Raw genomic sequence first — 72,089 nt, 5'->3', positions numbered from 1 at the left:
CAAAATGCACTCACATTAACAAAACAGAAATTGATTTCTTCATTTAACTATTATTTTTGTAGTAAACATGCATAGTGCCCATAATGTGGAGTCTTTCGTCATTTTCAAACAAACTGACATGCTGTACATCGTACCATTTTTTGCAGTTACTGGAGTAGGACTCTCCAGGTCCATAGGTCTTGCTGTTGTAGCTGCACGAGCATTCACTCAGTGGAACGCAACCCCTTTCATTTAAATCATCAAACACCATGCCTGAAAGTGATCACAGTTACAGTGTATGGAAGGACATTATGTGCGCAATTATTTGCATATATTTTTAGGTGACGCACCTGCAGGGCAGAAGCATCCATCCATACAGTGGCTGTCACATGTAAGGCTGGCGTCTGGGTTTGAGCAGGTATCAGCACAGGGACTCCCACACTCATTGTACTCCATTTGGTATTGACATGATTTCCCTGTGAATACAACAAGATTCTACATTAAACTTTGAGACATTCTGAAGCTGGTCTCATATATAATGGATGGCATGATGATCATATTTCATAAATCAGCTGAGTCACTCTGACCTCAAATGTTTACTTGATGAGAGACAGAGGTATTCAGGAACTAACTGAACGAACTGATTAAAAGTGTGAAAGTTTCAGCACGCTTATCATCAAACATTGTTCTTGTTTGGAGAAACAGCCCACAGGTAGGTCAAGTACCATCATAAGATTAGACACAGCTGCAGGACAAGTTCATGAGCCCTTCAGTCAGTATACTGAAGTGAATTAGGCCTCCAGAGTTTCCATTAAAATTTGTATATAAATATATATATATATTTCAACTTTTTTGTGATGTTTACAAAAGATAGATTTTTCATTTTTTTCTGATTTGCAGCACTGATTTTTGGTTGTTATGTGTTTAAAGTAAGTAAATAAAGGCATGAAACTTCTCATCTCATGCATTTAATAGAGATTAATTTTTTAGATGAGGTTCAGGACCAGGACCACACCTCAATCACTCCTCTTCCTGTCGTATGCCTATATATATATATATAGCACTCTGCCCTTCCTAGTTGTTTGTTCTTGCTTCTCTTGCCCCACCCACCCTCCCTATACGTCTGCCTCCTTTTCCTGACTTCTCCTTTTCCTCGGGGGTCTGCCAGCTGAGAACTGCTGCTGATCTCCAAATAAGCTTTCCCCCCCACACCGCATCAGTTCAACTCGGTCGTTCCCAAGGAAATGATCCTTTGCAGCAAATAAACAATCAGTGGTATGGTCCTTGCTAGTGAATTTACTGACTTTAAAGCCCAAACAGAGAAGACAACCCCTCGTAAGCCAAGAACATTTAATTAGCAGTGTACTCACAGCAGAGTTCTTCGGTTCTCCAATTCTGTGGTTTGCCACCAGCATGAACACACTGTCGGGAGAATTCAGACACAGTATCGCACAGGCAGTGGGGATCTGCCTTTTCACCTTCACTGTTGCCACAGTGACAAAGGTCTGCAACACAGGCAGAAGTGAAGGAGGCAATGTCCAGCAGATTCTGACAGCTGCTGAAAGCTGGCCCCATAAGGATCTGCTCGCACACTGGTTTCTGCAGGACAAATAGACACAAAGATCACTCTTACTATATTATCCAGGGATAATCCACAACATGAAAATTAATGCCTCTCGTCATGTTGACTGTGTTTTTATTTACCTGTGGGGCTACAGGCACTGAGCTGGCTTTATCTGATGCACAAGTTTAGAGCATTCAGCTATGACTCCAGCTGTTGCTCTATCACAAGTTTAGCTGTGGTAAGCTACATCTAAGGTTTTGAACCCAGCTGCTTATTCTTGTACAAATTACATTTTCAGTCATACAGATGCTACTACAGGTACAAGTCTTTTATTGATGATAACAAAAAATCATTTTACTGCCTCTGCTCAAAACATGCATTCATCTGTGTGGCCACAAATTCTGGGCAGCAAGCTGGCATGCTTATAGGATAGGTAGATGCTAAAATTTGCCTCATGTTGACCCTTCCAATCACGTGTGAACATGGACAATTGTGCTTTGACTCCTATATAGCGGGTGGATCCTCACCAAGTTGTCACAGCTTTTTGTTGGTTCCACCGTGTAGTCAGAGCAAGCTTCAGTTGGACCATTCATTTTCCAGAAGTCGGCAAAATCCCTGAGGGATAACTTCACACCTGTTTGAATGATATAAAAGAATCACAATTCAGTTCTACGACCATGGATATACATTGACTGATGTTCTAAGGTGGGCCGAAGTGTACCATGACTGTAGAACTCATCATGAAGCTGGACCCCATTAAAGTCTCCACAAAGACCACAAGTTTGGTTCTTGAACTTCTGATCTAGCTCAACCTGTGAGGACAAATCAGTCTAGTTAAACACTATCAGAACTTGTGTACAAATCTGATGAAGTTTGTGTCATATTTTTGCAGAAATTTAGAAAACCTTAAAATGCTACTGTACAGAATAGAATATTTGTCATGACAATCTGGTCTTTGCAGCCATAGCCCTACCAGAAAAGAGTCCTCCTCATTCCAGAAAGCAACCAGTCCAAGCTTGGCTTTGATTTTAATGTAAGTGGAAGTTTTTTCAATGAGCACTCCTCCTCGACTGACTGGAAGGATAGCTCTGCAACAAGAAAATGTAGGTAAGAAAAACAAACAAAAAAAGAATCAAAATATATACAAATATGGATTTAAAAAACGACTGTACTAGATAAACTATTAAAATGAAATAAAAGCAATTTGATATAGAGTTAGATAGGATAGAACTACAGTCCTATCTAATTGGTACGTCATACAGGAAATGCGTGTCCTGTATGTTAAGCATTTAGTCCAACACCTTTCCCTCAATAACCAACTCCAGGAGCTCCAGAACCGTCCCTAGCAAAGAACCAGCCTTTTTGTTTATCAGTTTATTTAGGCATCAACAGATGACAACAAAGAAAATTCCACATGCAACAACATACTAATAAAAGATCTGCAACATCTTAAAGGACCTAAAGTTCCTTGAGAAATAGAGTCTGTCATATTTCTAGTACCAATTAACTCCCAGGTATTTGTCATGCTTCACTATTTCCACCAATATGGCTAATGGCTGGGCTAATGCAAAAACCAAGAGTGGCATTCAATACCAAGAGATTTTAGAGAAATTTACATCTGTGATTGATCTTTTCAGGTTCAAAAAATATGCTGCTCTAATAGCAATAATTCAGTTCCTTTTCTTGCTGATCAAGTCATTAAGTCAATTCAAATTATTCCCTTTGGGTTTTTTATTGTGATAGTATGGGATATTATTGAAATTATCCATATGCACCATCTGGACTGAAGCAATAAATTATGCATTTTATTTTTAGAGTAAACTCACAGTTCGCCGTCAATGGTCACTGAGCCCTTTGACAGTTCCACTACTGAACCCTGTAGGTTCAAAATGATGCTTTGGATGGTCGAAGAACCACCAGCTTCTTGTCTTCTTATCTGGATGTTGAAGTCATTGTAAGTGCTCTGGCATGAGGAGGTCAAGATGTAGTTGCAGGTGGAGTGCAACTGGAAAATATCCCCGTCAAAGGTCTTGTAGTGGAAGTTGCCCCATGTGCTGCAAACCTGGTTGTTGTGGGCAGGACCCACACCTACAAAGAGATTTTTTTTTTAATTTCGTAATTTAATAACCGTTTGTCTACAGTAATAAATGGTCACACACAGTCTAGTAAGAAAATAATTGAATCAAGCCAACAACAAGCTCACCTGTTTCAGAAATATGGAATATATTCAAAGCAGAGTGTGCCTCTGTTGGAAAAGATAAGAGTTATTAGTCCAGCAAACAATATTTGAATCTCAAACTACATTGTGACATAATAATGCTGCACTTTGCTAAAGCAGACGGTCAAACATTTAGACTGTTAATAGTCAGAACAGTTATACTTGTCAATCTGCGGAATAAAGTATAATGTACATACCACTGTACCAAGCAGCTATAATGACTGAGAGGCTCAGCCATTGCAACCACTTGTTAGCCATAGCCATTCCCTTCTCCAGAGGAATTCTGACCAAGATGTGAAGGATATACCCTCCTTTATACCAGTAGGCAAGGTCTTTGTAGGTGAAGGAGTGGCATTCAGCCTTACATGATGATTCACTGGTCCTCCCCTGTGTTCCATTCACTCGTATATTTCCAATCCACCTGCCGTCATACACCTGATATAAAATACAAGATAACAGTATGAAACCAGATGACATTTGTCATGTAGAATCCATGTTAATAGCCTCAAAATAAACATGGTGGTTGGGTTTTTGTTGTTTTCATTGAACTGATGAGTTCTTAAACTATAGATTTGTACTGTAATTTCTTGTATCAAATGAAGAACACTAAACAAGAAAGCAACACCAAACAAAGAAGCTGTGACTGTGAGTAAGGTTTATAGGAAGGGTCAGGGTTACACAATATTCCCCTTTAATATTGGGTTTGGAGACTAATGAATAAACAAATCACACCTGAAAGTGGTCAATAAGTTGGTGATGGGCTAGGTTGAGAATTTGGTGAAATTAAATGCAACATTCTTCCTGTCAAAGATGATGCATTTGGTTTTGCTGATGTTACGGCAGAGGTGGAGGCTGTGAAAGGACTGCTCAACAGAAGTAAGGATGAGCTGAAGAGCGGAGTGCATGGCCAACTGAGTATAAGATGGTATCATCGGCATACAAGTGGATCTGGGAACTGCCAGCAGCTTTTGCAACTTCATTAATGCAGTTGGAAAATAAGGTTGAACCCAAGATGGAGCCCTTGTTTGCTCCTCCGTTGTTAATTTCATTTTTGTGATTTGCTACCCAAAGATAGCAAGAAATGTTTTCTTCCATTTCTGCCTTTCTTGTGGTACAATCATGTATTGATCAATGCTAAATTTACAGCACAGACGATGTCATTTGACTTATGTGTATGATGATTTTGTACCCGAGTGGATGTTTTCTGTTTGTATTTTTGACAATAACCAGCAAGATCGAAAGGTTCTGTCTTTTCAGGGAAGGCTCAGAGATTTAGTATCCACAATTTACTGTTCTACAATTTCATTTAGCAGACTCTTTTATCCAAAGCGACATACGTCTGAGAGTAGACACAACACAAGCAAGGACCTAGTCTGTCTTATTGGCTTTTAAAATTATTCAAAGATCCAGTGGAAACACCTACAACAACCAAGCAGTGGGAATAATAGACCACCACAACCTGCCCATTATGACATGTTGTGGACTGATAATATAAGTTAAATAAAGACTAAACTAAATATGCCTGAGTGTTTGTATTTGTTTTGTTTTATCAAATTTTGACTCAAGTGGTAAAAGTTCTGTTCAAGGTGTGGTCAGATTACTAACACTTTCCACTTTTGTTTTCTTATCACCAGCAGTCATCTTTAACAATAGCAAAACTGAACAGTGACTTGACATCAATGGTAAGCTGAGATTACTGGAACTCACCTCAGCTAATTATAAATCCATTTGCGATATTGTACTGTCCACCCTAAGGAGATAGTGTGACTTGCTGAAGTGATCTGATGTGTGATGCATAGTAACGGGTGTGACCCTGATGTCTGCCCAGCAGCACTAATCAGTTGTTGCTGTCATTTATGTTGTCTGAATCCTGTTGTTCTATGGCATGCTATGCAATTGCTAAAGAACATAGTTTTTCTCACTTCAAACTACAATCACATTGATAAATTCAAAATGGCTTTTAGAAATCTTTGCACATAAAGTCACATAAGTGATGTAGCATTTCTTAATGTAAATATTAGCATGCTTGCTTCTCCAATTGAACAGATTTTCTCTATGCCTGCAAGATGAACATCTTCGATCTAAAGAAGAAAAAAGCCTTGCAACCTTTGCAGACATTGTGACAATGAGCTCGCACCACCCCACCAATGAAGGAACCCAAACTGGTGCAAGACACTGTGCAGAATTAGCTAAAGCTTCGCTCACCTTCAGGCTCACCAAGGTTCTGGAATCATACTATTGGATAGGGACTCTTTCTATTGAAGTTTCAGAAGGTGAGAGGTGCCAGGCGAGTCTGGGGATGCACACAAGTCCCTGTCTGAGCACTGCCATATTTGAGTTTTTCCCAGAGAATAGTTTTGAGGGTGTGAATATGAACAGAATAAAAGAAGAAAAAAAGCCAAACAAAGAGAACTCTGGCCTTTGCAAACTCATGGTTCTCTTGGGGATGAATGTTGTGCTAAAGTCTCTGTATGAGACTGGAAGTCAGATCTTGCACTGCTTACCAGCAGATGACAGATGAGGTAAAGAAATAAACAACTTACCAAGATGCGTAGGCACGCCGACCCACAGTGTACCCAGTTGTCCAGCTGCTCCATCACTGGTACAACCCCTGGCAAAAATGATGGAATCACTAGTTTTGGAGGATGTTCATTCAGTTGTTTAATTTTGTACAAAAAAGCAGATCACAGACATGCCACAAAACTAAATTCATTAAAATGGCAACTTTCTGGGATAAGAAACACTAAAAGGAATTTTAAAAATGTGGTAGTCGAAAACAATTGCTTTTTTAGGTCAAGCAGTGGGAAAAAATTATGGAATCACCCTGTAAATGTCCATTTCCAAAACTAATATCTGCATCAGATTAAATCTGCTCATTAGTCTGCAGTTAAAAAGGAACCTTAGACCTTGGAGAGCTATTGCACCAAGTGGATTGACATGAATCATGGCTCCAATGCGACAGATGTCAATTGAAACAAAGGAGAGGATTATCAAACTTCTTACAAAGGTCACACAATGGAAGCAGAATCAATTAGGTCAGCATTGGACAGTTTTCCAAATTCAACAAAGCTTTGGCAACATACCAAGTATATGACTTTTCATCAATGTCAGTCCTAAAAGCTTCAGTAGAAAACAACTGGTTTTCTCTTTTAGGTTCGTGAAGATATTTCACCTCTCATCCAAGAATCTGCTTCAGTTCTGAACTGAATAGAATCTACACAGACATAAATGTTGAGGCCCTAATATTTTTCTAAATGTTTAATCATTTCTGTTAAAAACAAAAGCAAGAACAAAGTTGAGAACTCAAACTTTTTTTTTTTACTTTAAAATATTTTTTAAAAATGCAGTTATCAGTTAAAAATCTGCTTATGAATGTTGATATTGCATAATTTTTGCAAAACGAAGTTTTATGGTCAGTGGACATTTTACATAAAATCCAATGCCAATATTGTGTTGTAATTGTTATTACAATTTATGTGTATGGCCACACAGATTGAGGGAAGATATAATATGAAACCCTTCTTAAGGAGATAGGTAAAGATGAGTAAAAATGTTTATTGTTTTCTTAAAAACAATAAATTAATTGATAAAACAAAACCTCTGCACCTTCTGTATTAAAGTGTGACTCACAACCTGCCCATCCACCACCCTGACCTGCACACCCTTTTATATACATTGCCAGTCAGAAGTTTTAGAACACCTCAGTTTTTCCATTTTTAAAAAAATTAAAATTCAAGTAGTTCAAGTCCAATGAATAGGTTGAAATGGTACAAAGGTAAGTAGGAGGTTAAAAAAAGGTAATGCTACCCAAAAGTGAAATATAACTTACATTTCAGAATTATACAAAAAGACCTTTTTCAGGGAACAAGAAATGGGTTAACAAGTTAAAGTTGTTTTGCAGCAATAGAGGTTCATCAAGCCTTGAAAGTTGGTGCTACCAAATCCTACAGGTATCCCAACTTTTCTTGATCACTTACAAACTCCTCTGTCTGCATAAAAGCAGTGTTGGGACACACCGTGGCACCATACACTCAAGAGCATTATTTGAACAGTATCATACTGCAGAAAATAGTGTTTTGCTAGAAAAATGGTGAGGAAAAGGCAATTAACAATTGAAGAGAGACAGACCATCATAGCACTTAAAAATGTAGGTCTTTCCTACAGAGAAATTGTGAAGAAAATCAAGGTGTCAGTGAGTACAGTTTTCTTCACCATCAAAAGTCATTCAGAAATTAAGGGAAAACTCTGACAGGAAGAGGTCTGAAAGACTCAAAGCCACGACAGTCTCAGAAGACAAGTTTCTGAGAGTCAACGGCTTGCAAGATAGGTGACTCATAGGACAACAGCTTCAAGCACAGCTTAATAGTGGTCCTAGTAAAAAGTCTCAGTTTCAACTGTCAAGAGAAGACTTGGAGCTGCAGGTTTGACAGTTCGAGTTGCAGCAAGAAAGACATTGCTAAGATATCAGAATAACAAAAAGAGACTTGCCTGGACCATGAAACACCACCAATGGAGTACTGAAGACTGGTAGAAGGTATTATGGACTGATGAATCAAAATTTGAAATCTTTGGTTCATCTTGCAGGACTTTTGTATGTCGTCAAGTAGGAGAAAGGATGGTTCCTCAGTATGTGACATCAACTGTCAAACATGAAGGAGGAAATGTGATGGTCGGGGGTTGTTTTGCTGGATCCAGGGCCTTTGATTTGAACAGAGTGAGAGGTACCCTGAACCAAAACGACAACCACAGCATTCTGCAGTGCCATGCAGTACCCTCTGGTATCAATCAATCCTTAATTATATTGCACTTCTCATACAACTAAAATGCAACACAAAATGCTTTACAACAGTTAAAAACATTACAGAAAAACAGAGAAAATCTGTCCCTCCCACCCTCCACATATACGTATATACACACACCCATCGGGAATGGAGTGTTCTAAAACTTTTGACCAGTAGTGTAAGAAAACGTAACCTTAGTTACTCTTTAGTGATGGTAAAACTGACTCATTAGAATTGTCATTTTAAAAAGGTTGCACAATGTTGAGATTTTCTGAGTCAACCTGAAATGTAAAAACACTGAATCAAAGTGTGTTTGGACAACATCAACACCTTCAACCAACAGTGATAACGTTGCTGAGAAAACAACACCTGTGTTTTGATCAGGGTCAATTTGGAGAAATTTGAATGTGTTTTTTTTAATGAAAGCAAGGTTACACAGACAGTCTTTAACAAGATGAAAATGAAACTAGCATGCATAACCCAATGTGTAGATTAAAAAAAAAACTCACTGGAAATTCGGCTCAGTGAAAACAGAATCATCATATGTAGGCAATATACTCTATTTACTAGTTGATGTCTAGTTGATGTCTAATAAATTAATCAGAATTATGTCATGGGAAACAGTATCTTATGGGGCATGCTTAAAAGTGGTTATTTATTATTATTTTGTGCAGTTAACTTACAAATTCAAGATTTGTATGACAATGTGCCATTTAGCAAATTAAAGCACAAACAGAGTTGGGACATGGGACCTCTACAAGTGTGCTGGAGAGTCTGACACCAGGGCGAGGGCAGTTAACCCTCTGGGTTCGGTGGGTTGTGTTGTGAAGCCCTGCAAATTGGGCTTGTTCTGGCATATCCTACAAATGTTTGATAGAATTGGGATCTGAGGAGCTCTGAGGCCTGGCCAACACCTTGGGCTTTTATTTAAATGTTCCTTAAAGGGTTCTTCAGTGACTTTTTTGGTGCGTCTGGGCACATTGTCCCGCTGAATGATGCTGATGTTATCAGGGAGTGCCAAGGCGATGAGGAGGTATGCTTGTTCTGTAGCAATGTTTAGGTGTGTAGCATGTGTAAAGGTAACAGCCACATCATGCCAGGACTGAAGATTTCCCAGTAGAACATTGCATTGTAATAGAAGGACCAATATTATACAGTTTAGCTGCTATTGATTTTAATGTTGTGGCTGGTTGGTCTATGTAAATGAACAATTTGCAACCAACAATTACTCCAATAATCTAAAACTAGTTGGGCATTGTGTTAACTTTCATCAAGTCAAGCCGAAGTCAACAAGAAAAAAAGAAACATGTCTGTAATATACCCCAGCGACCCAACTTTTTGAAAACCCCAGATCTGTCCACAGCACACAGAAGCCACAGGAACACTTCAAAAAGGCATGCAAGTGAGATAAGCCTGATGTCAAGGTGTGTAAGTTGTTATCAGTGTGTATCAGGTAAGACTGATAACTTTAGGTGCTACTGTTTGCCTAACAGGAGTGGTGCTGGTGTCAGTCAGAGAAACCCAAGAAGTAAGAGGTCAGAAGGAAATGCAAACTTGACAAAAACAGAAGAACAGAAAATCATCCTTGCAAGATCACTGGACCCAGGAATGATGTTCATATTGAAGGCTTTTGCTACACATAACTTCCATGCAATGGCAATTTTCAGTTTTATTTCATGACACCACTCAGCCACAACATTAAAACCACTGACAACGAAAGTGTATAACATTGACTATTTCCTTCGATATAATGTTCAGCTGGGAAACCTTGGGCCTTGGCAGTCACGTGGATGCTATTTTGATACAAGCAGATTACCCATGTTATTTTTAAGTTAAGAATTAAACCCTACAAAAGATTAATGTTCACACACAAACCCCGCCTGTGTTAACTCCACACAGTGAAAAAACTGCCAGGTCACACAAAGTAAATAAATCAAAAATAGAATCACATAAAACCCTCGTTGTTATGACAAATAAAGGAAAGAAAAAAAACTTTTCAAACTCCCTTCCTTCATTTATTTCAACGAAAACTGGGATATAATGAAAGGAGTCCACTTCAGGATTTTCTGATTAATTCTTTAATACAGTTCAGTCAATACAACTCAGTATTCCATTTTGGGCTTTTCTCATGATCCCACAAAAAAGTCAAAGCACTGACATTTCTCACAGTAACATTCATTCATCCCAAAATGAAAAGTAAATCCACAGAAGAAGCCAGGCGAAGAAAAAATAAACCGAAAAAAAGAAGGAAAAAAAAGCCAAACAAAGAGAACTCTGGCCTTTGCAAACTCATGGTTCTCTTGAGGATGAATGTTGTGCTGAAGTCTGTTTGAGACTGGAAGTCAGATCAGTCAGATCTTGCACTGCTTACCAGCAAACGACAGATGAGGTAAAGAAATAGACAACTTACCAAGATGCCTAGGCACGCTGACCCACAGTGTACCCAGCTGTCCAGCTGCTCCATCACTGGTACAACCCCTGGCAAAAATGATGGAATCAGTAGTTTTGGAGGATGTTCATTCAGTTGTTTAATTTTGTACAAAAAAGCAGATCACAGACATGCCACAAAACTAAATTCATTAAAATGGCAACTTTCTGGGTTTAAGAAACACTAAAAGGAATTTTAAAAATGTGGTAGTCAATAGCAAATGCTTTTTTAGATCAAGCAGTGGGAAAAAATTATGGAATCACCCTGTAAATTTCCATTTCCAAAACTAATATCTGCATCAGATTAAATCTGCTCATTAGTCTGTAGTTATAAATGAATCTCACACCTTGGAGAGCTATTGCACCAAGTGGATTGACATGAATCATGGCTCCAACGCGACAGATATCAATTGAAACAAAGGAGAGGATTATCAAACTTCTTAAAGAAGGTAAATCATTGTGGAATGTTGCAAAAGATGTTGGTTCATCACAGTCAGCTGTGTAAAATCTGGACCCAGTACAAACAACATGGGAAGGGTGTAAAAGGCAAGCACACTGGTAGACCAAGGAAGACATCAAAGTGTCAAAACAGAAAACTTAAAGCTATATGTCTTGAAAACAGAAAATGCACAACAAAACAAATGAGGAACAACTGGGCAGAAACTGGAGCTCTGTGACCGAACTGTAAGAAACCTCGTAAGGGAAATGGGATTTACACACAGAAAAGTGAAATGAAAGCCATCATTAACACCTAAACAGAAAAAACAAGGTCACAGTGGGCTAATGAAAAGCAATGGTGGACTGTGGATTACTGGATGAAAGTCATATTCAGTGATGAATCGCGAATCTGCATTGGACTAGGTGATGATGCTGGAATTTTAGTTTGGTGCCGTTCCAATGGGATTTATGAAGACGATTGTTGAAGAAAACATGCAAATTTCCACAGTCATTGATGATCTGGGGCTGCATGTCAGGCAGAGGCACTGGGGAGATGGCTGTCATCACATCTTCAAAAAATGCACAAGTTTACATTGACATTTTGGACACTTTTCCATCAGTTGAAAGGATGTTTGGGGATAGTGAAATCCTTTTTCAAGATGATAATGCATCTTTCCATAGAGCAAAAACTGTGAAAACTTTCCTTGAAGAAAGACACTTTCTTCAGCATCTGGGAACCCAAAGAAGTCCTCATCCTTTGTCCCTTCCTTGAATCTCTCCCTTAGCTTCCACTGCTTCTGCTCCTCCACTTGTTTAGCAGATGGGTGGCAAGGATTGAACCAGGAGATGTATTCAATCGACCAGATGCCCACTTTCCTTGCTCTGTCATTGATGGAAAACAGAAAGGTTCTTGGTGACAAACACCTTACGCTTGTTGAGGCAGGAGATTTCTAAGTAAGTTTGGGAGTCAGACACAACTTCTCTGGTCAGCGGCACTAAATGGTTGCATTTATATAGCACTTTTATCCAAAGCGCTTTACATGATACATCACATTCACTCATTCACACACACATTCACACACTGATGGCGGAAGCTGCCATGCAAGGCGCTAACCACAACCCACCAGGAGCAATTAGGGGTTCGGTGTCTTGCTCAGGGACACCTCGACATGAGCTCGATTGAACCGGCAACTATACAGTTACAAGACGGCCACTCTACCCACTGAGCCATGCCGCACTACAATCAGTGGACCCCTCAGTGGCAGATTGATGTTGAGTGTCCTGTGGATTTATGTTTTGCTGTATTTGAGGCAAATTTGAAGTCAAGGAGGTGCTTATCTCTCTGCTTATGCTGGGAACCAATGTAAGAGGCTATTATTCGTTTGGTTTACTCTTTCTGTAAGGTTTATCACACCAAGCAAATTTATCAAAATATAACAAGACAAATGATGCTGTCACTGCTATGTTTTTATTTTTATAAAAAATAATCCATTTGTATGTTTCTTTAGTCTTATGCTGGCTTTTATGTCTGTTGTGGCAGAAGAAAATGAAAATGCCACAAAAACGGAAACTCAGGTACTCTGTAGTAGAGGTAAGGTTGACTCATACGTCACACGCAAAAGTTACACAATGTTGAGATTTTCTGAGTCAACCTGAAATGTGAAAACACTGGATTAAAGTATGTTTGGACAACATCAACACCTTTAACCAACAGTGATAACAGGGCTGAGGGAACAGCACCTGTGCATTGATCAGGATCATTCTAAAGAAATCTGAATATATATATATTTTTAAATCTTAGCAAGTTTACATTACAGATATTTAATACATTAAAAATAATAGTAACATGCAGTGCACTGTTGAAGATATTTCACTCTTGGTCCTTCAAAGTTTGCTGTAGTGGTCTGTTTTATTGGTATTTCTGGTAATACGGTGGATTTACCGAAACAGAGTATGGGTCTGCAAAGGTGAGTCGACCCAGAGCATTTTCAGGGTATACATTTTATAGGAATGTCAGCAGATGGATCAAAGGGTAGGGAGGGGGATGTATGTAACTATGAAAGTGAGTAGTTACCTTGGTTAATCTGTGTATGATTGCTAATCAGCGACCGAGGGTCAGACAACAGAACAATAGGGTAATTGAATCAAGAAGTCTGGGAAACAACTTCAAAAAGCACAGGTGTGACAACAAAAGGTAAGAGGGGGATCTGGCACACAGTAGTACAGAAAAGATTAAAGAATTGTCGATAACCGTGGGAAATGGAGTGACGTGACGGAAAGTATCTGTAGCAAAAAAAAGTATCTGTAGCAAAAGGTCTGGTATTTTCTTCATCAGTACATACGACAATCAGTGGAAGCTATTCCATTTTATAATTTAAATGTGTTTTTTTTTTAAATCAAATATTTAAGAAATAGTTGTATGGCTCAATGAAACACGATAGTCTTGAGTGCTATACATGCAGACTATATTTTATATACTATACTCCTATTTATTGTCTACTTTCATGATGTCTTATAAACTATTTAGCATTATGTCTTGAGAAACAGCAGCCAATGGAACATACTTCAAAATGTATATCATTATTTTGTGTTGCTTACTGAAAAATTTTGGATTTGAATGACACAGTGCCATTTAGCAAATTAAAGCACAAAGTAGAGTCAAAGGACATGGGACCTCTGGACAGGTGCTGTGATCTTTGGCATGAAGACATTGGCAATTAACCCTCTTGGTGGTGTGGATTGTGGTGTTATAACATGGTGACTCACAATAGTGCAGCAGCTTCTTGAGCTCCGAGGACACAATCTGCTTTTAGTGATTTAGGGGGCAATTCCAGAGCCAGTCTATGAATACATATGCATGCGATGTGCAGTTCAGCCGAACTAACAAACATCGAGTACTGTTCGGTTACAACAGCTTCACTGGGCTTCAAAGATACCTTATTCATGCATAACATTTAAATGATGTCTCTAGAGCAGAAAGGTCAGCATATGTATATGCTAGGTGGTGTGTTTTAAGGAACCCATCCTTGACCCTCTGACAGAGCCACTGTAAAACAGTTCATAGCTATCAATGTCATGTCAAAGAGTATGACTTTTAGACATGCAATTGCAGGAGTTTCCTGGCTTCATACCCATCCAGACAGGAATTTTTATGGAAAGTCAGAAGTTTGGAACTTGACGGAACAGACACTTCATATCCATCCTCATTTCTCCCTGTTGAGGGCATTGCTGGAAAATGTGTCGTAAACACATCCACTGTACAGCTAAACAACATGAGAGAAAAGGTGACTGTAGTCATGCTGCTCTGCATGATGTTTGAGATTTAGAGTAATGAAAGTAGGGATGGCTCGATACCGCTTTTTCACATCCGATACTGCAGCCTTGAGGATCGAGCGATACCGATATGAGTCTTTTTGTCAATAATACATGGATGTAATTTGCTTGATACTGACATCTAAAAACACCACGTTCATTGTACAACACCTGTTCTGGTCCCCGAAAGAAAGAAGAAAAACGTGACAACAAGTTATGTGTAACTGCTGTGGCTTTATTAAAACTTAAAGTTCACATCGCTTTTAACAGCGTTTGTAAACACAACAGACCCAGCTGCACCATTCAAATGTTTGAAATAAAACTGCAACTTGGTGCATATATTTAAATTAAACTAAATAATCCCAGTGTATAAACAGAAAAGTTACATTATAGTACCTCAATGGCATTGCAAGGCTGCAATAAATAATTTTATGAATTAACATAAAATAATAGCATCTCCACTAGAATAATGTAGGTAGTACTCAGTAAGTTACACATGGCTTCTCAAGACACTGTCAAGAAATTAACAAGGACCTGGGCAGAGAACCACACTACTAAGGCTGGTGGGAATGAGAATGGTTTATTGCGCACAGGTGGAATATGGCTGAGGTGGGGGAACCAGGAGGCAGGGGAACAGCAGGCGGAGTGGGGTTTGGGCCGGAAGGTTCTGGAGCCAGGGATCAGCAGTCGCTGTTGATCTGAATGAGGGACGGAGTGCCGCAGATGGAGAGAGGGGATCCCTGGGGGCCGGTAGCAGGTGGGGAAGGAGCCAGCCAGGGTGGGGACCGACGGGGCGACCGAGGAGCAGACAGGGATACACAGAGGGACTCAGGGGAACTAGAGGGGCTGGAGGAATAGGAGGGACTGGAGGGACGGGAACAGGAGGGTCTAAAGGGAAAGGAGAACCTGGAAGGAAACTAGAAGGACTTGGGGACCAGGAGGACTAGGGGGACTCCGAGAGGGACTAGAGGAGAGCTTGAACCAGAGCTTGGATTGGACTGGGTAACTGACAGGACTGGGCTAAGGACTGGACTGGATAACTAGTTGGACTGAACTGAATAATTGGCTGGACTGGACTGGACAGGGACAACTAGCTGGACTAGACTGGACTGGATAACTGGCTGGACTGGACTGGGACAGGACTAAGCTAATTTAAAGGGGAACTGGATGAGGGGCAGGACTAGGATAATTGAACCAGCCGGAGGACTCGTTCTGGGGGACGACCCGAAGGCTGGACTGGCCGAGGATGGACAGGCCGGAGGGTCCGCTCTGGAGGATGGACCGTAGGCCGGACTGGCTGCGGGTGGACCGGCCGGAGGGTCCGTTTAGGGGGACGGCCCGAAGGCCAGACTAGTTGAGGATGGATGGGCCAGAGCCGGACAGACCGGGGCTTGACAGACTGGGGCTGGACAGGCGGTAGGAGCCGCTCCGGAGGACGGCCCGGGGGCTGGACTGACAGGCTGGACCGCTCAGGGGGACGGCCCAGGGGCTGGACAGACTGGGGCTGGACAGATAGGAGGGGCCGTTCTGGAGGACACTCTGGGGACTGGACAGGTTGGGGAGGGTCTGCTCCGGAGGCCTTCCCGGGGGCAGGACAGACAGGAGGGATCGCTCCGGAGGACGGCCCCGAGGCTGGACTGGGAACTGGGTTCGGGGCCCGCGGCGGCGGGACCCCTCCGGGAGCCGGAGCCGGAGCCAGCGGCCGGACAGGAGGCCGGCGGAAGTGGACTCCTTCCGGGGGCCGGGCCAGTGGCCGGATTGGGGACCGGCGACAGCTGGGCCTCTTCGGAGTCGGGTCGATGGCTGGACTGGGAACTGGGCTGGGAGCTGGCGGCAGGACCTCTCTAGGGGCGGAGCCGGGTCCGGTGGATCCTCCGGGGGCGGCGCAGGGTCCGGTGGATCCTCCGGGGGCAGCGCAGGGGGAGAGGCGCATGGGCCTCTTCAGGGATTCAGGTGAGGCCTTAAGCCTTTTAAAGACTATCAAAAGCTCAGGGACTGGAGGTGGGGCATCGACCCCCTGAGGGACTGGAGGCGGGGGCCGTTCCGGGGGCGGAATGGGATCCGAGAGCCCCTCTGGGTGGCGGAACCAGATCCGGGGACGGGAGCCCCTCCGGGGGCGGAACCGGAGCCATAGGCCCCTCCGGGGGCAGAGCTGGTAGGGAGGAGCAGAGTCTCTTTTGGGATTCGGGGAAGGCGTTTCGCCTCTCTGAAGGCATCAGGGAGTCCTTCAACTCTTCTGATGCTACCGAGAGCCCAGGGACTGGAGGCGAGGTGAGGTTCAGCAGACGGGGCAGGTTCATCGGCGTCCGCAGGAGTTCCAGGAGTTCGCAGGGTCGATAGGGAACCAACTCAGGTTTCTGTGCAGCCTCCTGGTGTGCCAGTGACACCACACCCTCCCGGACTTCCTGTCTATCTGCCTTAACCCACATGAGAAAAAGGAGGGAGAAGGTTTGGGGATGCCAGGTGGGTAAGGGTGAGAGCCCTGACAGACACACAATCAGAACAATGAAAATCAAGGCTATACAACTGATTTGCTGCACCAGAACAAAAACAGAAAAACAAGGGTAAACAGTGACAGTGCAATCTAGTGTCTTTCTTCTTTTGCATGCAGCCGCTGATGTTGTACTGTATGTAAAACACTCGTGAAACTAAATATTAGAATGAACACTATTCCGATACTCACATTATGTTCACTGAAAACAATAAAACATGCTAGCTGCCTGACGTTGAACTGAAAATACTTAAGCTGCCTTGTCTCCTCATGTTGAGGACAGATTTTTCTTCAGAAAGTTGAACATTTCAGCCTTCTCAGCTGTCAGTCTGCTCCTTTTTTCATCAATAATGTTGAAGGCTGTGCTGAAGAGCCTCTCACTCTCCACACTTGTTGAAGGTGTGCAAAGTAATTTAGCAGCCGTGACTGCCAAGGAGGGCAGTCTCCCAGGTGTGGGATAAATAATTTATTTTATTTTCTATTGTTAGCTGGTCCAATAAAATAACAATAATAAATGATTTATATACAAAGTGTTTAGTATAATTAAGTATAGTACTTATGTATAAAGAACTAGACATATATTGGTGCCACTTTTTGCATTCTTGGGGGAGTCCAATTTTAAATAGGGAGATATAAAGTTTTCTCAGTGAACAATTATTTTATTGACACGTGTACAACACTGATGGAATATAAACAATATCTGGCGATTAAACCTTGTCCTAACGTTCTCATGCGAGTGAAGCTGAGAGCAGCGTAGGATCTCCCCTGATGCCATTTACACTGGTGGGGTGGACGTGCGGATGAGAAGAGGAGAGACCTGTCACCTAATAATATGTAACACGAAAACATGTCCACAGTTCGCTACTTAATCACATTTAACCCGAAAAACAGTAGAAAACAACAAAAAACAGTAAACGTACAACAGAAAAGCCGTCAAGTGGCCACAGACTGAAACGTAAGGCGCACACCTTCATGCGAAGGGGGGAGTCTGAATTTTCCGGGGGGTCAAAAAATACAACAATCCCCATTTTCCACCACACAAGGTGGTTTCTCATCCAGCAAAATGAACTCGACAATTTTCTGTGTTATATTTTGGCGTTGGAGCGAGTTTTGTACTCTTCTGTAGTGCTTCCTGCAACGATGGCTGCCACGGTCCACTTTTATTTTTGCAAACGTTGCACTCAGCTATTTTACTTTTCTCCTCCGTTCGGATATAATAATTCCACATGGCAGACATGACCAGCTTTTTTTTTTTTTTTTCCTCTAAGTTTCATTTAAGTATACAATGTATACACAAAAGTAAACATAACAGTAAACATGCCAGGGGGTATGGGGTACAGTTACGTTACATCATTGATAAATAAATGGTATTTTTCACAGATGTACATTGTTCTTAGAGCCTTTTTGTTATTTGAGTTCTTCAGTAAATTAATGTAAGAGAGTACATCATTGTTAAAATGGGTAAATGAGGGCCTCTGCCTACTGTACTTACATTTGTGAATAAAGAATTTTGATAGCAAAATTAAAAGGTTAATGATGTGAAACACATCTTTTTCTTGTTGTCTAAAAAAGCAGAAAACCACATTTTCCCACTTGAGAGTGAAGTCTTTGTATAAATGTCCAGTTACAAAACAGCAGAATTTCTTCCAAAAAGCCTTGGAGTCGGAGCAGGTCCAGAAGAGATGAAGAACTGTCTCTGGGTGATTTCCACAAAACGTTCAGTTTGCATGAATGTCCCTTTTAAATTTTGTCATGAAATGGTTAGCAGGATAATATTTATGAATAATTTTAAAAGAAACCTCTTTGACCTTGTTCGTTATTAAGTATTTGTTAGGAATTGTCCAAACCTTTTTCCATAAAATGTCATTTTCAAATCGATTCCAGTAAAACACAACATGAGGAACAGATACAAGTTCTCTTTGGAATAAGGCACGAATTTTTTTATTACAATTTTTGTAACCTGAGAAGCATATTTTACCTGTTTCGGAATTTAGTGCATTGGGAGAAGAGACAGAGATCTGAGTGGGCAAATTTAAGTTTTTGAATAGCATAATGATGCCTGAGGGAATAGCATCAAAAAGTATTGCATATTGTTTAGGTGTAACTGGGAGTTGATAATTTGTTAAAAATTCCGAGTAAGACATCAGTTGCCCATTGCTATTAAAGAGTTGCTTTACCAAGATTATCTGTTTCTCCACCCAATCATTAAAGAATAAGGATTTGTTTTTGTAGAGAATGTTCTTGTTATTCCATATTATGTATGAATGAGGAGAAAAGTTGTGTTTGTAAATTAGGGACCATGCTAAAAAGACTTGCTTGTGGAATAGTGCTAATTTTATAGGGAGTTTGTCAATACTATAGTCACATCCTAAAATAAAATGTAAGCCACCAAACCTAGAGAAAATATAGTGAGGAATAAAGTTCCATATTGAAATTGGATTTTTTAGAAAATGTTTAGCCCAGTTTATTTTAAATGTATTGTTAAGGTTGGTAAAGTCCAAGACATTGAGACCTCCTTGTTCATAATTATTCATTAAAACATTTTTCCTAATGTAATGAGTTCGGTTCTTCCAGATGAAGTTAAAGAGCATACGGTCAATATCCTTACAAGTTTTGGCGTCTACATGAAGTGAAAGTGCCGCATAAGTTAACCTGGATAGACCCTCTGCTTTAGAGAGCAAGATCCTTCCTCTTACAGTTAAATCTCTTTGTAACCATTGATTTAGTTTAGATTGTGTTTTTTAATAATTGGGGTAAAATTTGTTGAGAGCCTATATTTGCAGTCCTTACAGATTGTTAGTCCTAAGTAAGTTACTTCCTTTACGACGCGTATATCACAAATACTACTTTCATTGCATTCTTTAATTGGTAGCAGTTGGCATTTATTTAAGTTTAGAGTTAATCCTGAGGCCTTAGAAAAGTTTTGAATGATGTTTAAAGCAACAGACACCTGGCTGTTATTTTTTTTAAAAATTGTAGTATCATCTGCCAGTTGGCTTATGAAAATTTCTCTACCAGCTATTGTAATTCCGTTCAATTCACTTTTAAGGCTATAAGATGTTAAAATTTGTGTGCAAAGCAGGAAAAGATATGGACTAATTGGGCACCCTTGACGGATACCACGTTTGAGCTCAAATCTTGAGGTTGTACCATTTTTCATTCTAATGGAGCAGTTTGCATTTGTATATAAAGCCTTAATCCCATTACAGAATATATCTCCAAAGCCGAATTTCTTCAGTGCTAAAAACATAAATTCGTGCTCAATTGAGTCGAACGCTTTGTAAAAGTCCAGAAAAAGGATAAAGGATTCATCTAAGATTAATTCGGAGTAGTCTAGGATGTCTAATACAAGTCTGATATTATTAGAGAGGTGCCGATTCCTCATGAAGCCAGATTGTGTCTCATCTATTATTACATCTAAAACGTCTTTAATTCTTCTAGCAAGCATTAGAGCCAGAATTTTATAGTCGTTATTTAGTAAACATATTGGTCGCCAATTATCTATAAAAAGTGATTCTTTGTTAGGTTTGGGAAGCAAAGTGATTAGGCCCTGGGTGAGAGTAGGAGGGAGAGACCCCTTATTAGTGCTCTCTATGAAAACCTGTAGTAAAAAAGGAGCTAACAGATCAGAAAAACATTTATAAAACTCTGCGACCAGCCCATCAGTGCCTGGTGATTTGTTGTGTTTAAGAAGGGCAATAGATTTAATAACCTCTTCCTCTGTAAATGATCGATCACAGTGATGCCTATCTGAATCTTCAATAGTTTTTACATTAACAGAGTCTGCAAAGTGAGTAGCATTATTTTCATTATATTGTGATTCATACAAATTTTTATAAAATTGATAGCAATATTGTGATATAGATTTAGCATCATCTGTGACGGTACCATTTATGTTGAGTTGCTGTATTGTATTGGTTTTAGAGCGATGTTTTTCTAAACGAAAGAAGTATGCGGAGTTCTGTTCTTCCTCTAGCCATCTTTTCCTTCACCTTACAAACGCACCTTCTGCTTTATGGCGATAGAGCTCGTCTAATTTAGTTTGATGTTTTTGGAGTTGTAGTTTATCCTCCTCTGAGAGTTCACTAGGGTGTTTTTGGTATATTGATGTAATTTGGACAACTAAAGATTCCTCTTCTGCAGCTTTGGCTTTAGCAATTCTGGCTCCGTAATGTCTTAGAAATTTACCTGCTTCATATTTAAAGAGCTCCCAATTTAAACTATAAGAGCCCTCCTTTTTAGCTTTGCACCAAAAAGAGTCAATGAGTTTTTTAATTTCAAATTTAACTGTGTCATATTCTAAGAGGGAACTGTTCAGCTTCCAGTAAGAGTATCTGTGAAGATTATTTTCAGGGGCAGAGAGCTGTACATTTATATAAATGGCCTTATGGTCTGTTAAGGGTGTTGCAAGGACATTGACCGTAACAGCATCGTGGGAGAAGTTACTAGATAATAACCAGAAATCAATGCGCGATTGTCTAGAACCTGAGCGGTTACTCCAAGTAAATGATTTATCATTGGGAAATTTCTCTCTCCATATGTCAACAATATCAAATTTTTCCATAAAAGCTTTTAGTCTTACATTTAGTGTTGAACTTTCATTTGGGGGCCATCTGTCCAATGCATTGTTTAAAGAGACATTCAAGTCCCCACCAATTAACAGAGTCGAGTTTGGATATTTGGTTAGCCAGAAAAGGAGTCTTGTTTCTACAGAATCTAAAAGCTTATCATTTTCAGGTTTGGTGTTATAGCCATATAAGTTGGTGATAATGATAACTGAATGATTATAATTTATCACGTGACATATATAGTGACCTAATGAGTCGCAGTCTGAATGTAAAATTGTACCATTAAATGTACCTTTCAAAGTAGTTACCCCAGCTGATCTTTCTGTACCGTGTGCGTACCAGACATCATTACCCCATTGGGACTTCCAGAAGTTCTCGTCAGCTGCTACAGAATGACTCTCTTGAAAAAAACAGAAATCAGTTTTGAGTTTTTTGGCAAACAAAAATAAGGCTTTTCGCTTACAAATTTGTTTTAACCCCCTGGCATTAAGGGAAACAACAGATAATGACAACGTAAAAACTAGAACAGGAACAAGAAACAGGAAAAAACAAGAAAAAACTAGGTAGTCTGAAGAAAAGTCTTTCTCAATAAACCTAGTGCTGCTATATCAAGTCCAAGTGTTCGGTAAAACTGTGCACATTATAGGTAAAAAGCCTCATTGTGCTTGTAACTATGAACCTGAGTAACCCTTTTTTTTATTTATTTACTTTTTTTGTAAGTATACTAACTTAATCTTTACTTTTGAAGGCTGTGGTAAGAACAAAGGCACAAATACTGATCAATGATAGCCTGTAGATCTTCATCAGACGATCTTTCATTTTTTAGGTGGGAAGATTTCAACACCATTGACAAATCCACGGACTCCAACGTAGTATGCAGTCTTGCCGTCTTGCCGTCCTCTCGCGCCTTTTTTATGGTAGGGTACAGCTCTCCTCGACGTTCTTTTTCAGCTTTGGTGAGATCCAGTGCAAATCTAAGACCGTTGTCTTGGAGGTACTTGGAGGTCTTGCCTGCTTTGTATAGGTCTTCTTTCACCGTGCGCAGGGAGAATTTCATGATGATGCCTCTGGGTCTCACACTGTTTGGTATCTTGGGACCGACACGATGCACAGCGTCAATAGTGTCGAGTAGGCGCCCTTTTAGCTCTGGCATCACTGCTTGGCAAACTGTTATGGTGATTTTCCGCACATCTTCTTTTTCAGTTTCTTTCACACCATAAACTTTGAGATTCATCCTCCGTGAGTGACTTTCCAGGTCGTTGATTTTCTTCATGCATGTATCAAGTCGTTCTTCTCCTTTGGCCACATTTGTCTCCAAAATACGCACTTTTCCTTTCACATCTTTGATTTCTTCACACGCAAAATCTATTGTTTTCTTGAGGCCTTCTATCTGCAAGGCAACACGGTCCGCTCTTTCATTTATTAGCTTCGACAAGCTAGCCACCACATCTGTATTTTCTTGCCCAGAAACAGAGTGCATTTGTTTTTTCGGCGCAGGAGACTGACTTGGGGAAATGGGCAGAGGTGGAAAGTCATGCACATCTTCGGTCCGCGTCAACGGTGTGGAGGCATAATCGTGACAGTTGTCAATCAAAGGGTTGCCTACCGTGACCATGTTGTTAGCATAGCCGTCTAGCTTGAGCTGTCCCAGCGGTCTTTTCTTTTCACATGAATTCATAATTTCTTTGAATTGTAGCGAGTAAGCTGTCCTTGTAAGAGAAGACACAGCAAAAAGTTCTTCGGAAGGGTTTATACTTTGTTTTTACCGTGTTTGAAATTATATTTTGCAGCGCTCGGCAAAAGCATGTTACACAGCCGCCATCTTGGCCAAGCCCGCGCGCTCAGCTTCGGCAGACATGACCAGCTCTGCAGCCGGCTTCTGCTCATGTGACGAAAACACGGGCACATGGCAACCATGGCAACAGCTCGTCTGTGTTACGGCATGTCGTGAAACGTAAAGATGAGGATATATGAGACAGATTGGGCTGATGGATTGGATCGAACCAGTTCTAATAAAAAACTCCGATGCTCGATCCAGTCATTTTGGCCTGGATCGAACTCGATATCAATCCAGCGAATGGCAGTAATCATATGTGAGTGTGGATATGAGTATGGATGATGAAACTGAGCCCAGTTGGAAGACTGGTAGCCATGTGGACCATCACTGTTTTACACAGGGCCAGGCGGAGTTAGGGTTGCATAGTTGCTTGGTGGTTAGCACTGTCGCCTTGCAGCTAGAAGATTTCCAGTTCGTATCCCGGCCTGGGCCTGAGATCATTCTGCATGTTCTCCATGCGTAGGTTTTTTTTTCCAGGTTTTCGGGCTTTTCCCCACAGTTCAAAAACATGCTGAGGTTAATGTCCACAGGATGTCCACAGGATCCTTCAATTTCTCTCATCCCATTCATTGTCTATGTGAAATCCAACACATTGCATGCTGGTTGTGTTGCAATGCGTTGCTCTGCAGTTGCCTGCAGCTCATTTGCACAAAGTAGTTTGATTTCTACTTTATCTGCATATGGGTTTTTTCTTAATTGAAGGACATATGGTCAAGGTGAGATGCTGAGCGCATGCTATACATAGGGGACGGAAGAGACTGATGCTATGATCGCTGAGCCAATCAAGTTCATCCATCCATCCATGTATTCTCTATACACCACTTTATCCTCACGAGGATCATGGGGGTGCTGGAGCCTATCTCAGCTGACTCGGGCGAAGGCAGGGGACACCCTGGGCAGGTCGCCAGTCTGTCGCAGGGCTACATATACAGACAAACAATCACACTCACATTCACACCTACGGACAATTTAGAGTATTCAATTAACCCCAGCATATTTTTGGACTGTGGGAGGAAGCCGGAGTGCCTGGAGAAAACCCACGCATGCACAGGGAGAACATGCAAACTCCATGCAGAAAGATCCCAGGCCCGGGCCGAGATTTGAACCGGGGATCCTCTTGCTGCAAAGTGAAAGTGCTAACCGCTAGACCACTATGCAGCCCCAATCAATTTCAATTAAATTCAATTTTATTTTTATACTGCCAATTACAATTCAAATGGTCTCTTTACAGAACCCATATGCCCGAACCCCCAGAGCAAGTCTTAAGGTGACAGTGCCAAGAAAAAACTCCCTTTTAACAAGAAGAAACCTTGAGCAAAACCTGGCTCAAATGGGGGGGACCCGTCTGCTGCTGGCCGGCGGGTTGAGGGACAGAAGAGGTAGAGGGGGTGGGAGAGGGACAGGAGAAAGATGGGTGGGGTACAGTAGGCACCCAGCATTTTTTTTTTTCAATTTAATATTCCTTTAACCTGTTTTAAGAATTGTTTGTAAAAATATTTTCAAACATTATTTTCTCTTAGTTTTTTTTTTTTTTTTTTTAGATTTGTTCTCAGGTCAAGTACGTTTACACGACTGCATCTTTTAATATTTTGTATGTGGAATATTTGAAATTTGATGGGTGGGACGTAAAATGTCCCCTAATTCTGGAAGGACCCATAAAAAAGTTTGATTTCTACTTTATGCAAATGAGACGTGGGGAATGAAGGTCGACTCATAGCAAAACTTTCATTAAATGTCTAAATCAGCCATTGTTGAACTAAAACGAGGACAGATTCAGCAGATTATTTGTCCACTCAATGCTTTCAGAAATACTTTCCACTGAACTGTTTTCATAATAATAATAAAAAGAGAGTTTGTGTTGGTTCGACGTTTGGTACCATCCTGGTGCAAACAGGAGATAGTGCACACGTTCTACCAGTAGATGGCGGTACTGCGTGAAGTCGCTGTTTGCCAACCGCTAGTGAACCTTCAACAAGAAGAAGAAGAAGAAGAAGAAGAAGAAGAAGAAAAACAGCAGAAGAACTGATTAGCATTGCACACAGTGGGACGTTTTGCTGCAAAAGTGAGGAGTTATTGTCCCCAACATGGTCAAATTATCTGCAGAGCTGATCGAGCAGGCTGCTCAATATACAAACCCCGTGAGAGACAGAGAGCTGGATTTACGAGGTCGGTACAAACTTCCTGATTAGCCCAGCCGGTGTCAGAAAGCGTCCTCGTGTTTTACGCGGGCCTCACGCTGAACCGAGTTATGTTCGTACTTTCCGACATAAACAGCTTAATAAGTTGCTCAACTTCCCGCTGTTGGTCTAATAATGCATGCTAACATTAGCACAGTTTTATTATGCCTTCTGTAGGGGAATATGTTTGAATGAACCCAACAGAAACTGAGGCTTTTTATTTCCACTGCCAGATACACAAAGTTAGCATCGTTAGCCAACATACAGAAGAGGAGACAACTGTTTCTCCAGTTGTTTTAAAAATATTTCCTAAATGCTTCTTAACAGGGGAAATAATTTTTGACGCAGCATTTCTAAACAAAAATAATTTCCTTAAGAAAACCGGAGTCAATTAGCTTCAGCTTCAATGATAGTGTGCTGTTCCAGCTCTGTCCTGGGCTGCCCACTGGATTCTGTGATGGATGTGGGTGAGAGGAGGATGTTGACCAAGCTGTGATCCATCATGGACAACAGCTCCCACCCACTGCACCGGACTGTGGTGGAGCTGAGCAGCTCTTTTAGCACGAGACTCAGACACCCTCAGTGCAAGAAGGAGCGCTACCGCAGGTCCTTCATCCCCACTGCCATCAGACTGTATAACACTACTGTGTAGTTATGTGCAATATTTATTCTCTTGTACTTGCACCTTCGTGACTTTTTGCACTCTGTTTTTTGTTCCTAAGAGCCCTGTAACAGTAAATTTCTCCTTTGTGAGATCAATAAAGTCTATCTTATCTTATGTTACTACTCAGCTAAAATACATCAGCTGTGACTTTGTGAAAAGGTCGGTACGTAAGGGGGATAATCATCATGATGCCTGGTAGTTTTTAGTTTGGGTCACAGAATTCTGTTACTTTGTGCAAATGGAGCTAATTGATGTTGTCATTGTTCTGTTTAAAAACTGTTAGTATTTTGGAAATACTTGTAAAAGAACTTTCCTAATAATTTAGTTCTTAGTTGTATATTTGCCAATGCAGATCAAGTTATGAGGAAGCTGAGGAATGCTGTGTGTACTTGTCAACCTGGGTTTGTACCAATGACCTGGTGTTCTCCAAAGGCACTAGAACAGAGTAAAACTAGACAGTTGACTACATAAACACAGATCAGCAGTAATTAATATTTTTATACAATCAGTCATGCCATTTTTCTTGTATGCTAACAAATAATGAAACACTCTTGCTGCTATAAGGTTGATAGTCCTTCCAGCACTACCCCAACATTTACATATATTTTTTTCTTTTTATTTTCCAGGTTATAAAATCCCTGTACTTGAAAATCTTGGAGCAACTCTGGATCAGTTTGACACAGTTGATTTCTCTGATAATGAAATCAGAAAACTGGATGGCTTCCCTTTGCTCAGAAGACTGAAAACATTGCTCATGAACAACAACAGGATTTGGTAAGTTTCAGCTACCACACTTTCCAACTGTCTTGAAAGGAAGGAAATACAGTATATTGATGTTGCATGTTCAAATTTACCAAGGAGAATTTCAGTGCTTTCCAGATCCAAAATAAACACAAGATTATAAATCATGTGTCATCAGTTTATTTCAAGCACATGTTAAATGAGCTTAATATGTCAATAAATTGACTGTGGCTTAGAGCATATATGAACATTTCTTCTCCCTCTCTCTTCATAATTACAGCTTCAAATACCCGTTTGGTCTGTCCTCCAATGTAAACTCCATTTATTCATATTTTCAGTTCTTAAAGTAATTTACCGTTTTAGGATGTTATCCACTGAGCTCGTCTCGGCCACTTAAATACAAGTTTTTAAAAGAATGCTCTGAGAGACACAGAATAGGAGTTGTAGGGCTGTGATATTTTTTATAATGTCTTTAATAGGCTTCAAAATGTGTTGAAACTGGAAAAAAGCTAATATCATTTTGCATTAGAGACAGTTCTAGGAATATAGCTTATGTTGGTTTCAGTGCTCCTTACTCCAGACATGATTGGGAAAGTGAAATAATAATTGACAGTGTCTGATGTTAACTTGCTCCCTTGCATAACTTTAGAAGAAATCTGATTTATTTGAAGCTGATTTTATTGGCGTTTAAAGGCCAGTTCATGCTTTCTGTGTTGCTGTAAGCGATCGCGAGACATACATTTAATTATACCCAAGTTGATGGGGTCTGCAGTCCAAAGTTTTTTCTTGTAGACTGCAGGTGCCAGAAAAACCGATGAGGGTTGTGCAGAGACATTCTCGGTCATCTACATCGTATCATTTATTTCTAAGAGTTGTAATTGAAGTAGACGCTGCTGGACTTTGGAGGTGCTTTGATTTGTACATGCTGTCCACCGACACAAAACACAAGTGGAAGTTTTCTCCAGAAGGCCTGTGGTGTGTGTCCTCAGGAATATTCACTGACATGATGCTACAGCCTAATCTGTAACCAGCAGATATATCGTTTTAAAAGTGTAAAATGACAACCTTAAGTGAGTGACAGAAGCCCTGTTATCCAGGGTCAATATGTAGCTACCTGCAGGAGATTGATACAGATCTATTGGAGGATGACATGTTTGTAGTGTATCCGCTCTGGCCAACATAACGCGGCACATGGAAACCATGAACTGACCTTGAATTGGTGACAGTACGTTGCTAACCACATGGCATGTTGCTCCAGTCGCATAGGTGAGAATCTGGAGCAGTCTCTTCCAAGTCTGACGGAACTGGTTCTCACGAACAACAACATTCAGGAGCTGGTGAGTACAGCTTAGCAAGAACAACATCGGAATTTTTCATATTTGTGATCAAAATGCTGAATGCCACATACACTGATATATCAGAACAATAAGAACGTTACCTCGTGAAAATCATTCAGATTTTGAGTTTCCAATGACTCGTATAACTTTGAATTTTCTATAATGGAATGTTTGAAACTCGTGTCTTTGTGACAAAGAATTTAATTTGTTTATTGTCCATTTAGATGGTTATGGTTTAGATTTTATTCATGTTTCATAATGGATTCCTGTCTTAAAGTATTACTTGGAATGTATTAGCACCATTTCCAAATGCATCAGGCTTTTTGGATGTTCATTTGCAAACTGTAGGAACTGCAGAAACATTTTTTTCCTGAAGAACCTTCTAAAAAAAAGTCAGAAATTCTTGGTCTACATGTTGCAGAAAATTAAAAACCTTACTGCATTGAAAGTTGACTATGTTTTTCAAAGTAGTCGTCACATGCAGCAATACACTGCTCTCTGTGCCCCTACCTTGTTTTGGAAAACGCCTTGAAAGTCCCATTTTGTAAGCATGTCCAGCACAGTTGATAATGGATGCTGAATCTCCTAAACTGCGTCAAAACAGCCCTTCAACTTCAAATCTAGTGAGTCGGGTGGGCGGAAGTGACATTTTTTTTGCAGAGGCCAAGAAACCTGTGTACACTCCTCACACTGGGATTGACTGCACCAACATGATGTAGAATTCCACTTTGACAGTCCGGCACTGGGTGAAAAATCCACAGTGCACAACCCCGTAGATGCTGAAGAAAAGAAGTCTGCTCCTGACCTGATGCACCTTCTCTGGCCTTGAAAACAGCAGTTCTTCCACTGTGAAGACTGCTGTTGTGTTTTGGGTGATCCTCCAGGTGAAGGTTTGGCCATCCTGGCTGCTGACGGACACAGAATGTAGATTAAGCTTCATGTTGAAATTGTAAATAGGCACATACTACAAACACACATATAAATATCACACTCTATCAGTCAACACAAGTGGATTTAAATGAGCCACATCTTTTTATTTTTGGGAGATGCTGTTTAACAGGGACCGTGTTCTGGTATTTCATTGTATTTGGTTGCTCTTGGAAATTTCCGTCACTGAATTTTTTGCCAGTGGGTGTTAATGTGACTTTAAGGTGGTAAGGTACCACTCCTTAGAAACCTCACCCCTCTGTCTTACCAAAAGTGTGTTTTTCTGAAATCATTCTTCTTTTCCTGTGCAGGGTGACTTGGACCCACTGGCCACAGTGAAGACTCTGACCCTCCTGAGGTATCAATCAATAATACTCAAAGATGAACTGAATGGGGAAACTGTCTTGTGGACCATTTAGTTATGATCACATGTTTGTTGTAACAATTGTTAATATTTCAGTTTGTTAAGGAATCCAGTGACAAACAAGAAGCATTACAGGCTGTACGTCATCAACAAAATCCCACAAATCCGTGTGCTTGACTTTCAGAAGGTGAAGCTCAAGGTAAGTTGTGACAAAGTAAAGGTTTCAATCATATTGTAAGTATTGTATGATACTATCTTGAGTGACCTTGTACAGAAGTCTCAATGCTTGGCATGAGATGAGTCACGTGATATAAATTTAAGATGGAAGCTGAAACAGCATTTTGTACATTACAGTAGCGGTTAACCTTTACATTGCAGTGGTTATTGACAAAACAACAACTCTTCTGTCCTACAGATAATGTCCTGTTAAAATTCCAGAGGATTTCTGGTGACTTGTTCATTTTCTGCCTGGTCTTGTTCCCCTTGGATGAAAGCTCTCACTGTATTTAACAAGAGTTTTCACTATAACTGTGTGATATTGTCATAGGAACGCCAGGAGGCAGAGAAAATGTTCAAGGGCAAACGAGGTGCTCAACTTGCAAAGGATATTGCCAGGCGAACGAAAACGTAAGATGAAAGTCCAAGTTAGACAGCAGCCTCTCAGAATCACTGGATCCTGGCTCATGAAGTGGGTTACACTGCAGAGAATAGACACCGTTACCAGCCGTACTGTACACCGGGCATCTGTGTACAGTAGCATGGTCATATTTCTGTTACTGCGAATAGTTAGGCAAGTAGAAGAATTTCTCCAAAAGGCATAAAGATGAAACGCTCTTTTAAACATTTTAAACAATATTATCTCTCAATGCAAGGAAAACCATGTAAACATGTGGGCTCTGCACAAAAGACGCACTTCATTGGTGTGATACATTAATGCCTAAATTGGCCTTAACAGTTTAAACCTGAAGCCAGAAGAGTTCACCGTGGTGTTCCTGAGGACTGCTGTCTTTGGACAATCTCTCAGTATATTTGACTAAGGAACAGATACTACACATGAGACTGACTACACTGATGGGTCAGAGAAGCCCATGTTTGTATATATTGTCTAAATGAATTGTGTTCCTTTCAGTTTCACTCCTGGAGTGGCAGCGCAGCCTGAGAAGAAGAGGACGGGGCCCTCTCAGGCCGATGTGGATGCCATCAAGGTTCTGTTGTTGTTGTGGCTTTGACAGTTGATAGTAAAACATGAAGAGTGAGCAGGTGCAAGGGTGATGATCAGATGCACAACAAAAATGTCCTCAGCTAAAATTGAACCATAGTCAGTGGAGTTTTGTCTGTGTCACCATGTTGAATCTTTGTGTACTTTAAATAATGGTGCCTGAAGCAGAGAGGCTAACAATTGTGGCTGTACACAGATTGGTAGATCTATTAAAAACGAAGCAAGCGTGTGGCCATGCTGGCAGAATACCAGCTAATGCGTTTGCATTATGAGCAGGCCAGGTGACTATATATTTCAGTTTCACCTTTATTTGATCTTTCTGTATTAGTCACTGACCTGAAGGTGTGCTATCAAAGAACATGCATTTAAAGACAAAAGTGCTACAGTCATGCAATGATGATGAAGCTAGATGACAACTAGCTTAATCTTGTCAGAGTTATCAAATAATGATAATATAACCACAGTGATATAAAATCAACATTGATGAATGACCTTAATCAGCTATCTCATCTTATGTAGTGGACTTGCAGAATGTACAGGGCTTGCTGAAAACAGAATTTATCAGTGTATTTAGCTGAGGTTGACACGTGTGTTTGTGTTTCAGAATGCCATTGCTAATGCCTCATCATTGGCAGAGGTGGAGCGATTGAAAGGGATGCTGCAGGCTGGTCAGATCCCAGGCCGAGATCTCAGACAAGGTCAGTGCTAACCAAATATTTCTCCACAACTCAAATGCAGGACCTGTTAGATTTTTTTTCTGTGCTGAAATGTTATTGTATTTGCTTTGTCCACAAACTATAAAACACCAAGGAGCCACTCTGTTGCTGTCAGTGCTTATGTACGGTGCTTAACAGATGTATTAGACCACCATCCAGAAAAAGTTGTTTGCTGCCTGAAATTAACAGTATTTCTGATTACTAAAACATTTTTATTTTTTATGTTTTTGTAATGGTTAATCCCCTAGTATGTGCAAACAATTTAATCAAAATGTCTTCAATGCCACAATATAGCTATTGCTGTTACCCATGAATTTTCAAATTTATTGTTTTACAAAAAAGCGGCAAAAAATTGTATACAGTGAACCCTTGTTTATCGCGGGGGTTATGTTCCAAAAAGAACTCGCGATAGGCGAAATCCGTGAAGTAGTCAGCTTTATTTTTTACAGATATTATACAATACTGCACTTGGGGGAGCGCTGCAGCTGCAGCCAGGTGGACGCCGCAGCGGTACTCTTGCCTCAGAGAGCGGGCCGGCTGAATCAATTGGAGGGGTCGGGGGTGGGGAAGGCTTGCGCTCTTCTCCTGGGAAACGCGGCTGCGGTGGCCAGAGACGGCTGGGGAAAAATATTAGGCTGCTCCGTCGGCTCCATCTTTCAGGGTGTCTCACTACATGGAGACCAAGGAGAGAAATGATCCAGTGCTCCACAGCAGGCAGCGCTGGCCTGTATGGCAGAGGAGACGAGGCGCGGAGACTGTTCACGTTGGTCAGTCCCTTAGCCAATCAGGATGCAGAACACAATGAACTGTTCAAAAAAAGCATAAAAAAACTGCACTAAAAAAATCCGTGAAACAGCGAAGCCGTGAAAGGTGAACCGCGTTATAGCGAGGGTTCACTGTAACACATTATTTTGTTTTGATTGAGATGTCAAATTACAATTGTTTACTTGCACTCCTGAACAGAAAAAAAAAATATTTGTAGTGGTTCTATTCTGACTTCTCAGTGAATTTCATTCTGGTCAGTTTGGGTATAAAAATTCTCTTCATGTGATGCTGGATGGTCTTTGAGACAAATAGGGTAAAAGTGTTCTGACAGTGTGGTCAAGTGTGCCTTGGACTGAATTGCAGAGACTGATACTTTTGATTTGAAGTACTAGAGACAGGACAGTGCTATTGTCAGGCAGCGATTAATGCTTGCAGATCAAAATCTGAGAATGTCTCCAGAATGACCAAAAGCAGACGACTGGAAGGAACAAGACGTAAAGGGAAGAACAGCTGCTAGGAAGTCATTATTGAGGCCTGCAAGCATCCATAAACATCTAAAGTTTGCCAGGTAGCACAAACACTGGACTGTAGATGACTGGAAGAAGGTACTCTGGGTGGACAAGTCCAAGTTTGAACTTGCATCCACAGTGAAACACGGTGGAAATTCCATTATGGTATGGGGTTCCATTTGTGGAAACGACATGAGCAAATTAGTTCAAATGGATATCATGAACAAGAAGGTCTACCACAATGTCTTGGTGCTTGGGTCATTCCAGGACTGGAGGACAATTGAGCTTCAAAATTTTTCACAACGGCTGCATGTTTTAGTATTTTGTACGTGGATTATTTTAAATTTAATGGGTGGAACGTGAAATGTCCTCCAATTCTGAAATGACTCACATCATGGAATCCTTTCTGGATTGAACCTGATTGGTTGTGGGTTCATAAACCAAGAAGACCATGACCCCAAGCATACTTCAAAGCTGTGCAGAGGCTACTGGACCAAGAAACAGGAATCTGGAGTACTGGAACTGATGAACTGGCTAAGTCAAAGTCCAGACTTGAATCCGATTGAACAGATCTGGGATTTATTAAATTCAAAAATAGATGGCAAAAAAGTTTAATCCAAAGCAAGTCTCTGGGAACAGCTAGAAATGATTTGGAACTCAATAACAAAAGAGACTTTAAATCTATAAAAACAATGACAGCAAGAATGCCAGCTGCTATCAGGGCCAAAGGAGGGTTAAGGACTATTTAGTTCTACCAGTTTGTCATTTACCTAATAAATAACATTAAATTTTTCAGTCTGAAACAAGTTTTTGATAGACTTCTGAAATACTTGCATTTTTTCATTATGACAGGTGGTCTAATACATTTATTAATGACTGCATGCTAAAAATTGCAGTTCAAATTCATTTAGGAAAATTCCATGGCCTTTTTTGAATTATGTTTTCTTTTGCAACCTTACGTTTTGAGACCTGTACGGATGGAGAGTTGCATATGTTAATTTGTAATACCAGGTATGGCTGCGATGGTGGAGGAAGAAGAGGAAGAGGGTGAAACTGTACCAATGGAGGCACATGTTGGAGGCAGTTCTGGAGAAGAAATGAATGAAGAGGATCAAGTGGAGGATGATGAAGAGATGGATGAAGAGTCCCAAGTTAATGGTTCCTGAACATGCAAAGAAGATTTTTGTTGTTTTTTTTATTTTTTTACTTGTAAATTTCTTATGTTAAACCAGGGTTGTCTTACGTACATTAAACTGATTTGTTAAACTGCTGAGTGTGATCTTGATATTAGTCCATAAAGACACCATTGCATGTCATGCAAGTGATACTTTAAAACATAAGCACAATTATTTTAAAAATGGGTTAGGTATATTTCTTTGAAAATTAACAAAGTCATCATCTGATCACTTTGACAACACTGATGGTAATGAAAAAATCAGGAAGTGTTCAAAAATTAAGTTTCCTGAAAAATTAATAAGTCACAAGATACAGAATTGTAATTCCATTACTTGGGTAACAGGATTGTGTTTCAAGCTATCCAGCCAGGTTATCTTGGATATTTGCACACTTCAGTGAAAATCATTTGAACTGCTAAATGTTGGGTTGCTTTGACATATTTGCTTTTGAATCATATTTGATTGAAAAATATATATACTGTTAGGTCCATAAATGTTTGGATACACAATTTTCAGGATTGCTGCTCAGTACACCACAATGGATTTGAAACAACTAAGATGTGCTTTAAGTCAGTGGTTCTCAACCCTGTTCCTCAGGACCCAGTGTCCTGCATGTTTTAGATGCTTCCCTGCTCCAACACACCTGATTCAAATGATCAGCTCGTCATCAAGCCTCTGCAGAAGCCTGATGATGAGCTGATCATTTGAGTCAGGTGTGTTGGAGCAGGGAAGCATCTAAAACAGGGGTGTCAAACTCCGTTCCTGGAGGGCCACGATCTTGCATGTTTTAGATGTTTCCTTCTTCCAACACACCTGATTCAAATTCAAATGATCAGCCTGATAACGAGCCTGATCATTTGAATCAGGTGTGTTGGAAGAGGGAAACATCTAAAACATGCAGGATAGTGGGTCCTGAGGAACTGGGTTGAGAACCATTGCTTTAAGTGCAGAAGCTGGCTTTAAGTTGGTGCTGCAGTGATTAGCATGGTCTCCACATGGCTAGATGGTCCTGGCTTTGAATCTCAGCACACGATCTTTCTGTATGGAATTTCCATGTTTTCCCTGTGCGGTTTTCATCGGCTTCTCTGGCTTCCTCCCACAGCTTAGAATTCTATTTCCAAACTTCCTGGCCTATTTTAGGTTGACGCTGTTTTTCTCATTCACTCACATCTCCCAGTTTCTCTTTTCCTTTGGTATTATTCCAGAATCAGCTGAGCTGCTGCAGAAACTAGTCAGGTAAGTCTGCACAAATCACAAAGCCCTAAACCTATAAATGATATTTGAGTTCAGTAGCAGTGTTGTGTAGTGTTTCCTGTTTTTCTTTTTTTACTAGTTTGTACCATTAATTGGATACCCTAAATATACTTCCTCTATCCCACGCTGCAACACACCACAGCATTATATTTAGATCGTATTCAACTCCATGCACTCTCCACGAAACAAATGAACAAAATCATGTTTAGATGCATTGTTTCTGCAATTTTACAGCTTTGGATGAAATGATGTAAAGACAGCTGCGTTTACAATTAAAAGGCTCTTTGTGGTTAATGTTCTGTATCATTAATTGTACCCAGCATCAGATTAACATTTTCTTAAATCTACTAATTTAGTGAGGGATATTTCACTGACAAGCTTCAATACATGCATTAACATAATACTTTAAAGAATGATTATTATGCATGGAATGTGTCACAACATGCACTCAATCCTGTAAGCATAACCTTTTTAGCTGGTAGAAGAAAGCAGTGAATCGCATGATGCGTTTGAATAACGTCAGTTTTCCTAAAGAATGGGCAGAGTAAAGCTATGTTCATATTTTCTTAATATTATCAACCTTGATTGTCTCACTTTACCTCATGCAGCCATGTTATGCATATTATCAGGATAATACAAATTCTATTTGTTTCTTTTCTTGTTTTCATCAGTACGTTTGTCCTCTTGGTCAGCAGCAACAGCTTGCTAAATATCTAGCTTCTACTCCTGAGAAGAAGTTAACATGAGCATTTTTTAGCAACGTTTTTACTGTGATTAGAGTAGGGTTAGCAAATAAAACGTATAATAAAAATGGTTCCATTTATTTGTAAGCTGAGCCAGTCAAGCCTTTGATAGTTTTTACCTATTATTGATGATTAAGGAGCAGATAATTGTAAAAGACAAAGTTTATTTATCAATCATTTTGAAGCCCAAATGGCCTCCTGTCCTGGAATGACCCAGTGCAGCCAAACACATTCAGTATGGGGCGTGGCTTCCATCTACCAATATGGCGGCCGTGTTGACGCATCGCCTACACGTCATCCTTAGTTCTGATTACGGTCCAGCTGGCCAGGCCGAGCAAAGATGGCGGACACGAGGAGGCGTCTACATCACAACAAGTAACTGACAGAGCGATACCGTCGGCTACCCAGTTCGGTACTCAATAATTCTTCGTGCCTTAACTCGATAACGAGCATTTAAAATGGATGATGTAGAGATCGAGGACGTTAATGACGACGGCTCGCCTTATCATGTGGAGAAGGTGCCTGTCTCTCACCCGGATGTGACTTCCCTAGCTCTCACTGGTAACTTCACACGAAACAATTACTCAGTGTCAGATATTACGTTATTTCAATTTTAAATAGAAGAACATCTTAAAAGACGTAGAACCACGACTCAGTGTTAGTTCGAGAGACTTCTGAAATACAGTTGAGACTTCAACGTATTTCCGGTGTAGCTTGTCTTGCCATTTGAAGGTAGATAATGGTTAAGATGTTAAAATGAAGGTTCACTCACCCTTAACGAACCAAAACTATTTACAATACATTCTAAAAATCAATGCTAAGTAACTATAGAAACATTATTTTTATTAGCTGTAGTAGTGGCAGCAGTGTTAAATTTCTGCTTTCATTCTTGAGAGTGAAGTCTTCAACGTGTCATTTAGCAACATATACTTGTAACTTAACAGTGAATTTAGCCTTCCTGTGATATTCGACTCTCAGGAACAGAAATGATGTTCCCGTGTTGTGTTTAATTATCCAGAAATGACAGAAACCAAAACCTACCAATAAACATTGTTGATATCTTATTGTTAACTCTATTACTAAACATTTCAGTCTATATTTAGTGCAGTGGTATTCTTTAGGTGACGATAATTCACTTATTTTTCATAAAAAAATGCATGTTAAAACATTTTTTTAAAAATGTGCATCGGAAAGGCCTACATAAAATACAATAGTTTTACATGACATTTTTCTTTTTCTTTTTATGGAGTCATGATAAAGTAACACGAGACACCTCTACTGTTCAGGGTCAGATTGACCTGCTGACTTAAAATCAAGACAAGTGAAGATTTGTATTGAAAATATACTTTGTTTAAGCACTGTTTCTGAACCAAAAACAAGTGAGATGAGCCATTTTCAATTTGTATGTTAAATGCACTTATTCAACCAAGAAGTTTCCAACTGAAAAATCACATCCATCTATCCATTCTCTATACACCGCTTTATCCTCACTAGGGTCATGGGGGGTGCTGGAGCCTATCCCAGCCGACAGGTCAGGTCGCCAGTCTGTCGCAGGGCTACATATACAGACAAACAATCACACTCGCTCGCATTCACACCAACGGACAATTTAGAGTAATCAGTTAACCTCTGCATGTTTTTGGACTGTGGGAGGAAGCCGGAGTGCCCTGAGAAAACCCACGCATGCACAGGGAGAACATGCAAACTCCATGCAGAAAGATCCCAGGCTCAGGCTGGGACTTGAACCAGGGATCTTCTTGCTGCAAGGCCAGAGTGCTAACCACTACTCTACTGTGCAGCCCCAACTGAAAAATACTTTTGACAATTTTTTTTCCTGCTCTTTAAACTTTAAAATGGATCAGTTTGACCCGAAACACAACAGGAGGGTTAAGTTATATTTTCTTACTTGTGTTTGCTCACTTCTCTCTCTGTCTGTCTCTCTCTTTCACACACACAGTAGGGGAGTTCCTGAGCCAGTATGGCTGGTACCTGCTGGCTGCGACTGTGGTGACCTACCTGCTCATCCAGCGTCTCAGTAAGAGGAGATCCACCCAGAATGGCAGCAGCTCCCTTCCACAAGCACCACAAGGTCAGCAGTAGCAGTATTAGCATTATATACCTGCTACCAATTTACCACAACAGCAGTTAGATCAGGAAAATCATATTGTACAGGTCCATTTTGAGCGTAGTGTTGGGGCTGAACAATCAGAATCAGCTTTATTAGCCTAGAATGCGAACATATAGAAGGAATTTGGTGGCAGTACTGGCACAAAATAAAACACGTGCGTTTAAAGAAGGCCAGCACGCTACAGAGGGAAATATGTAAGTTCTATGTGCAATTCTAGATATATGTAAAAGAGCATTAAGGTAAATACAGTGAACCAAAGTTGCTCAGTGGTGAAAAGGGCTCTTTTCAGATGAAAGTCCTTTTTTCATTTAATTTGGAATCAATCCTAGAGTCTGGAGGGAGAGTGGAGAGGAACAGAACCCAAGGTGTTTGAAGTCTACTGTGAAGTTTCCACAATTTGTAATGATTTGGAGTGTCATTTCGCCTGAAATGGCGTTGGTCCACTACGTTTTATAAAGTCATCCAGCAGGGAATTTTAGAACACTTAATGCTTCCATCTCCTGACAAGCTTTATGAAGGTACCGATTTTCCTTCTCCAACAGTTTGGCAATCAGAAGAAGATGCTTCTGTCTAATTAAAATGTTCATCACATCATTGATTTTTAGTGCTCTGTAGCACCTCCCAGAGGGGAAGAGTTGGAACGTATTATGTTAGAAACATGATGGAAGGTAGAAATGAGGGGTTCATTCAAAGCCACCAAAAACATAGCATTTCATAGTTATGGGTGATTATACACTGGTAAATACTATATTTCGTATTTGCTAATAGAAACGTCTAAATGTACTCACTGGTCTTTTAATACAATAATATATCCAGTCCAGCAGGAGTTCAAACTTCACCTCAACTACATTTAACGAGCTACACCAACACAAAAATAATTGATCTGTTACAAAATACTCTCATTGACAGTACCAGATTACTTCAGTCAGATTTTTATATTTCTGTTGTAGGCCTCCAATATTTGGTTCAGATAGTTGATATGTGAAGATTTACACCATTGGCATGAACAGTCCAAATCCCAAAGACGTTCTATATGCAAGTACATAAAATACAGGAAGGCTGCTAATTATCATATTGGAGAAGTTCAAACTACAGAATCTATTTTCATATTTTCTTAATAAAGTACTTACACTGTTAATGATAAATGTGTTGTAAACAATCGTGCATTACTTTTTTGAAAACATTTTTTAAATAAAGATGCGGCATTTGTGGCAAGAAGACAAGAGGCCATGGAAGCTGCTCGGAGAAAAATGCAAGAGGAGCTTGATGCCAAGGCAGCCATCTTTAGAGACAAACAGAAACAGGTGCAGTAGTGAAATGGAAATGTTTGAAAGAAAGCTGAACTGTTCATGATTTCAGACCTGAATAGAATGTTTAATGTGTTGTTGACAGCAAGAAGAAGAGAAGAGGAGGCAGAAGATAGAGGTTTGGGAGAGTATGCAGCAGGGAAAGAGTTACAAAGGAACTGCCAAACTTTCTCAGGTGAGTTAAAGTTAAGTCAGACGACAGCTGTAACTTTGTAATGGATGCTTTTAAAGATCATATTAGCATTTCAAATAGTATTCAAACAGCTGAGGGTTTATTTTATTATAAGAAACCAGCTTTTTCCAAAGATTTCCTTGGAGATTGGTGGCTGTCTCATCCAGTATGTTAGCTCTGTGGGCATTCCTATTGATTGGTTCAACAAGCTATTTAGCCTTAGCTGTCTTAACATAGCTTTGGCATCGCTTTGAACAATCTTTTCCCATTTCTTCATTCTACAAGCTTGTATAAGTGCTTGAGTGGAGTCATTTGCCTGGAGAATACCAGCAATGTTGGCCTTATGTCATTAAAATTTTAGAGGAGCTGCACAGTTCAGGATATTAAACAGATGTTTTCATTTTGGACATTTGTAGTTTTAATGTAAAAGGAAATCATGTTATAATACTTCAGATTAGGTCTTGCATAAACTTGCAACACCTGTTTTTAATAATCTCATATCATTAGAATATGGGAGGAAAAATTTTATTTTTTTCATTAGACATTGCTCATTGCATCTCCCCACACTGCCATAACCACTCAGAAATAGCTCACTGACCTTGGCATTACAGTGATAAATTGGCCAGCCAAACTCATCAGATCTGAACATCATTGAAAATCTAAATGTTGTCGAGAAGAGAATGAGATGTGTCAGGCCCAACAAGAAAGAAGAGCTGAGGGCAGATATCGAGGCAACCTGAGCATCATCACCCCTCAGCAGTGCCGCTGACTGATTTTCTTCATGTCAAGCTGCATCGTGAAAGGGAGCCCCAACCCATTATTGACAGAACATATGTGAACATATTCTTAAAGATCGGGTATTTTTTCATCGTGAATCCCTTTTTAATTGATCTTTGTCATTTTAAAAAACATATTTCAGTATTTTGAGATTGATTTTGGGGGGATTTTATCAGCTATACGCTGTTATCAAAGTTAAAACAAAGGCTTAGAATATTTAGTTTTATGTGTACTGAGTCTGGAATACATTCAGCATTTAACAAATGTCTTAGACCACCACCTAGAGTAAGGTGTTTGCCACCGGTGCCCTAAATTCTCAGTATTGCTTATTACCAAAATATTTTTTTTATGTTTCTGTAATGGTCAATCTGCCAGTATGTGCAAGCTCTTTAATCAAAATGTTGTCTTTAATGCTAAAATATAATTTTGATGATCATCGATGAATTTCCAAATTCACTGTTTTACAAGAAAGCAGAAAAAATTAGTAAAGCACTAAAGAAAAAGGAATCTGGAGTAGTGGAACTGATGGACGGGCCAAGTCAAAGTCCAGACTTGAATCCTATTGAGCAGATCTGAGATTCATTGAATTTCAAAGAGACTGTTGAAAAGTGCGCAAAAACAACGGCAGCAAGAATGCAAGCTGTTATCAGGGCCAAAGGAGGTCGTACAAAATATTCAGACTTGCAGTTACTATATGTGAGTAAGAACTATTTAGTTGTTCTAGTTTATTTGCCAAATAAATAACATTACAGTTTTTAGTTTGAAACAAATTTTTTGACAGATTTCTGAAATATTTGTTTTCTCGTTTCTGTGACAGGTGGTCTAACAGATTTAAGCACTGCATATTTTTCACTTCAAGCAATGTTTGATAAAAAATATTAAACTTTTTCCACCATATTCTAATTATATGAGCTCTTGCCACTATGAAAACCTTACCCTGGAGCTGCCACTCTCAGAAAAGAATTTGGTGTATCTATTTTCAAAAGCCAAACAAACTTGCATCAAACTAAAGAAGCGATCTGATTTTATGCTGCACATGACATTTCACACAACAATGCACAGTAAAAAGAGATGGAAAACTTATGGAGGAGTTGGAGATCTGCAGCCTGTCATTTTTGACTCTTCGTCTAACTATTCACTTTGTCCTACTCGTTTCTGATTTGAACTCTACCAGTGCAATAAAAGTTTGCCAGTCGAATGTTTTTAATCAGAACAACACTAGTGAATGGATATTGTTTGGTCTGAACATGTTTGACATCTGTTTAGTTTCTTCTCACTCTTGAAATTTTTTAGAAGTATGTTTTACTATAGCAGATTGCACAAATGTTATCACAAATGTAAATCTCTGTTTTTGCTTGTCAAATGAAAAATACAACTCATTGAGAATGCAAAATAGATCAGATGTTGTACATGTTAAGCAGAGCTAACTTCTTACACATACATTGGTTTGGTTATGGTTTGAATGGTGCATCACCATGTAATATGCAATTATTACCCATCACTGCAGACCACTGAAGAGGCCAGCTCATCATCACGGCTGAAACCAAAGACGGACAAGAAGCCGCTTCGCAGTGCTGGTACGTATCTACTTCACCAGTCAGATCGTACTGACGCTTTAGCACATTTCACCCTGGAATTTCCATATCTGTTGCACATGCATCTGATGCCGTTTCTGGAAGGTTGCTAAGCCTGGCACATTTGCTGAAGAGGCTACCTGGTACTGATGTGACTAAAATGGGAGGGAGCATTTGTTCTCTCGATGAATTGCAGCTGAGAATTTTACAACAGGCTTAATAAAATCAGTGCCACTGAGTCGTTGTTGTGAAGGCAGATTAAGTAGGCAGAAGTAAAAATGTTACTTTTTGGTTGAGTTTATTTAGATCTCACTCTGACCTGGAGATTTAACTGAATACATTTTTAATGTCTACCATGTGTTCCTCAATAGCATACAATGTAAATCATTGTGACCTCAGAGTTTCAGCTGTTACTGACTAAATTTGGTTATGTTTTTGGTCATGGATTTGGGGGGTTAAATACTCTACATGACTGTAGGATTACCTGTATGTTGTTAATGCCTACTTTTCATTTTTATTACGGCTGACCACAGACAAAATCAGTGGGGGGTGCTCTGTTGAAGTCTTTGATACACCTACCAGCAATGCCTCATTGAGAGACACTGTTAATCAGCACAAATTATTCTACTCCTTAATTTAACAACCTGTTTGTTCTCCCTGATCATAAGTATGTCATGCAGTCTCACAGAACCCCAAGTTTCCATTGTAGATCTATCTGCTCCAGGCCTACTACTGCCTGGTGGGTTGTCCACCAGATCTATCCTGTTTTGTTTTTCTCTAAATGCACATCTCTTCTGTGTAGATTTGGTTGACAGAAGGGAAATGGTGTGTTTGACACCTGTACCAATTTCCTGCATTCTTTTCTTCTGTTTCAGACTACAATCCCCTGACTGGACAGGGAGGAGGCTCCTGCTCCTGGAGACCTGGCAGGAGAGGGCCGTCGTCAGGTGGATGAGGCTAAAGAAGGTCAGAGACATAGGTCTGTGGGCCTTCTGACCTCTGACAGCAGAACAGCCTGATGGAACCAAGCTGACAATGTCACTATGCCACCCGCCATTTTCTTGCTGTATACTTATGTTGGTCAGTTAACATCATTAATAACTGATACCTGCTTTCTATTCTATTTATTTTCTCTTATGTTCTATTTAACCTCTATTTTTAAGATCACCTTAAGCCATGTTGTTAAGCTCTGACTCCACTTCTGAATGGTAAAGGCATTGTGCAATTGAAAGCTTGACATGAAGTCATTCCTGTAAATGGTTAATAACCAGGAGGTTTGACTGATGAATTTCACAGTCAGTGTTTCTTTCTCTATATATATATATATATATATATATATATATATATATATTTTTTTTTTAAATAGTTTACGGTCATCAATGTGTGCCTCTGTATCTTCAGAGTTTAAATTGCTGTAGCAGGTGGACAATGTTTAATAATAAGAATTAGTACATGAATGATGTAGTTATGTATAATTTGATATATTCTAATTTAAGGTGGTTATGTCTGTTGTTGTTGCTTATTTTATGCAATAAAGATCATCACCAGGAACTTTAGTTTACTGTAACTTTATTAGTGTACAAAGTGTCAGATCCTTGATTAATTTTCACATTCAAACATAAAAACAAGATCAATCAGCCATGAAACACACCAAAACTGAAAGTACCAGATTCATTGTGTGGCCTGTCATTAGTGATAGCTTAATGATTCGCTGTGTGGTAGGTAAACACCAGGTGTCAACTAACCGTGACGTCACCCGTTGGTTTCAATGGCGAGAAAATGAAGCCCGGATTTTGCTACTTCCAGGTCGCCGTTTTGGATTTTTTTGGAGCCAGTGATGTAAAAAGCGTCATCAAACAGACTGGACTGGAGAGCAACTAGGGGCAGGATTGGCTGAGAACTCTCTTATCCCGCCCACATTTTACCGCAGAGGCTTCTGTTGCTGTCTGTCAAGTATAGCCACGCCCCCTGGCTCCGCCAACTTTAACGATTTATTTAAAATTCAGTATTGATTTATTTTAAGATCGACCACCTGATCTCTCATTTTGACCATGAAAACTAACGGGGGAAAAAATCCTGAGCTGTAGAAAATCAGTCTATCAAATTTTATTTTTTCCAAAAATGAATTGGGGTCTATGGAGCAAAAGCTTTTTGGAACCAACCCTAGCGGACGGCGGGATATTGCAAGTTTTTGACACTTCCGGGTTGGCTTCAATTCTGGAGCCAGATGCTACGTCCATTATATATACAGTCTATGGTAAACACAGATGGACTCAAAAGATATCTCCCTACAGGTCCTAGTGCTCAAGTATTAAATATCTGCAGAAATAATGGTTCCAAGGAAATAGCCTGTCTGAGCCAAGCAACAACCATGACTGTATGTGTACAAAATAACCATGCTATTTGGTGTGCCACAAAGATTTGTAGTATGTCACATGTAGTATACCAAAAATACCTGGATGTCCTACAATATGCTTCTCTAACCCTTCTGACACACAATCCTCTGCTGTTATGTGACATGTGGTGGTGTTGCAAAAGAGTAGAAATGCGCTTCAGCCACCAAGTTATTGTATTGTGCCTCTAAAGTAGTGTTTTCACACTGAGGAAGACTGTTTAAGGGCACACAAAACAGCAGAACTATCATTTTTGAACCTAAATATTTACAAACAAGTTGGATATAAGTTAAGTGATGCCAGTGCAGGTCAGGGGATGTATAAACATCAGTTCCATGATGCTGCAGCAGCTAGGAATGAGCATAGAGTGAATCAAGTTAAATAGCAAAACAAACTTGAGCAGAGTGAAAGCACGGATTAGAGAGAGTAACATTAAGATGAATGGAGAAAGCAGCATGGACATGAGTACAATGAAGTTACATGTGCTCAGGAGGGATGCCTCATCTGGGGAATAACATGAAAACAAGTTGAGTGACATCTCTGCAGCTGTGGAGAACCATGGGTATGAGTGGAGTGATCCTACAACATGTTCAAGAGTGGAAGTCGACTTTACGAATTACTTAGGATTCTCCATGCCCTCTCTCTCAGCAGTGTGTCTGACACCTTAGTACCATGTACACCACTACAAACTTTGAGAACCTTCAAGGATTTGAGAATATTTATTGTCATTGCATTTCTGCAATGAAACTTTGTTGGTACTTTCGAAAAAATAAAACAGTATAACAACGAACTGTATAAAACAAGCATATATATATATATATATATATATATATATATATACATATGAAGAGTTCATTTGCAAAAATAGGTAACTCCGTTTTCAGAAAACTCATTTTTTATTGTTTACTTGAGATAACATTAATAATTTATTTTTTCTCTATTTTGTCATGTATTTTTCTACTGAGTCAAATCCACTCAACTTCAGTTTGATATTATCTCAAGTAAACAATAAAAAAAAGTTTTCTGAAAATTTATCAAAACGGAGTTATCTGTTTTTGCAAATTAACTCACTCTGTATGTATATATATATATATATATATATATATATATATCAGTGGCGGCTGGTGAAAAATATTCTAGGTGGGGCTGTGCCAGTTTCAGTAACCATCCCGATACAACTGAACAGAAATGGCAGGATATCAGTGCTCTGTGAAATAATTATTTAATGCCAATATTAATAACTTGAGGCATTTTTGCACAAAACATGTGCAACATCTTGTGTAACCACAATTTTGGCAATAATTATATATACAGCTGAGCACATGAAACAGTGCATTAGTGTTGAATTGATGACTCAAGTGTTATGTTAAGTGTTCAGTATATTAAGAAATTAATACTAGAACAGAAAAATACCGTACAGTAATTTATGATAAAGCTAAATGTTACTAACTGATCAGGGGCCTCATTTATAAAGCTTGCGTACGCACAAAACAGGACTAGAAAGTGGCGTAAATCACAACCTTTACATAGAAAGTGGCGTATGCTGTGTATGTTGTGATTTCTAAAAACAAACTTGGCGTGAGAATGTGCGCACCGGTGCGCCAACTTTGATGCTTGCTTACGCACATTTTGGAGACAGAGGGAACGGCAGTGCCAGAGGGTGAAGTGGTGAATTGAAACCAGATTGATCTCAAACCTTTATTGTTATCACATATTAGACTTGTATATCATAAACCCTCATTGTTGTAGATGTTGATATAGTGCGCCATTCGGCCTACGACTGTATTTGCAGAACTATGTTCATATATCAAACTTCCATCTTCAAATGATATAGAGCGGTGAGTGGCACTGATTGATTACTAATTTGGAAAAGACGTGACAATCAGTCCAATCGCCGATCAAGTGGATAAATAGCGGGTGACAGCCGTGCTTAATGTGGCACAATGGATGTGCTGGCATTGCTGGAAGATCACGTTAAGAATGGAGAGAGATTTTAGGGCTCATGGGAATTTCCTGGCTCACGATGATGACTGGCTAATAAGCCGATTCAGATTCCCTAGAGCAGTGCTCTTGGATCTATGTGCTGAACTGGGCCGTCTTAGACAGACCCACCCGCCGAAACCACGCCATCCCGGTACAGACACAGGAGCTGACGACTCGGGGGTTTCTGGCGACACCGGCTCCTTCCAGCGGGAAGTGGTCGACAGGTATGTGTTTTATATGAAGAATATATGAGTTGATTTGATGGAGTAGTCTGAAGGGAGGGCCAGTGAAGGTCACTGCCAATGATTCACATTTAATATTTCTCACTGCAAAGATAACAATGCATAGATCTTTTCGATGCTGTCATCGGATACAGTGGCCAGCTAGAAAGATAATGCAGACAAGGAGAAAAAAAGAAAAAAAATGAATATATGAGGTTACATTTGTTGTCTAAATCCTATCTGGGTCTGATATACAGTTAAATGATGCCCTTTAGGTCTGGGATATCACAACCGTCCCTCAGCGCAATAATGCCAGCTGTTTTGGATGGCATTATAAACATGACCAGTCAATACATCAGGTTTCTTTACACTGTGGGTGAACAGGCCAACATTAAACGGCAATTTGCAGCAATGTCCGGTTTCCCAAATGTAATCGGCGTAACTGACTGCACTCATGTTGCTGTAAGGGCTCCAAGTGAAAATGAATTTGTCTATGTGAACCGAAAAAAAATGTAGATTCAATTAGTGTACAAATTATTTGTACATAGGACATGATCGTAACAAATTTAGTGGCAGGGTGGCCTGGGTCAACACATGATTCATTCATCCTGACGCACAGCAGTGAAAAGACTGCAGGCCGGTGCTGCGTAAAATGCCGTGGATCCTGTCACAAGAACAGACAGGACTCGTGCAGAGAACCACGCTACCGAGGCAGAGATGGAATTGAATGATATTTATTGTAAGGTAGAGGAGGGTGGAGATGGCAGATGGCAGACCTGAGAGTGAGTCGGAGGGGATGGGAGTGAGTCCGGTTGGACAGAACTTGAGCCGGGGATCGGCGGCCGTCGTGGTTCCGTGAGGAGGGGGGAACAGAGTGCGGCGCAGGGTGGTAAAGGATCCCTGGCAGCAGGCAGTAAGGCGGGGAACGAGGAGCTCACGATGAGGGGGAAACTCTGGGCAGAGTTGGGCCGAACAGAGGCGATCCAGGAGGGTTTGGGTCCGGAATGGGGCCGAGGGGGTAGCCGATGGGTTCGGAGGCGTCAGGAGGAGGGGGGGAAAGGATCCGGGAAGGATCCAGGCAGGATTTCAGAGGAGGGCTCGGTCCGGGATAGGTTCCAGCAGGGTTCAACAGGCGGAGGTCCGGGCAGCTGGTTCTGGCAAAGCAAGGAGGAGAAACAGGATTAGTGAATTGTCACTTTCACTACAAACACGAAGGCTGGTGAGCTACTGATGGCATGCATCGAGTACAACAATCTGGCAGGGTATAGAAGGTTCAGCCGGTTCTTATTGCAGAGGTGTAATTAGTGGAATGGATTCCAGCTGCCCAGACTTCGGAGATGTGACTGATTGCCAGAATGAAGACAGCTGTGGCCTTGCTCCACTCGGTGCCCTGCTGGAACGAGAGAGGGAGAGGGAGAGGGAGAGAGAACTAGGAGGAGAGCAAAAGAGGGAGATAGATAGGATGGGGGTATTAGGGGGTGTCTATTGGCCAGCCGCCACTGATATGTATATATATATATATATATATATATATATATATATATATATATATATATATATGTGTATAGGTAAATAGAAACAAGTATTTAAAAAAGTGTAAGCGCAATCAGGGAGAAGAAGTCTTTTGTCTGTCAGGGAACAGACCATTTGCCGACAGGGCCCCTAAGTCAGTGGCCTTTTTTAAGCCTCTTCTGAAAATGTACTTTCATCACAGAGCTTGTATCCCGTTTATTGTTAAATTACAATGTAATTTTTTAAACTCTCTTTTATTTCATTAAATAATATTTTTAACCACGCCTGACGTACGTCAGCGGGGTTATTGCATTCGCTTCGGTATCTGGCTGGCTGGGTAAGTATGTTTGTATGTGTGTATGTCCGGTCAGATATCTCTGCAAGTGCTGAAGTCAGGATAATCAAACTTGGCACTGAAGATCAGTCTAAGGTCCCCTGCTCACTTGTGGAGTTACAGGTCAGCAGATCAAGTAGGAAGGGATATACGTAGGATGATCAAAATTGATAGAGTGTCATGCATGGCAGGGTTTTTGCCAGGGCAGGGTTTTCGCCAGTAGAGGGCGTGGTTCTGCCCTCTACTGAGGGCTCTTCTAGTTACTTTTGCGAAGACAAATTTGTGTTTTTATCTGTCTTTTAATATTTGTATTATTTTCTCCCTTGTATATTCATGTTGTTGTTATTGTGAAGCACAGGTTTTGTATTTTGAAAAGTGCTCTCGAGATAGATTTTTATTATTATCATTAATATGAGAGAAATTTCTGTGTAGATTCTGTTGCACTGACATTTTGTAGATGAAAGGGGGCACCAGACCTCCATCACGCACATTTTTGTGAAGCGAATGGTTTCTTTAATTTGTTACCAATCTGTTTATGCAATATGGTGTGATTAGGACCTACTTCTAAATGATGCCACACTGACTCATGTGGACTCACAGTGGAACAAAATACACAGTTTCTATACTGTTATATAACTGCAACACAACTCTGCACTTAAAGCATTCCATATATGTATGAGTAAAGCAATCTTCCCTCATTATTTTTTTTATTATATGTCATCCATCTTTGCTTTATACACACAAATTATATAAAATGTGTTTCAACAGATCAGAGTTGTGCACAGTCAAGAAGCAAAGAAAATACTGGAAAAATTATTCAATTCAAGACTTCTCAGTTTTATTGGAAAAAATAATTTGCTATCGAACGCTCAATATGGCTTTAGACAAGGACGATCAACATCACTTGCTTTAATTGATCTTGTAGAGGAAATCACAAACTGTATTGAAAAAAATAAATTTATTATTGGAATTTTTATTGATTTACAGAAGGCTTTTGATACGATTGATCATGACATTTTACTAAATAAACTGGAAAAATATGGTATTAGAGGAATTCCACATAACTGGCTAGAAAGCTATTTGGAAGATAGGCAGCAGTTTGTACAGATTCATCAATATAAATCTCTAAACCGGAGCATTTTATGTGGGGTACCACAAGGTTCAATTCTTGGGCCAACATTGTTTTTACTCTACATTAATGACATTTGTAAATTATCTAAAATCATGAAATTCATACTTTTTGCAGATGATACTAATATTTTATGTTCTGGAGAATTTGAAGAATCTTCAGAATGCAGTAACTCAAGAATTGTGCAAGTTAAATACACACGTGGACAAAATTGTTGGTACCCCTCAGTTAAAGAAGGAAAAACCCACAATTCTCACTGAAATCACTTGAAACTCACAAAAGTAACAATAAATAAAAATTTATTGAAAATTAAATAATCAAAATCAGCCATCACTTTTGAATTGTTGATTAACATAATTATTTAAAAAAAACAAACTAATGAAATAGGGCTGGACAAAAATGATGGTACCCATAACTTAATATTTTGTTGCACAACCTTTTGAGGCAATCACTGCAATTAAACGATTTCTGTATTTGTCAATGAGCGTTCTGCAGCTGTCAACAGGTATTTTGGCCCACTCCTCATGAGCAAACAGCTCCAGTTGTCTCAGGTTTGATGGGTGTCTTCTCCAAATGGCATGTTTCAGCTCCTTCCACATATGTTCAATGGGATTCAGATCTGGGCTCATAGAAGGCCACTTTAGAATAGTCCAACGCTTTTCTCTCAGCCATTCTTGGGTGTTTTTGGCTGTGTGTTTTGGATGGTTGTCCTGTTGGAAGACCCATGACCTGCGACTGAGACCAAGCTTTCTGACACGAGGCAGCACATTTCTCTCCAGAATGCCTTGATAGTCTTCAGATTTCATCGTACCTTGCACACTTTCAAGACACCCTGTGCCAGATGCAGCAAAGCAGCCCCAAAACATTACTGAGCCTCCTCCATGTTTCACCGTAGGGACAGTGTTCTTTTCTTCGTATGCTTGGTTTTTGAGTCTATGAACATAGAGTTGATGTGCCTTACCAAAAAGCTCCAGTTTGGTCTCATCTGTCCAAAGGACATTCTCCCAGAAGCTTTGTGGCTTGTCAACATGCATTTTTGCAAATTCCAGTCTCTCTTTTTTATGAGTTTTTTTCAGCAGTGGTGTCCTCCTTGGTCGTCTCCCATGAAGTCCACTTTGGCTCAAACAACGACGAATGGTGCGATCTGACACTGATGTACCTTGGCCTTGGAGTTCACCTTTAATTTCTTTGGAGGTTGCTCTGGGCTCTTTGGATACAATTCCAACGATCCGTCTCTTCAATTTGTCATCAACTTTCCTCTTGCGGCCACGTCCAGGGAGGTTGGCTACTGTCCCGTGGGTCTTGAACTTCTGAATAATATGAGCCACTGTTGTCACAGGAACTTCAAGCTGTTTAGAGATGGTCTTATAGCCTTTACCTTTAAGATGTTTGTCTATAATTTTTTTTCGGATGTCCTGGGACAATTCTCTCCTTTGCTTTCTGTTGTCCATGTTCAGTGTGGTACACACCTTTTCACCAAACAGCAGGGTGACTACTTGTCTCCCTTTAAATAGGCAGACTGACTGATTATGAGTTTGGAAACACCTGTGATGTCAATTAAATGACACACCTGAGTTAATCATGTCACTCTGGTCAAATAGTTTTCAATCTTTTATAGCGGTACCATCATTTTTGTCCAGGCCTGTTTCATTAGTTTGTTTTTTTAAATAATTATGTTAATCAACAATTCAAAAGTAATGGCTGTTTTTGATTATTTAATTTTCAATAAATTTTTATTTATTGTTACTTTTGTGAGTTTCAAGTGATTTCAGTGAGAATTGTGGGTTTTTCCTTCTTTAACTGAGGGGTACCAACAATTTTGTCCACGTGTGTAATTGGTTTAACATAAATAAATTGTCTCTGAACTTAAAAAAGACCAAATTTATGCTGTTTGGGAAACGGAATAAGGATTTACCCATGCAAATTACTGTTAGTAATACAGTTATTGAAAGAGTAAAGCAAAATGTGTTTTTAGGTGTAATCATTGATGAAAGGCTATCTTGGAAGCCTCATATAAATCATTTGCGTTCAAACGTAGCTAAGTGTGTTGGTGTGATGAAACGATGTAGTCTGATGCTCACTCAAAGAGCTTTATTTATCTTGTATCACTCCTTCATAATGGCATACTTGAGCTATTGTATTGAAGTGTGGGGAAATTGTTACAAAACTAATTTGTTACCTTTAGTTACTCTGCAGAAACGAGCCATCAGAATTGCTCATAAAGTGAAGTATAATGATCACACTAATCCACTGTTTCTTAATACCTTTAACTTAAAATTACAAGACTTAGTAAATTTTAAAACAGCTCAAATTATGTATAGAGCATCAAAAAATTAATTGCCCAATAACATCCGAAATTTATTTCAAAACAGAGATGCTCTTCATAAATATAATATAAGGGGAATTGATAAATTATACCAGCCCAAAGTAAACACAGCCCTAAAGTCTATGTGTATCTCGGTGAAGGGAGTCATATTATGGAACAGCCTATCTGAAGAAATTAAAGCTTGTAAAAATTTAGTTAGGTTTAAAATCAAATTTAAAAGATACATAATGGAAAAGTACCAAGAGGAAACGATTTAATAACGCAGCCATGAACAGACTCATGCTCACTGTGTGTGCATGGGCCTGGATATGGTTGACATTACTTTGATGTTGTACATATAAATACTTGTTCAAAGGGAGTAGCCAGCAAGTTTTGCTGCTTGCTTCTTTTGGTTGTGTGTTTGTCATGTGCTCTTTTGGAAAAGAGGGGTGTGGGGTCGGAGTATGTGTGGGCCTGTCATTGTCTTGTCTTTGTCTTGTGTTTGTTGATTGTGATTGTAATAATGTTATATTGTATTGTCTGTTGTTGTGAGTGATGTCGAGTGAGGGGCTGGAGCCTTATAAGCGTAAGCTTCTTCCATCCCCTTTTCAAATCACAGGAATGTAAATTTGTACTTATATATATATATTATTATTATTATTTGTTGTAAAAAGTATGAACTATGTTATTGCACCCCAGTACTGATTTGAAATAAAAAGAAAAGAAGAAGAAGCTTGAGGTCCTTTGCTTTGCTGACTGCTTTCTGATGTTCTCATTAGTCAAAGTCAGAATCAAACCTTTCATACTCTGCCAACTTCTATTCTTCACCTCATAATAAAAGCCTAAGCATGGAGTGGTGGTGTGGGTGGATATGGTAGGCAGTGAGAGCAAGCCAACGTGCACACACACACACACACACACATACTATGTTTTCTATTATTGTGGGGACATACCATTGACTCCCATTCATATCTAACCCCTAACCCTAACCCTAACCCATACCAAAACAATGCCTAACCCTAAAGAAACGTTTTTGCACGTTTACTTTTTTCAGTATCAACAACATGGCCAAGAAAACACTGTTTAAACTTCTGGGGACCGAAATGAGGTCCCCACAACTGCCATTGTTTTCAGTTTTCCTACAGTTGTGGGGACATTTGGTCCCCACAAGTATAGCCAGCACCTGACCACACACACACACACACATATACTATGTTTTTCTATCATTGTGGGGACATACCATTGACTCCCCCTTCGGGGGAGCCAAAATATCCCCTAAAACCTAACCTTGGCCCGTGCCAGGGGGCAAAAGCTCGATAAAAAATATAGCCCTAACGGCTCAGCTAGGAAGAGGTTGGTGAATTGTATAAATATATTTTTTTGTATTAGAATGAATGATCTTCTTATATTTTCTATGTACAAGTTGTGTTTGATTTTTTTGTATGGAGGAGTAGAGGGGAGGCCACCCGGAGAGGAGGAACTGGAAACGACTTACCTATCCCCCCCTCCAACCACTAGGGAGAGTCGTAGGAGGGCGAGATGAATACCAGGCAGAACTCTAACCTGTAGAGGAAGAGGAAAGAACCAATCACAGAGAGACACATCTGCAGATCACCTCCATTTAAACTCACCTGGGAAGCCTCTCAGTCATTACCTCTGATGAAGCTTGAAGTAGCGAAACGTTAGGGAGCTCCTCCGTTTTTAGCCTTTTTTCTTTTTCTTTTGGTTTTATTTTTCTTTTGAAATGATGAAATAAAGGTTTTTTAGAATTAGTTTTGAGAGATGGGTGGACTCGGAGTCTATTGACCGGCCCGAAGTAAATGGAAAACTGCTCTACCAAAATCAGCACCAGCAGCAGGGCTTCACTCACCAAGAACGACAGAACCCAGAGGAAAATTTTACAGCTCAAAGCTTGCTCTTCCACAGCTCAGGAGACAAATTTGAGATTCTCATGTCAGCCTCATTTTAGTTTCTATTTTGTCTAAAGGTTTCTCATACGTTTCTCCTAAAATTCACTAGGAGAAATAGGTGAGACAGGATAATTAGAGGGAGTCATTCTTGAGACTTGTGGGAGATACCTTGTTAATCTCAATACAGTGTTTTTAATAGCTCCTTTATTTCTCCTCTGGAAAAGAAAATGAACAATAGTGGAGCTCCTATGGAGCAATATGTGAAGACTCACTCACAGCTCCACATGAGCACAACAGACTCAGAATCAAACCCCAGCCTTCTGGGTGTGAGACAGCCACTCTACCCACTGAGCTATGCCACCCTATGCATATATTAATCTGCACACACACACCTTACAAATGCTGCAACAAATAAGAAGTTGCCAGGATACAGTCTAAACATCTTGAGGCACTTATAATAATATATGGTGACTTCAATCATGTCACCCTCTCCTCCCACTTGACTGGATTTATCATTCTAAACACCACGGATCATCCACTCATAATATCGTGATGGGCCTCTCTCTGGACTGCAGGACGGAAAGATATAGAAGATCTTTGTACCCACAGCGATCAGGCTTTATAATTCTATAGCAAATAGTAGATGAGCTGACAGACAAATGAATTTCCCTTTTGGGATGAATAAAGTAATCTGAATCTTTATTAATGAATTTAAAAAAATATCATGTGGATTACAATAAAGTCAACATGATAGATGATTAAAAACAACCAAAACCTTGATCTGAGTCTGAGAATTCAATGAGCGCTTGTGGAGATCTCTTCATTTGTTCTCTCTGACCTTAGTATGAGATGCATGAACTGAAGCTGGGAGAATAGATGGAGTTCTTAGAGAGAGCTCTCTGATTTCTCTGCCTGAGATCACAAAGAGACACAAAAGTTGAGAAACTCTGAGAATTATATGAGAGCTTGTTGAGATCTCTTCTGAAATTTTAAAGGAGACTAAACTGAGATTTAGTGCATCTTATTGCTCAGGAGAAAAAAAATGAGACACAGGAGAAATAAGCCTTAGTCTCAGTTTGGTGTCACACAGATCTCAAAGTTGTCTAGGAGAAGTAAATGAGACATTTTTGAGATCTCTTTTTGAATTTTCTTTTCTTCTGGGAAGGAAGGAAGACTCCGTCATCCCTAAGGGACAAGGGTAGGAATCCACAACATTTGAGTGTGCACACAGAAGACAAACTTTGTCATCTTCCTACTCACCTGTAATGGAGGATTCCAGCAGCAGTCTAACTGGAAGGTTCCTGGTGGGAACAGCCCTGTCGGGTGGGTTTTTGGGGCTGGAGCCCCCGTCTCGGCTAAAAATTAACCTTATGTTTTATTCTTTTATGGTTGATGTGGCTGTGTTTTTATTTGTTTTTAACTTGTGAGTTTTCTCTTTTATTTTAGCATCGGGGACCTGCGCCTGCCACCCCCAGCCTTTTAATCTTCTCCCTCTTCTTTTTTTAAATAAAATGTCTGGTCCAGTTGATAAGCCACAGTGGTCTGCAAGCCATAGTGAGTTGAAGGGTGAGTCTACCCAGACCTTTAAAAATTCATCGGGGAGGGAAGAACTTCAGCTCTCAAAAAATATTTTAAATTATTACAGGCGATGCATCATTCAGCAATTATAAACCAGGCTATTGATTCAGGCTCCCCACCATTGGGGATGACAAAACATGCCGCAAAACTGACCAGCTTTATTAAACCTTCTTCTCCTACAAAGGAAACACTGAAAAAGGTAGCAATTAATACAGAAAAGTGGCTAGAAACCAATTTGCAAATTCTCCAGAACATTATGACTGTAGTATAGCTGAGGGAGTAGAAAACTTACCGATCTTCCACCAGAAGGCCTTTAACAGGGCCATCTCCTGGGGAAGGACGAGATACAAGAGAAAGCTTAAACAAACTTCTATTGAAGCATTGGAAAATGTGACCCGAGCTTCTCAAGTAAATCCTCCTCTAAAAGTGACACTCACAGCCCCGCATACGATGGAGACAGTATTTTCTCCTGGGGCTGACACCCCGGGGAGACCCTGGACGTATGCGGAGGCTGTCAAGACGAAACAAAACACTAGGAGTGATCAGAATGTACATGCAGTCATAAATTCACCTTTATCGCTTCCTCTTATGGACTGCTCACCAGCAGATACCATGGGAAAGCCGAATCAACCTGCAGAGAGGAGAAGATACCAGGAGATAATTGAAGAAATTGGTAAACAGCCTGACTTACCTGTAGTTATCTTAAAACGACTTGATGGCTGAGAATATAGATGGACATGAAATGATGACAGGCTTGAACACTACTGATCGAGATGATCTAAGTGAAGCCTTACCTGAGTCCACCTTAAACGCCAGCTGGATGAGCCCGCCTGGAGTGCCTTCCCTGTCTGACCGCCAGGAGCCCTTCGTGCACCTAAAGACAGATAGGAAAATCAGGGAGAGGACATTGGCAGCTTTAAAGCCAGTTGTTGTGGTGGAGGACCAAAACTTAGCTCATATACCACCGCTTAGCGATGAGGATATCCAAGTGGATAGTTTCCCTGGAGCTAACTTTTACCATTTGAAAAAGGTGTTGGAAAAACTCACCCCTAACCCTGACACAGAGAAAGTCATTTTAGCTGCAGGCTTGAACAACTGCCTTTCTAGACAGTTGGCCTCCACTTCCTGGAAGCAGCTTTTGCTTTTGCTGGGGGAGGCCAGACGCAGGTTCCCAAAGGGGGAGCCGAAATATCCCCTAAACCTAACCTTAATCCAGACCAAAACAATGCCTAACCCTAAAGAAACGTTTTTGCACTTTTACTTTTTTCAGTAACAACATGGCCAAGAAAACACTGTTTAAAGTTGTGGGGACTGAAATGAGGTCCCCACAAGTGCCATTGTTTTCAGTTTTCCTACAGTTGTGGGGACATTTGGTCCCCACAAATATAGCCAGCACCTGACCACACACACACACACACACACACACACACACACACACACACACACACACACACACACACACACACACACACACACACACACACACACACACACACACACACACACACACACACACTTTGTTCTGCCTCCTGATCGCTGGATGCTGACAGCCTGCAGGATCTGAAACTGGTTTGAATGGGTTGCTGCCAGACAAAATTTGATTGATCAACTTCAGCTGCTCCAGCACGTAACTTTTCTCTTGTGAGTCTGTTAAGGGACAAGGATGTTGTTTTTTTTGTTACTGTCAATAAATTCCATGAAAAGACCAAAGCCAATAATTAATACATTTTTCACTCAGCATTGTCCCCACTCTGCACACTGGTTCCTGGACATAAATCCATGTTACATGTATACAGTTTCATTTTTAAATAGGAGGCTATATAATTTCCAAAACAACAGTTGGTCATTCTAATTTTGAGCATTGCTAAAACAATTAAAAAGATAGATTTAATTGAGATTCTTCAGATGCAGATTTGGTGCTTTGGCAAAATTTCCAGCAGCAGGAGTGTGCACTTGGAGTCAAGCATCTGTTCATGGTAATGAAAGAAGAGGTCAGCTGGTGCAACAGTGTGGCTCACCGTTGTATTTTTAACAGTTTTTGGGAAACAATGGAGCTCCATTGCACAAAGAAATGACACAAGTGTAACATGCTTTGATATACTTAAAAATATACAAACATCACACGTGTGCTATAAAATGGATCTGCACAGAGTGTCAACCAGATTCAGAGATCAGAGATTTCCTTTACATAGGAAAACTTGCCAAGAGGGCAGCAGCATAGCCACATTAAAACAGTAAACAACAGATAAAAATAAAATTAAAACATGCTCACATAATACATTTGTACACAGACCAGGTAGACTGTAAATGAATGAATGAATGAAAAAATAAATGAAAGTTTGCTGGTATGAAAAAATAATTATTGAACAGTGACTCAACAACCACCATCACACTTTGAATGCGGGTCGTACAAAAATGCAAAAACATTTCAGTGAGGTGGCTTCCAACAGTCTCTTGTAATTTTCTTACTTTTTGCATGGATCTATATAAAAATTTACAGACAGCAAAATGAACTGAGAGGAATTGAAGAAAGCTGACCTGAGGCGACTTCTTGCCTTTAGAAGTCTCCGGGTGGATGTACAGTCAAATCAGTGCTCAAGTTACAGTAATATAAAGGATTTCTTCACACAAGAAAATACTTCTAATGGATACTACATAGACTGGATATGATTATTGACACGAGAGGACAGCAAGATTACCCCAACAATTAGCACTTACTGAACTCACAACTCAAGTCAGTGCTTATGTTAGAGTAGTGATGGTGACCAGTTTCTCAAATCATCTATTCATTGAAAAAAGCTGAAAAAGTAACACACAAAACAACCCAAAAGAGTGCACTTATGAACACAACAACCATGAGTGTCTCCCTTTGAGCTGATCTGCATGTCATACACATCACACGTATCGTCACTTACAGTCCAGAACATTTGTCATGTACAACCGAAACAACAAGAAGTACTAACTGAATTCAAAGTCAAGTCAGTGCTGAAGTTGGGCTAATGAGACAGACATCTAATGAGCAGTCTCTCTCACTTGCCTCCTCCATCATCCACATCAATACTTGTGCTGTCTTCTGTGCTGTATCTCCATCACAGCCGCTGTGGTGTTTGCTGAACAGATTTGGCCATCTTAAATACTCAAAGCCACCACTCCCTCCACATTGCTTTGCACAAAGTTTCAATGGTCCAGGTATTGATCAGCCTAACGACTGTGCCATAGTGGCCAAAGTACCACCGTCACATTTTAAATGCGGGTCGTTAGACCATGATGAGATTGCAAAAACATTTGAATGAGGTGACTTGAAGCAGCTTCTTGCCATTTCTTGGTTTCTCCTTGGATCTCAATCAAAATTTACTGACAGTAACATGAACTGAGAGGAATAGAGGAAAGCTTACACGAGGCACCTTGTTTCCTTTGGAAAGTCACCAAGTGGATGTCCAGTCAAATTCCCAAAGAACAATACAGAAAAGAAAGATTTAAAAGAAGACTAAATCTACATGGACGTTCAAGTAGATCTCAAAACGACTTTTCAAGCAGTGTGTATAACTGAATGTGAATGAAGCTGAAGTACTTTGTGGTTCTCAAATGAACGCCATAGCTACACGTGCAGAGGCAGAGGTCCAAAACACTACCCAAACAAGAAGCACTTGCTGCATCCATAAACAGAGTCAGTGTTCCTGTTAGGGTGGTATTAACAACCCTGTCAGCACCATGAAATCATCCACAAAAAGGGCATTTTTAGTGATAACTCTGATTGTGTTGCTTGTAAAGTGCTGTCTCTCCTACGGAAATCAAGTCCTGCTCCGAAAAAGTACCAGCAAGAAACATTGACACAACCAAGACAACCCAAAAGAGAAGCACTTATGAATACAATAATCATGAGTGGCTCCTTTCAGGTGGTCCGAGAGTGGCTCACATTCAAGGATATCCAGAATTGACAACGTCGTTTCGGTCAGTTGAAACTGCCCAAACAAGTCGCACTTACTCAATTCAACAGTAAAGTCAGTGCTCAAGTTAGGGTAATATAAATGACTTCTTCACAGCAGAAAATCCTCTTCATTCTTCATAAATTCTCATTTCCTGTGCTGGAGATGATTTTTGACACGAGAGGACAGCAAGACTACCCAACAATTAGCACTTACTGAACTCACAACTCAAGTCAGTGCTTATGTTAGAGTAGTGATGGTGACCAGTTTCTCAAATCATCTACTCATGTAAAAAAGCTGAAAAAGTAACACACAAAACAACCCAAAAGAGAGCACTTATGAACACAACAACCATGAGTGTCTCCCTTTGAGATGATCTGCATGTCATACACATCACACGTATCTTCACTTACAGTCCAGAACATTTGTCATGTACAATCGAAACAACAAGAAGCACTTACATTGAAAGCCACCACTTTCCTTACTTGGAATTGCACAACGTTGCAGAGGTCCAAAACACTACCCCAACAAGAAGCACTCGCTACATCCATAAACAGAGTCAGTGTTCCTGTTAGGGTGGTATTAACAACCCTGTCTGCACCATGAAATCATCCACAAAAAGGGCATTTTTAGTGATAACTCTGATTGTGTTGCTTGTAAAGTGCTGTCTCTCCTACGGAAATCAAGTCCTGCTCAGAAAAAGTACCAGCAAGAAACATTGACACAACCAAGACAACCCAAAAGAGAAGCACTTATGAATACAATAATCATGAGTGGCTCCTTTCAGGTGGTCCGAGAGTGGCTCACATTCAAGGATATCCAGAATTGACAACGTTGTTTCGGTCAGTTGAAACTGCCCAAACAAGTCGCACTTACTCAATTCAACAGTAAAGTCAGTGCTCAAGTTAGGGTAATATAAATGACTTCTTCACAGCAGAAAATCCTCTTCATTCTTCATAAATTCTCATTTCCTGTGCTGGAGATGATTTTTGACACGAGAGGACAGCAAGACTACCCAACAATTAGCACTTACTGAACTCACAACTCAAGTCAGTGCTTATGTTAGAGTAGTGATGGTGACCAGTTTCTCAAATCATCTACCCATTTAAAAAAGCTGAAAAAGTAACACACAAAACAACCCAAAAGAGAGCACTTATGAACACAACAACCATGAGTGTCTCCCTTTGAGATGATCTGCATGTCATACACATCACACGTATCTTCAGTTACAGTCCAGAACATTTGTCATGTACAACCGAAACAACAAGAAGCACTTACTGAATTCAAAGTCCAGTCAATGCTCAAGTTGGTCCAATGAGACAGACATCTAATGAGCAGCATCCCTTACTTGCCTCTTCTGTAGTCCACATGAATCCTTGTGCTGTCTTCTGTGTTGTGTCTCTATCACAGCCGCTGTGGTGTTTGCTGAACAGGTTTGGCCATCGTAAAAACTCAAAGCCACCACTTTCCTGACTCGGATTTGCACAACGTTGCAGAGGTCTAAAACACTACCCCAACAAGAAGCACTTGCTACATCCATAAACAGAGTCAGTGTTCCTGTTAGGGTGGTATTAACAACCATGTCTGCACCAGGAAATCATCCACAAAAGGCTGATTTTTAGTGATAACTCTGATTGTGTTGCTTGTAAAGTGCTGTCTCTCCTACGGAAATCAAGTCCTGCTCAGAAAAAGTACCAGCAAGAAACATTGACACAACCAAGACAACCCAAAAGAGAAGCACTTATGAATACAATAATCATGAGTGGCTCCTTTCAGGTGGTCCGAGAGTGGCTCACATTCAAGGATATCCAGAATTGACAACGTTGCTTCGGTCAGTTGAAACTGCCCAAACAAGTCGCACTTACTCAATTCAACAGTAAAGTCAGTGCTCAAGTTAGGGTAATATAAATGACTTCTTCACAGCAGAAAATCCTCTTCATTCTTCATAAATTCTCATTTCCTGTGCTGGAGATGATTTTTGACACGAGAGGACAGCAAGACTACCCCAACAATTAGCACTTACTGAACTCACAACTCAAGTCAGTGCTTATGTTAGAGTAGTGATGGTGACCAGTTTCTCAAATCATCTACTCATGTAAAAAAGCTGAAAAAGTAACACACAAAACAACCCAAACGAGAGCACTTATGAACACAACAACCATGAGTGTCTCCCTTTGAGATGATCTGCATGTCATACACATCACACGTATCTTCACTTACAGTCCAGAACATTTGTCATGTACAACCGAAACAACAAGAAGCACTTACATTGAAAGCCACCACTTTCCTGACTTGGAATTGCACAACGTTGCAGAGGTCCAAAACACTAACCCAACAAGAAGCACTTGCTACATCCATAAACAGAGTCAGTGTTCCTGTTAGGGTCGTATTAACAACCATGTCTGCACCATGAAATCATCCACAAAAAGGGCATTTTTAGTGATAACTCTGATTGTGTTGCTTGTAAAGTGCTGTCTCTCCTACGGAAATCAAGTCCTGTTCAGAAAATGTACCAGCAAGAAACATTGACACAACCAAGACAACCCAAAAGAGAAGCACTTATGAATACAATAATCATGAGTGGCTCCTTTCAGGTGGTCTGAGAGTGGCTCACATTCAAGGATATCCAGAATTGACAACGTTGCTTCGGTCAGTTGAAACTGCCCAAACAAGTTGCACTTACTCAATTCAACAGTAAAGTCAGTGCTCAAGTTAGGGTAATATAAATGACTTCTTCACAGCAGAAAATCCTCTTCATTCTTCATAAATTCTCATTTCCTGTGCTGGAGATGATTTTTGACACGAGAGGACAGCAAGACTACTCCAACAATTAGCACTTACTGAACTCACAACTCAAGTCAGTGCTTATGTTAAGAGTAGTGATGGTGACCAGTTTCTCAAATCATCTACCCATTTAAAAAAGCTGAAAAAGTAACACACAAAACAACCCAAAAGAGAGCACTTATGAACACAACAACCATGAGTGTCTCCCTTTGAGATGATCTGCATGTCATACACATCACACGTATCTTCAGTTACAGTCCATAACATTTGTCATGTACAACCGAAACAACAAGAAGCACTTACTGAATTCAAAGTCAAGTCAATGCTCAAGTTGGTCCAATGAGACAGACATCTAATGAGCAGCATCCCTTACTTGCCTCTTCTGTAGTGCACATGAATCCTTGTGCTGTCTTCTGTGTTGTGTCTCCATCACCGCCGCTGTGGTGTTTGCTGAACAGGTTTGGCCATCTTAAATACTGAAAGCCACCACTCCCTCCACCTTGTTTTGCACAAAGTTTCAATGGTCCAGGTATCGATCAGCCTAACGACTGTGCCATAGTGGCCAAAGTACCACCGTCACATTTTAAATGTGGGTCGTTAGACCGTGATGAGATTGCAAAAACATTTGAATGAGGTGACTTGGAGCAGCTTCTTCAAGTCGAAACAACCGAAACAACAAGAAGCACTCACTGAATTAAAAGTCAAGTCAATGCTCAAGTTGGTTCAATGAGACAGACATCTAATGAGCACATGAATCCTTGTGCTGTCTTCTGTGTTGTGACTCCATCACAGCGGCTGTGGTGTTTGCTGAACAGATTTGGCCATCTTAAATACTCAGAGCCACCACTTTCCTGACTCAGATTTGCACAACGTTGCAGAGGTCCAAAACACTACCCCAACAAGAAGCACTTGCTATATCCATAAAGAGAGTCAGTGTTCCTGTTAGGGTCGTATTAACAACCATGTCTGCACCACAAAATCATCCACAAAAAGGGCATTTTTAGTGGTAACTCTGATTGTGTTGCTTGTAAAGTGCTGTCTCTCCTACGGAAATCAAGTCCTGCTCAGAAAAAGTACCAGCAAGAAACATTGAAACAACCAAGACAACCCAAAAGAGAAGCACTTATGAATACAATAATCATGAGTGGCTCCTTTCAGGTGGTCCGAGAGTGGCTCACATTCAAGGATATCCAGAATTGACAACGTTGCTTCGGTCAGTTGAAACTGCCCAAACAAGTCGCACTTACTCAATTCAACAGTAAAGTCAGTGCTCAAGTTAGGGTAATATAAATGACTTCTTCACAGCAGAAAATCCTCTTCATTCTTCATAAATTCTCATTTCCTGTGCTGGAGATGATTTTTGACACGAGAGGACAGCAAGACTACCCCAACAATTAGCACTTACTGAACTCACAACTCAAGTCAGTGCTTATGTTAGAGTAGTGATGGTGACCAGTTTCTCAAATCATCTACTCATGTAAAAAAGCTGAAAAAGTAACACACAAAACAACCCAAACGAGAGCACTTATGAACACAACAACCATGAGTGTCTCCCTTTGAGATGATCTGCATGTCATACACATCACACGTATCTTCACTTACAGTCCAGAACATTTGTCATGTACAACCGAAACAACAAGAAGCACTTACATTGAAAGCCACCACTTTCCTTACTTGGAATTGCACAACGTTGCAGAGGTCCAAAACACTAACCCAACAAGAAGCACTTGCTACATCCATAAACAGAGTCAGTGTTCCTGTTAGGGTCGTATTAACAACCATGTCTGCACCATGAAATCATCCACAAAAAGGGCATTTTTAGTGATAACTCTGATTGTGTTGCTTGTAAAGTGCTGTCTCTCCTACGGAAATCAAGTCCTGCTCAGAAAATGTACCAGCAAGAAACATTGACACAACCAAGACAACCCAAAAGAGAAGCACTTATGAATACAATAATCATGAGTGGCTCCTTTCAGGTGGTCTGAGAGTGGCTCACATTCAAGGATATCCAGAATTGACAACGTTGCTTCGGTCAGTTGAAACTGCCCAAACAAGTCGCACTTACTCAATTCAACAGTAAAGTCAGTGCTCAAGTTAGGGTAATATAAATGACTTCTTCACAGCAGAAAATCCTCTTCATTCTTCATAAATTCTCATTTCCTGTGCTGGAGATGATTTTTGACACGAGAGGACAGCAAGACTACTCCAACAATTAGCACTTACTGAACTCACAACTCAAGTCAGTGCTTATGTTAAGAGTAGTGATGGTGACCAGTTTCTCAAATCATCTACCCATTTAAAAAAGCTGATAAAGTAACACACAAAACAACCCAAAAGAGAGCACTTATGAACACAACAACCATGAGTGTCTCCCTTTGAGATGATCTGCATGTCATACACATCACACGTATCTTCAGTTACAGTCCATAACATTTGTCATGTACAACCGAAACAACAAGAAGCACTTACTGAATTCAAAGTCAAGTCAATGCTCAAGTTGGTCCAATGAGACAGACATCTAATGAGCACATGAATCCTTGTGCTGTCTTCTGTGTTGTGTCTCCATCACCGCCGCTGTGGTGTTTGCTGAACAGGTTTGGCCATCTTAAATACTGAAAGCCACCACTCCCTCCACCTTGTTTTGCACAAAGTTTCAATGGTCCAGGCATTGATCAGCCTAACGACTGTGCCATAGTGGCCAAAGTACCACCGTCACATTTTGAATGCGGGTCGTTAGACCGTGATGAGATTGCAAAAACATTTGAATGAGGTGACTTGGAGCAGCTTCTTCAAGTCGAAACAACCGAAACAACAAGAAGCAGTCACTGAATTAAAAGTCAAGTCAATGCTCAAGTTGGTCCAATGAGACAGACATCTAATGAGCACATGAATCCTTGTGCTGTCTTCTGTGTTGTGACTCCATCACAGCGGCTGTGGTGTTTGCTGAACAGATTTGGCCATCTTAAATACTCAAAGCCACCACTTTCCTGACTCGGATTTGCACAACGTTGCAGAGGTCCAAAACACTACCCCAACAAGAAGCACTTGCTACATCCATAAACAGAGTCAGTGTTCCTGTTAGGGTGGTATTAACAACCATGTCTGCACCAGGGAATCATCCACAAAAGGCTGATTTTTAGTGATAACTCTGATTGTGTTGCTTGTAAAGTGCTGTCTCTCCTACGGAAATCAAGTCCTGCTCAGAAAAAGTACCAGCAAGAAACATTGACACAACCAAGACAACCCAAAAGAGAAGCACTTATGAATACAATAATCATGAGTGGCTCCTTTTAGGTGGTCCGAGAGTGGCTCACATTCAAGGATATCCAGAATTGACAACGTTGCTTCGGTCAGTTGAAACTGCCCAAACAAGTCGCACTTACTCAATTCAACAGTAAAGTCAGTGCTCAAGTTAGGGTAATATAAATGACTTCTTCACAGCAGAAAATCCTCTTCATTCTTCATAAATTCTCATTTCCTGTGCTGGAGATGATTTTTGACACGAGAGGACAGCAAGACTACCCAACAATTAGCACTTACTGAACTCACAACTCAAGTCAGTGCTTATGTTAGAGTAGTGATGGTGACCAGTTTCTCAAATCATCTACTCATGTAAAAAAGCTGAAAAAGTAACACACAAAACAACCCAAAAGAGAGCACTTATGAACACAACAACCATGAGTGTCTCCCTTTGAGATGATCTGCATGTCATACACATCACACGTATCTTCACTTACAGTCCAGAACATTTGTCATGTACAATCGAAACAACAAGAAGCACTTACATTGAAAGCCACCACTTTCCTTACTTGGAATTGCACAACGTTGCAGAGGTCCAAAACACTACCCCAACAAGAAGCACTCGCTACATCCATAAACAGAGTCAGTGTTCCTGTTAGGGTGGTATTAACAACCCTGTCTGCACCATGAAATCATCCACAAAAAGGGCATTTTTAGTGATAACTCTGATTGTGTTGCTTGTAAAGTGCTGTCTCTCCTACGGAAATCAAGTCCTGCTCAGAAAAAGTACCAGCAAGAAACATTGACACAACCAAGACAACCCAAAAGAGAAGCACTTATGAATACAATAATCATGAGTGGCTCCTTTCAGGTGGTCCGAGAGTGGCTCACATTCAAGGATATCCAGAATTGACAACGTTGTTTCGGTCAGTTGAAACTGCCCAAACAAGTCGCACTTACTCAATTCAACAGTAAAGTCAGTGCTCAAGTTAGGGTAATATAAATGACTTCTTCACAGCAGAAAATCCTCTTCATTCTTCATAAATTCTCATTTCCTGTGCTGGAGATGATTTTTGACACGAGAGGACAGCAAGACTACCCAACAATTAGCACTTACTGAACTCACAACTCAAGTCAGTGCTTATGTTAGAGTAGTGATGGTGACCAGTTTCTCAAATCATCTACTCATGTAAAAAGCTGAAAAAGTAACACACAAAACAACCCAAAAGAGAGCACTTATGAACACAACAACCATGAGTGTCTCCCTTTGAGATGATCTGCATGTCATACACATCACACGTATCTTCAGTTACAGTCCAGAACATTTGTCATGTAGAACCGAAACAACAAGAAGCACTTACTGAATTCAAAGTCCAGTCAATGCTCAAGTTGGTCCAATGAGACAGACATCTAATGAGCAGCATCCCTTACTTGCCTCTTCTGTAGTCCACATGAATCCTTGTGCTGTCTTCTGTGTTGTGTCTCCATCACAGCCGCTGTGGTGTTTGCTGAACAGGTTTGGCCATCTTAAAAACTCAAAGCCACCACTTTCCTGACTCGGATTTGCACAACGTTGCAGAGGTCTAAAACACTACCCCAACAAGAAGCACTTGCTACATCCATAAACAGAGTCAGTGTTCCTGTTAGGGTGGTATTAACAACCATGTCTGCACCAGGAAATCATCCACAAAAGGCTGATTTTTAGTGATAACTCTGATTGTGTTGCTTGTAAAGTGCTGTCTCTCCTACGGAAATCAAGTCCTGCTCAGAAAAAGTACCAGCAAGAAACATTGACACAACCAAGACAATCCAAAAGAGAAGCACTTATGAATACAATAATCATGAGTGGCTCCTTTCAGGTGGTCCGAGAGTGGCTCACATTCAAGGATATCCAGAATTGACAACGTTGCTTCGGTCAGTTGAAACTGCCCAAACAAGTCGCACTTACTCAATTCAACAGTAAAGTCAGTGCTCAAGTTAGGGTAATATAAATGACTTCTTCACAGCAGAAAATCCTCTTCATTCTTCATAAATTCTCATTTCCTGTGCTGGAGATGATTTTTGACACGAGAGGACAGCAAGACTACTCCAACAATTAGCACTTACTGAACTCACAACTCAAGTCAGTGCTTATGTTAAGAGTAGTGATGGTGACCAGTTTCTCAAATCATCTACCCATTTTACAAAGCTGAAAAAGTAACACACAAAACAACCCAAAAGAGAGCACTTATGAACACAACAACCATGAGTGTCTCCCTTTGAGATGATCTGCATGTCATACACATCACACGTATCTTCAGTTACAGTCCAGAACATTTGTCATGTATAACCGAAACAACAAGAAGCACTTACTGAATTCAAAGTCAAGTCAATGCTCAAGTTGGTCCAATGAGACAGACATCTAATGAGCAGCATCCCTTACTTGCCTCTTCTGTAGTCCACATGAATCCTTGTGCTGTCTTCTGTGTTGTGTCTCCATCACCGCCGCTGTGGTGTTTGCTGAACAGGTTTGGCCATCTTAAATACTGAAAGCCACCACTCCCTCCACCTTGTTTTGCACAAAGTTTCAATGGTCCAGGTATCGATCAGCCTAACGACTGTGCCATAGTGGCCAAAGTACCACCGTCACATTTTAAATGTGGGTCGTTAGACCGTGATGAGATTGCAAAAACATTTGAATGAGGTGACTTGGAGCAGCTTCTTCAAGTCGAAACAACCGAAACAACAAGAAGCACTCACTGAATTAAAAGTCAAGTCAATGCTCAAGTTGGTTCAATGAGACAGACATCTAATGAGCACATGAATCCTTGTGCTGTCTTCTGTGTTGTGACTCCATCACAGCGGCTGTGGTGTTTGCTGAACAGATTTGGCCATCTTAAATACTCAGAGCCACCACTTTCCTGACTCAGATTTGCACAACGTTGCAGAGGTCCAAAACACTACCCCAACAAGAAGCACTTGCTACATCCATAAACAGAGTCAGTGTTCCTGTTAGGGTCGTATTAACAACCATGTCTGCACCATAAAATCATCGACAAAAAGGGCATTTTTAGTGATAACTCTGATTGTGTTGTTTGTAAAGTGCTGTCTCTCCTACGGAAATCAAGTCCTGCTCAGAAAATGTACCAGCAAGAAACATTGACACAACCAAGACAACCCAAAAGAGAAGCACTTATGAATACAATAATCATGAGTGGCTCCTTTCAGGTGGTCTGAGAGTGGCTCACATTCAAGGATATCCAGAATTGACAACGTTGCTTCGGTCAGTTGAAACTGCCCAAACAAGTCGCACTTACTCAATTCAACAGTAAAGTCAGTGCTCAAGTTAGGGTAATATAAATGACTTCTTCACAGCAGAAAATCCTCTTCATTCTTCATAAATTCTCATTTCCTGTGCTGGAGATGATTTTTGACACGAGAGGACAGCAAGACTACTCCAACAATTAGCACTTACTGAACTCACAACTCAAGTCAGTGCTTATGTTAAGAGTAGTGATGGTGACCAGTTTCTCAAATCATCTACCCATTTAAAAAAGCTGAAAAAGTAACACACAAAACAACCCAAAAGAGAGCACTTATGAACACAACAACCATGAGTGTCTCCCTTTGAGATGATCTGCATGTCATACACATCACACGTATCTTCAGTTACAGTCCAGAACATTTGTCATGTACAACCGAAACAACAAGAAGCACTTACTGAATTCAAAGTCAAGTCAATGCTCAAGTTGGTCCAATGAGACAGACATCTAATGAGCAGCATCCCTTACTTGCCTCTTCTGTAGTGCACATGAATCCTTGTGCTGTCTTCTGTGTTGTGTCTCCATCACTGCCGCTGTGGTGTTTGCTGAACAGGTTTGGCCATCTTAAATACTGAAAGTCACCACTCCCTCCACCTTGTTTTGCACAAAGTTTCAATGGTCCAGGTATCGATCAGCCTAACGACTGTGCCATAGTGGCCAAAGTACCACCGTCACATTTTAAATGTGGGTCGTTAGACCGTGATGAGATTGCAAAAACATTTGAATGAGGTGACTTGGAGCAGCTTCTTCAAGTCGAAACAACCGAAACAACAAGAAGCACTCACTGAATTAAAAGTCAAGTCAATGCTCAAGTTGGTTCAATGAGACAGACATCTAATGAGCACATGAATCCTTGTGCTGTCTTCTGTGTTGTGACTCCATCACAGCGGCTGTGGTGTTTGCTGAACAGATTTGGCCATCTTAAATACTCAGAGCCACCACTTTCCTGACTCAGATTTGCACAACGTTGCAGAGGTCCAAAACACTACCCCAACAAGAAGCACTTGCTACATCCATAAACAGAGTCAGTGTTCCTGTTAGGGTCGTATTAACAACCATGTCTGCACCACAAAATCATCCACAAAAAGGGCATTTTTAGTGGTAACTCTGATTGTGTTGCTTGTAAAGTGCTGTCTCTCCTACGGAAATCAAGTCCTGCTCAGAAAAAGTACCAGCAAGAAACATTGAAACAACCAAGACAACCCAAAAGAGAAGCACTTATGAATACAATAATCATGAGTGGCTCCTTTCAGGTGGTCCGAGAGTGGCTCACATTCAAGGATATCCAGAATTGACAACGTTGCTTCGGTCAGTTGAAACTGCCCAAACAAGTCGCACTTACTCAATTCAACAGTAAAGTCAGTGCTCAAGTTAGGGTAATATAAATGACTTCTTCACAGCAGAAAATCCTCTTCATTCTTCATAAATTCTCATTTCCTGTGCTGGAGATGATTTTTGACACGAGAGGAAAGCAAGACTACCCCAACAATTAGCACTTACTGAACTCACAACTCAAGTCAGTGCTTATGTTAGAGTAGTGATGGTGACCAGTTTCTCAAATCATCTACTCATGTAAAAAAGCTGAAAAAGTAACACACAAAACAACCCAAACGAGAGCACTTATGAACACAACAACCATGAGTGTCTCCCTTTGAGATGATCTGCATGTCATACACATCACACGTATCTTCACTTACAGTCCAGAACATTTGTCATGTACAACCGAAACAACAAGAAGCACTTACATTGAAAGCCACCACTTTCCTTACTTGGAATTGCACAACGTTGCAGAGGTCCAAAACACTACCCCAACAAGAAGCACTTGCTACATCCATAAACAGAGTCAGTGTTCCTGTTAGGGTCGTATTAACAACCATGTCTGCACCACAAAATCATCCACAAAAAGGGCATTTTTAGTGGTAACTCTGATTGTGTTGCTTGTAAAGTGCTGTCTCTCCTACGGAAATCAAGTCCTGCTCAGAAAAAGTACCAGCAAGAAACATTGAAACAACCAAGACAACCCAAAAGAGAAGCACTTATGAATACAATAATCATGAGTGGCTCCTTTCAGGTGGTCCGAGAGTGGCTCACATTCAAGGATATCCAGAATTGACAACGTTGCTTCGGTCAGTTGAAACTGCCCAAACAAGTCGCACTTACTCAATTCAACAGTAAAGTCAGTGCTCAAGTTAGGGTAATATAAATGACTTCTTCACAGCAGAAAATCCTCTTCATTCTTCATAAATTCTCATTTCCTGTGCTGGAGATGATTTTTGACACGAGAGGACAGCAAGACTACTCCAACAATTAGCACTTACTGAACTCACAACTCAAGTCAGTGCTTATGTTAGAGTAGTGATGGTGACCAGTTTCTCAAATCATCTACCCATTAAAAAAACTGAAAAAGTAACACACAAAACAACCCAAAAGAGAGCACTTATGAACACAACAACCATGAGTGTCTCCCTTTGAGATGATCTGCATGTCATACACATCACACGTATCTTCACTTACAGTCCAGAACATTTGTCATGTACAACCGAAACAACAAGAAGCACTTACTGAATTCAAAGTCCAGTCAATGCTCAAGTTGGTCCAATGAGACAGACATTTAATGAGCAGCATCCCTTACTTGCCTCTTCTGTAGTCCACATGAATCCTTGTGCTGTCTTCTGTGTTGTGTCTCCATCACCGCCGCTGTGGTGTTTGCTGAACAGGTTTGGCCATCTTAAATACTGAAAGCCACCACTCCCTCCACCTTGTTTTGCACAAAGTTTCAATGGTCCAGGCATTGATCAGCCTAACGACTGTGCCATAGTGGCCAAAGTACCACCGTCACATTTTGAATGCGGGTCGTTAGACCGTGATGAGATTGCAAAAACATTTGAATGAGGTGACTTGGAGCAGCTTCTTCAAGTCGAAACAACCGAAACAACAAGAAGCAGTCACTGAATTAAAAGTCAAGTCAATGCTCAAGTTGGTCCAATGAGACAGACATCTAATGAGCACATGAATCCTTGTGCTGTCTTCTGTGTTGTGTCTCCATCACCGCCGCTGTGGTGTTTGCTGAACAGGTTTGGCCATCTTAAATACTGAAAGCCACCACTCCCTCCACCTTGTTTTGCACAAAGTTTCAATGGTCCAGGCATTGATCAGCCTAACGACTGTGCCATAGTGGCCAAAGTACCACCGTCACATTTTGAATGCGGGTCGTTAGACCGTGATGAGATTGCAAAAACATTTGAATGAGGTGACTTGGAGCAGCTTCTTCAAGTCGAAACAACCGAAACAACAAGAAGCAGTCACTG

The 72,089-nt window shown here is 40.4% G+C and overlaps 3 protein-coding genes across 3 annotated transcripts in view; 2 read left to right on the top strand and 1 right to left on the bottom strand.

The window, feature by feature from the left end:
- Window positions 1–6,358, bottom strand: part of LOC110970734 (mucin-5AC-like) — a 14,325-nt gene extending 7,967 nt beyond the window's left edge. The window contains exons 1-4 of the mRNA XM_051944871.1: window positions 6,338–6,358; window positions 1,350–1,578; window positions 330–455; window positions 135–252 (exon numbers count right to left, since the gene is read on the bottom strand). Of these exons, the coding sequence (XP_051800831.1) occupies window positions 135–252; window positions 330–455; window positions 1,350–1,578; window positions 6,338–6,358 (494 nt within the window). The remainder of the gene's footprint in view (window positions 1–134; window positions 253–329; window positions 456–1,349; window positions 1,579–6,337) is intronic.
- A 19,230-nt stretch (window positions 6,359–25,588) lies between these two features.
- Window positions 25,589–34,304, top strand: snrpa1 (small nuclear ribonucleoprotein polypeptide A'). Its single transcript, XM_022221047.2, has 9 exons — window positions 25,589–25,781; window positions 27,083–27,230; window positions 28,456–28,534; window positions 29,773–29,819; window positions 29,922–30,024; window positions 30,373–30,452; window positions 30,955–31,030; window positions 31,649–31,742; window positions 34,046–34,304. Exons 1-9 carry the CDS (start codon window positions 25,700–25,702, stop codon window positions 34,198–34,200), a joined length of 864 nt encoding a protein of 287 aa, XP_022076739.1. The 5' UTR covers window positions 25,589–25,699; the 3' UTR covers window positions 34,201–34,304.
- A 2,200-nt stretch (window positions 34,305–36,504) lies between these two features.
- Window positions 36,505–43,715, top strand: selenos (selenoprotein S). The gene is made up of 6 exons (XM_022221048.2): window positions 36,505–36,767; window positions 38,164–38,295; window positions 39,532–39,638; window positions 39,727–39,816; window positions 42,098–42,167; window positions 43,040–43,715. Exons 1-6 carry the CDS (start codon window positions 36,665–36,667, stop codon window positions 43,117–43,119), a joined length of 582 nt encoding a protein of 193 aa, XP_022076740.1. The 5' UTR covers window positions 36,505–36,664; the 3' UTR covers window positions 43,120–43,715.
- Window positions 43,716–72,089: the final 28,374 nt, after the last annotated feature.

The sequence above is a fragment of the Acanthochromis polyacanthus genome, chromosome 2 (assembly GCF_021347895.1).
Source record: "Acanthochromis polyacanthus isolate Apoly-LR-REF ecotype Palm Island chromosome 2, KAUST_Apoly_ChrSc, whole genome shotgun sequence".
NCBI classification, from domain to species: Eukaryota; Metazoa; Chordata; class Actinopteri; family Pomacentridae; genus Acanthochromis; species Acanthochromis polyacanthus.
Note: the sequence above shows the minus strand (reverse complement) of the source record. Positions and strands in the feature narration are given on the sequence as shown.

What these genes read in the sequence shown, in the direction of transcription:
- snrpa1 (XM_022221047.2), top strand. Translation starts at nt 25,700, where the DNA reads ATGGTCAAATTATCTGCAGAGCTGATCGAGCAGGCTGCTCAATATACA. An exon ending in ATGAACAACAACAGGATTTG is followed by an intron (nt 27,231 to 28,455) that starts GTAAGTTTCAGC and finishes ATGTTGCTCCAG; the next exon opens with TCGCATAGGTGAGAATCTGG. An exon ending in CCGATGTGGATGCCATCAAG is followed by an intron (nt 31,031 to 31,648) that starts GTTCTGTTGTTG and finishes TTTGTGTTTCAG; the next exon opens with AATGCCATTGCTAATGCCTC.
- selenos (XM_022221048.2), top strand. Translation starts at nt 36,665, where the DNA reads ATGGATGATGTAGAGATCGAGGACGTTAATGACGACGGCTCGCCTTAT. An exon ending in GACTTCCCTAGCTCTCACTG is followed by an intron (nt 36,768 to 38,163) that starts GTAACTTCACAC and finishes TCACACACACAG; the next exon opens with TAGGGGAGTTCCTGAGCCAG. An exon ending in GAACTGCCAAACTTTCTCAG is followed by an intron (nt 39,817 to 42,097) that starts GTGAGTTAAAGT and finishes CCATCACTGCAG; the next exon opens with ACCACTGAAGAGGCCAGCTC.